This window comes from Cibotium barometz, chromosome 49 (assembly GCF_041138505.1).
Source record: "Cibotium barometz isolate CiBa-2024 chromosome 49, ASM4113850v1, whole genome shotgun sequence".
Taxonomy (NCBI): domain Eukaryota; kingdom Viridiplantae; phylum Streptophyta; class Polypodiopsida; order Cyatheales; family Cibotiaceae; genus Cibotium; species Cibotium barometz.
The window spans coordinates 714,505-786,593 of NC_141094.1; the positions used below are offsets into that span (position 1 = coordinate 714,505).

Consider the following 72,089-nt stretch of genomic DNA (forward strand, 5'->3'; position numbering starts at 1 on the left):
AGGCTATGAGCAATTATTTGGCATCTTAGGATGTAGGTCTTGAGGGTCTTAGGATTCCCATCCGAGAGGAGGTTTTGGATTCTGAGTTTGCTGATGACATGGCGATGTACTTACAAGGCCATGTGGCCAATATTTGTTGTTTTGAGCATGCCATTGAGGTTTTTTGTGTGGCATCGGGTGGCCAAATCAATTGGCACAAATCTTGTGGATTTTGGACAGGCAACAGATATGCTCCAGAGTGGCTACCTAGCCCCCAGTTTTGATGGATTCCCCCAGGGACTCTTGTACGCTACCTTGGCTGTCAGGTAGGGATTGATTTGACATCAGAGCATCATATTGCACCCTTCTTCTAAGAATTAGGTGGAATTTGATACATTGAAGCTCAGCTCGCCTTTCTCTCGCTGGGAGGGTAGTTGTGGCTAATCAGGTGTGCTGCTTGCGACCATGTCGTACATCACCTCTTGTTGGATCTTCTTGAGGTCTTGTATTAGCCAGTTTCAATGGCTAATTAGGAACTTTCCTTGGTCAGGAGGGAATGGACGGCCTGCCAGGGCCAAGGTCTCTTGGCCAGCCATCACTCTACTCACCTCCCGTGGAGAACTGGGGATTATTGATCCATCTTGCCAAAGCAAAGCGCTGCTGTGGGCAAGTTCATTGTGCGGGGTCTTCTTCTAGGCTAGGGGCCATGGAAGGAGCTACTTATTCATTGTATCTAGTGCTACACCCCAGTCTTAGGAGGGCCTAGATGACCAGATACTCACTGGATTTTTACAGAGATGCATAGAGTTGGCCTGGCGAGGAGATATGAGGATCACTTTGCATGTAGCCTCTTGCGGACTTGGGAGCAGCTTCGTCACGTGCTTATTCAGACTCCACCATCCTGCATTGAGGAGTTCCTTTTCCAGCCTTTGGTTTGGAATCCTCAGCTTTAGACACCTGAAGGGCACATGGTCGGGTCTTGGTAGTATGTCTCCTAGGGACCTAGGCAGTAGGTCCCTAGGAACCTACGGCAGTAGGACCAACTCATAGCCTAGGGGAGTGGCTTGAGTTCAGACGACATCTTCCAAAGGAGACATAGTCAAAGTGTCTGATAGGGATGAGAGGCAGTTCATTGATGCTCAAGGACATTGAGGCTTTAATTTTGAAGGCCTGGAGGCAGCCTATGGATTCTCTAGCACCAGTTTTGATGGGAGCTTTCACTAGATTCGACATTCTCATTGTGGTGAGAGGATGATCAGAGGATCACCTTTTACTATTTGAGGTGGAGGATAGTGGCAGACTTTAGAGAGTACACAGGGAGACGACTTTGGTTGTGCAGTGCACCTTCCAACGCATTCAGATTGTGGGCATCAAAGATAGAGTCTGGCATGTAGCCCGGACCCAGATGAGATAGTGGATGACTCTCTAGTTGTTGGCAGCTCTGGGCATGGGAGCGCTAAGGAGCACTCCCCCTTAGCACGATTGTAGTGGGATCCGGGTGAGTGGCAGTGGCGCAATCCATTTGCCACCCTAGGGATCCTTGATATTCCTTTCTTTTAGTATATTGCTTGCCTACGCCAACACATCATGACTACTCGTCAGGGTGCCACACTTCTAGCAGCCGAGCATTAGCGATGACAGGGACTCATGGAGATCTTTTTGAGGACTGAATTCTGGTAGCAATTGTGGGGTAGCTACCAGGTGTGGCAATCTGTGATCTTCTTGTGGCTTGTGGCTCATTGTGGCATGGCAGTAGGACTTGGCTCACCTATGGGGGTCGGCAAGTGTTGTAGACATCTACAGGAGACCCAGAGACATTGCCTGTGGGATTGCTCACTTGCACAATTCATATGGCAGTGGATTCTATGGCTCTTTGTAGATATAGTGGAGGAGAGGACCTTCACTTGGGGGTCTTTGGCTTGGCTCACCCGCTCAGGGCCTACGATGGGATATGAGACAGAGGAGACTAGCCTGGCCATTATTTCCCAGGGAGGCAGGACTATGACGGTGCCAACTCTAGACTTCTCCACTCACGCGTGGGTGGCTGAAGAGTGAGACCTATGATGGGAGCTGATTTGTAGCCTAGCAGTTTAGTTTGTATGGAGGGCTCGCTGCCATCGCGTTTTTGATGGCAGAGCAATCCCACTAGGTGAGACAGTAAGGTATTTTTGGCTTGAGGTCATTCACACTCTTCGAGGGCAGTTTGACCATCTTCAAGGGATCTCAAAGCATGCAATACGACATGGACTCTCCTTTCTCCGCCTCTGGGGAAAGGGGAAAATTTCTTACGCAGAGTTAGGGTTCAGTGCGCTGGCACTATCAGCCACCTGTGTGGATCTTTCCTCCTCCCATTGGATGATATAGCCCTTTGTATCATGGGTGTGTGGGTTGGGAGAGTCTCCCTATTGTATTGTACCATTTTGAGGGAGTTGTAGCCTACGGGTGGTTTTTTTCATAAATAATGGAAGGATATTTTCTCAAAAAAAAAAGAGAGAAAAAATGAGGTGTATATATGGCACGACCTTTTAGTGTGCAAGGTTGCTGCAATGTGGCCTCATGATAGGATGGATATTTGGATACTTGGAGACTAGGTGGTATTGCATGCTAGTTACTCCACTAAGCTAATAGGGTTTGGGTACAAGGCCTTGAATGCATGGCATACCATGGTTTGTTTTGTGGTCTCTTTCTTTGGGGGATAATTGATAATATGCTGACATTACTAGCTAAGATTTTACTATATACAGGAAGCACATATGGGTTGATGCCTGACAATGGCTGGTAAATTCTTATGAGCCAGCTTGGCTCAGCTTTTGGAGTAATAATTGGGTAAATTTTGACTGTATACCATAGTCTGTAGCTTATGGAGGATATGGGTGATGCTTTTGCTCTACTATACCATTGCACAAGAGAGGTACCAATGAGCAATAGCCACATGTTTTGGACAGCGCAAAAGTCATCAAGCCAGACCAAATTTTTCTTCACCGATGGAAGCACGATTCCAGTAGGCCACAGAGGTAGTACCTTACCAAATTCCAAGATCGTGGCACACATGAAGCAATTTGGCTCGACTAGGAATTCTTCCTCGAATATTGAAACCAGCCTTCAGAGATTTGAGGGGCAGTAGACGATGTTGAACACTTCACGCACGATCAAACACAAGCACCAAGAAAGATAGTTTAGAGTTGAGAGAGGGAGCTAGAGCACTCCTACACGAGAGATGTTTGGGCCCCAAAAACCGTGGCACCACTTCCGGCTTTTTTTAATTTGACCAAGCTCGAGTACAAGTACGGGCTCCGCGAGCCTTGCACTAGCTTGCTCGTGGTCTAACCCAAGCACCAACTGAATTGGATGCATCAAGGGGAGCCAAGGCCTTGTTTATATAGGCACTGGGAGTAAAAGCATGTAAAAGAGTTCGCTTTTACTCTGGCCAATCATATACAGGATAATTTTCAAAATAAAAATCTATTTATAAAAAGCCTAGCTTAAAAGCTAGTGAGGGAATCATGCGTCATGATGAGAGGGAGTGGCTAGGAGAAAAAGCACACGTCCATCAGCTGCCACGCCACCTCACGCTGCCACATCAGCGTGCGTGCCACATTAGCAGGCACTACCACGTCATCAAATTGTGCGTGCTGCAGATCTAGGTTGTACACCTGCCGTACAGCGTACGGATCTGCTGGCCGTACACTTGCTCTACTGCTGGCCATACAGCGACGGATCTCCCATACAGTGCCCTCCATCTTATGCTTCAACATCGGCTGCCTGCAAAACAAGCCAGCCCCACACTATGCTCCACACTAGACATGCTGTCACAAAAATACGGAAGCGTACTTGAAATTTATTCAATTATTATTATTTGCACAAAAGAGAGAGAGAAATTGACACATCATTGGGGACCAGAAGATGGGCTGGTCCCCCCCCATAAAGATCATCTTTATTACTAAGGGGAAATCTGTTACAAGCACAAAAACGGGGCACAAGCCCGTCCCATATCTATTTCTGTTTTCCACTGAGAGAGTATAAGCTACCCTCTAACTATTTGGTGGGATTCCTTCCTCTTCTAGGAGTCCCCTTTGGAAGCTCTCAAATGAGAGTCTATCTTCCCTGTATCTTGGAAGCCCTCACGCATGAGAGTCTATCTTCCCTGTGTCCTGGAAGCCCTCACGCATGAGAGTCTATCTTCCACAATGCATGCTTTGGAAGCCCTCACGTATGAGAGTCTATCTTCCACTAAATGCTACTGTTTATGCTCAAACCTTTCATGCAAGGACACACAAGAGAGCTCTAGTCACAAGAGTCTTTGTCTGTTATGTGTACTTGAGAGAAAGAAAGAGAAAGGCAAACAAACACACACACATATGCTTGCTGTAATTTACTGCACACAATCTGAAATTCATACCTGAGCTCGCTCCAAGGTTGATTTGTAGCACCTTTTCGCGATGAAACCTCCCCAAACTTTGTATACTCGTAGGAGTAGTTGAGGGGAGTAAAATTCTATGCCTTCACCTCCCAAATCAGCCCCTCACGAAGTGCTAATGGGCTGAAAACTGAAATCTGCAGCACCTTACTATGAGAGAGGGAGAAATTCTCCCTACTTCTCGCGATGAATTCTCTCCCCAAGTTAGCTATGGATGAGAGGAGCCTTGCTCTAGATGATGGGAGCCTAGAATCTCCACATGCATCACAAGAGCTTCCTCTCAAGCTTTAATGGAGTTCTTCCATGCATAGAGCATGCTCACATTTGTGGGGGAGAGATGGTGCTAGCTCCAAATGGCTAAGGGCTGCTTCTTATATAGAGAGGGGGAGAGAAGAAATGCACCAACAAGAGGGAGAGAGAGAGAGAGAGAGAGAGTCTTGTATGGGAAAGTGTGCCACTTGGCACACTTACTCTTTTATAACTCAAACCATTCACTTTTCACTTTAAAAAGTTTGGGCCATTTAATTAAAATGTGCACTTTTCACACACATGGGCACACAAACCAATGCATCCACTTTTTGACCCTACCGCTTCCACCACTACGGGACCTGTGACTCACCACTTCACTTGTACTGCTCTGGCATCACATGTTCACATTAGTCCGCCACCGAAGGCCCATTTGTACTTTGCAAAATACTTATCAGATCCTAGGAAACTTTTCCATGCACTTGTGAAGTGGCATTCACCTTTTGGCACGTCCCTAGCCGTGAATTCACTTTCATACATGCCTTGTTGTCCAACAATAGCTTCTTGCTTATGCTTTCTCCTTCTCGAATGGCCACTTTTAGAGAGAGAAGAGCCTTGATAAAGCACAAAACTTATCAAAATTAAATTTTGATGACAAAGTACATTATATTTCTTTTGGCCTTGGGTGGGATATGTACCATCCATCAAAGAGTGGTTTCTACACTAAGATAGGGACAAGTTGAGGCTTATCCTTCAACACTTCCTACCTTTGGCACTTGAGCTTTGATTTGCTCCCTTGTTATGATAAGAGTGGCTTCTACATACTTGTATTTTGACAAGAAGTCTTGTCCTTATATGAGCATTGTGTTTACTGATGCTTAGGGTCTAAACTGGAGTTGTGTGTGGCACCACTAATGATCTTGGCACATTGCTAGATCTAACATCTGTGGCAACATTAATCCTACTCCATATTCAAACTTGAGATCAACTATACATTTTGTGAACATCACTTGGAATGGCACTCAAGCATTCTCCTCATGATAAACTATGAAAGGGAGAAATCATCTACTTTGTTCTCCCATAAGAAAAATGTAGCTTGTTGAAGCATGAGTTGCCCTGGTTGACATATGAAAAGGACTACTAGCAAAAGTTACACAAAGAATGTAAATCCATATCTACAATACTAAGGCACATCAAATGCATGTAAATATCATATTAACTCCAAGATTTTTTGTCCCTTGGTCATTGATGCCTCTACCTCCATTGCCTAGAGTAGAAAAAATATGGAGATTTACACATGGACACTACAATTTCAATCAATAATCCTCACAAAGAGATGAATATTTCTCCATCTAAAGATAAGATTGTTGCACACATTACCATATGCTTACTAGTAGGAATGGCTAATCTAATTGATATGTTTGTCTAGATTAAAACTTGCATTCCTATCTCTAGGTTCACCCCATCTTTGCTGTACTAAATCCATCATGGTTTGCAAAAAATCATAGAGAAAAGGAACATCATAATCCCAAATTCTAAAATCAAGTTGTATAATATTTATGCTTTTTCAATATTTAGTGGCAAACAAACCTCTAGGTGATGATCACAATATACTACCTTAATGCAAACAACAAGCAAATGTAATCATGGTTTTGTATTGCAGACTTTTTCAGATTACTACTTTCTCTTGATGGTAAAAAGTTGTATAACTAGGCAAATACTTCTGCTTAAGATTGTGTGGTAGAAAACTATGTGCTAAGGGTGAATCTGGATCTTGCTATAAGTGACAAAAAAATAGTCCCCACCAGTACCAGTGGCCAAAAAGATGTCTATCAAATTTGACACTTCCAAGGGGATTGCGAGGCCACTTTTTGATCTAGCAAGACTACTAGTACATTTAGTCAACACAAATTAGCCGACTACCAATGAGGATTGTCATAAACATGGATGTGTTGTGAACTGTATGCATGAAGTACAAAGTGATCAACATAACCACCATGTCATCACACTTAAAATAATGATACAAGGTGCATCCCATGTATAGGAGATTGAGGTCCTTTAGGCATCACGAATGGTTAAGATTGGGTCAAGTGGAGGCTTGTATTTGAAAACCCTCTTTAAGCCAAACTTGGATATTGATTTTTGTGCTACTAACATCCAAATTCACTTACAACTAGCTTAGACTAAACATGGATAAACACATAAGTTAGGGCCACAACTTTTGACAAGACCATTATACAACAAATGTTTTCCAACAACAAGGCTTTTGGACTAATAAGCGCAGACTAGGCAAGTACATTTCGTACATTATTTGGTGGGTCTTGTCCCTCAGCTTTTCTTTCTAGTATTTGGTACAAAATGAGTACTTTCTTTCATATCTTATGAGAGGTAGTATCCAAGATAGACCTCAACATTTCTTTGTACTCAAATCTTAATGTTAAAAGCCTTTTGTAATTTCTTTAAATATTGCAAGCTATATTTGATTTGAGGTCGTGATTATGTGGGAACCACCTTTTATTAACATACTATACAAATCATGTAAACACTATACTATACGAAAACACCCTCTTATGTGTTGAAATAATACTATGGGAACAACTGCTTAGTGGTGAGACAAGAGGTTGCTAATAGTATATGTGGACAGACATTTATTGATAGAAATTGTAACCTTAATGTTAATTTCCTATAGCAATTTTATTAGTTTAAAATATCAATTGTAGAAAATCAACATAACCATTGCCAAACATCATTTATGATTAGCTTATTCAATTGCAGAAAATCAACATAACCATTGCCAAACATCATTTATGATTAGCTTATTCAATTGTAGTTCCCGCACTTATTAGTTCTTAACCTTGTCGTAATGCATGTGACCTATAGCTCATTAGCATTCACAGGCTCATGCTATCAAGCTTAAACAATGGCGGATTCCTTAGCCTTCCTAGATGCCATCTTGACTAAAAAGAAAGATGATTTTAGCATGTTAATCATTCATTGAGTTTAACCATTATTACTCTTTCTTATAGATTCATGCATAGCATTTGCTAGCTATCACACATGAACATTCACACTTAGAGGGCGCTAGCAGTGGATAACCACTTGCTCCTCTAGCACATGCATGACAACATAAATAAAAAGAAATTACACAAGACACCACGATGAAGGCCGCATTTATGAGGCCGGCCACCCTTCAAAAGGCTTTGTATTAATCAAGTTGCTTAAAGCTTACATCAATGAAGGATGGCTTTTACTTGAATTAATACGTCTTAGGGACTATGGAGGCTAAGATCTCCATAACCCCTCGTCGAGCTGCTTCCTTGGGCACCTGCAAGCTTCGTTCTCCTCTTCTCAAGGCCTCAATGATCACAAAGGATCAAGAGCTCCTACGGAGAAAAGGAAAAGTTTCATAATCAATGGATATATGAGCCCTTATGGCTTAAGTACTGTAAATTAGACTAAGAAAGAGGCTACCAAGGAGAAGTCACTTGCTAGCTAGGGGAGAGCATGAACCAAGCTTATATACACATAGAGGATGAAGAGAGCTTTTGCTAGAGCTCCCCCATGCATGGTTTGGTGTCCCATGCATGAAGATGCAGCCTTTTCCAACTCGAGTTGGAAAAGTGAGCTTTACTCTCACTTTAACACCCAGAAAGTAGGTGTACTCCACAAAAGTAGGGCTTCACCCTACTTTTTGTAGGCACCTCCTCTTCCTGTGGCTTGGGGCACAAGCTAGGCCCAATCTCCATTGCCTGGCCCTACTTTAGTCTCTCCAGCCCATTCGCCCATTGTTCTAGCCCTTGTTCCCACCCTGGCAGCCATAATTTATCCGTTTCGAGGTCATATTTAACCCGCTTTGACTTTTGAAAAGCATGACGAAGTCTTGGTTAAATTTCCTAGCCTCCTTTACAACTTGCATTTATCATTAGGCACTTCACATTGCCCGCATGCACTTGTTTGCAGCCTTATCCACCCATAAGATTTTCTAGTGTTTCTCTTTCTAGAGTGATCAATTCTAGAGAGAGAAAGTTATTTAAAAGCTATGATATTCATCAAAATTAAATTTTGATGACATTACCCCTCTCTTAGAACCATAGTCGTCTATACTGTCATTAGGAAAAACTATAGCCCATCTATACTTAGGATCCACATTTGAGTATTATATCTTACGTTCCTGAACTAGATGGCTAATCTAGTAGGTGCTTAGGTGACGAAATCAATGCTAAGCTAAGACATAGTTACTCCTTTTCACTCCGCATGCACATTTGAGTGATGATCACTTCCCTGGACTAGATAGTAAGTCTAGAAGGTGCTTAGTAGACGAAGTCATTGCTAAGCTGATCCTTTTTAAACCTTTGTGTACACAATCAAATCAAGCATTAGTGCAATAATAGAAAAAGTTAGAAAAGAAAACATTTGCATTAAGTTGTAATAGCATTGATACATTTATACCTTAGCCAACCTATGTAAAGATTTATACTCGTGCAAGAGTGTAGTAGAATCTTTGAGTTGTCTTTCTTACATCCATTTGGTATCTTCATGAGGATAATTTTTAAACTTTATGAGATACCTGCGTAAAACTTTGCCATTTCTCAGAAAATTATCTTCATGCTTGAGGATGGCCTCAGGTTGTAGGATTTCCTCTAATTCATCAAATAGAGGAGGATCCTTTTGTACTGGGGCCCCATGGGAGGTGGTCCCTTGAGCGGCTTGAGAAGGCTCATATGAAAAGCATTGTGTATATGCCAATGGCTTGGCAACTTCAGCTGATAAGCAGTTTCATTATTTTCCTTAGGATCTGGAAAGGTCCATAGTACCTTTTGGCCAGTTTAGTATAAAACTTTTGATGGCTTGTTTGTTCACCTTGCCAATCCTTGCCCGTAGTAGTATGACTTAGTCAAGCCTTGGAGAATTTGAGTAAGACCCCCTCTTCTCAAAGCCTCAATGGCTACTCAAGCCAAGAGTACTTGCGGAGAAAAGGAGAGTCTTGCTGAGGACTTGGTTATAGGAGCATGAGTTGGAAGTGCTCCATAATCTATATACTTATCTACCAAGGGTATTACTTAGCATAAGCTTATAACTAGCATAAGAGTGCTTGAGCTTGAAGAGTACTTGCGGAGAAAAGGAGAGTCTTGCTGCGGACTTGGTTAGGAGCATGAGCTGGAAGTGCTCCATAATCTATATACTTATCTACCAAGGGTATTACTTAGCATAAGCTTATAACTAGCATAAGAGTGCTTGAGCTTGAAGAGCTTGTTGAGAGCTTTCACTTGTGCTTTTCCACACTCTAATTGCCATTTTAATGAGCTAGATAATTGCTTTTAAAGAACTCGAGTTGAGGAGGTGAAGGCTTGATGCCAATAATAGCATCCATGTGGCTTGAAGAGAGGTGGAGCATGGGTAACACATGGGGAAGGTTGGGCACCTATTTCCACCCTTCTCATTGGTGGAAATGTGTCCTAATTGCAAAATAAAGCCCTCTTTCCTATTTTAATAATTCCTTGCCCATGCGCCCACTCCGGACACCTCCCCGTAAGCCGTATTTTAGCCGTTTTAGGTCCTTCTCCGATGTAAAATTCTGGTAAGATCCTAGGAAAATCTTCCATGCACTTTTGAAGTGAAATTCACCTTTTGTTACTTCTCTTGACTTGATTCCACTTTCATATATGCCTCTTTGTCCTGCCATATGTGCTTTCATGTGCCTTTTCTATCTCAAATGGCCACTTTTAGAAAGAGAAAAGCCTCGATAAAGCACGACATTCATCAAACTTTAATTTTGATGACATTACCTCTCCCTTGAGATCATAGTCGTCCTCGACTATGCTTGTATTAAGTGAAAGGAAGCCCAGCTATACTCCGGATCTACATTTGATCATAGTCGTCCTCGACTATGCTTGTATTAAGTGAAAGGAAGCCCAGCTATACTCTGGATAGTCTAGCAGGTGCTTAGGAGACGAAGTCATCAACTAAGCTGAGATTTGGTTACTCTTTATCACTCTGCATGCACATTTGAGTGATAATGACATTCTTGAACTAGATAGTAAGTCTAGTAGGTATTTAGGAGATAAGTCTCGCTAAACCATTTCTTAAAAACATTAGTGTACACCTATTAAAACATTTTAATGCTCATTTAGAAAGAAAAGAATCTTTGCATTAAATCTTTGTACCTTTTTATACATCGATGTCTTGATTATCATCCAAAGTGTAAAGGAGCTTATAGTCTTGCAATAAGGCAAGAGAATCCTTCAATTGGGGTTCCTGCATCCATTTAGCATCTTCTAGAAGATAACTCTTAAAGTTAATTAAATACTTACGTATTACCTTACCACTTCGAAGAATATTGTCCTCATGATTAAGGATGACTTCAGGTTGTAGGATCTCCTCTTGGTCCTCCTCAATTTCAGGAGGATCCTCTTCTATTGGGTCCAGTAGAGGTGTGCCTTTAAATGGTTTTAATAGACTCACATGGAAGGCATTATGAATATGCCAATGCTCTCGTAGCTTGAGTCTAAAAGACATTTCATTGATTCTTTCAAGAATCTGAAATAGACCATAATACCTCTTGGAGAGCTTAGGATATATCTTTTGATGACCTGTGGGTCTTCCTTGCCAATCCTTGCCTGTCTTTTGACATAAATGGGCCTTGGGGAACTTGAGCAAAACCCATTCATCCTCTTTTAGCTCTAAAGGCTTTCGATGCTTATCCACAGCTCGTTTTTGCTTTTCTTGTGACACTTGAATAGCTTCTTTTATCTTTTGAAAAGCTATCTTGATGTCATGCACATATTCATCAGCCCCACGAATATACTTGAATGCATTCTTAAGATTGGTGGAAGCTTTGGATGCCCTTCCACAATCTCAAATAGAGAATTCCCTGTAGAAGAATGCACCGTGTTATTGTATACAAATTCTACTAGGGGTAAGTATTTCTCCCATAGTTTGCCTTGATCTCTCTCTCCAACATAGCTTTTGAGAAGATCAAGAATGATAGAGTTCACAATTTCTGATTACCCATCCATTTGAGGGTGATAGGCCAAAGAGAAATTGAGCTTGGTGCCCAAATTTTCAAATAGTCCTCTCTAAAAGAGACTTGTCATTCTTGGGCCTCTATAGGAGACTATTGAACTTGGCATTCCATGGTACTTGAAAATTTGGGATATGAATATGGTAGACATGTGGTGTGACCTAATAAACTTTTAAACATGTATAAAGTGAGTCTGTTTACTAAATCGGTCTATCACAGTCCATATGCCCGTATTTCCATGTATGGACTTCGGTAATCCGAAGATGAAGTCCATTGAAATACTCTCCCACGGAGCTTCTCCAATTGGCAATGGTTGCAACAATCAAGGGGTTCTTCCTCTATCATATTTGACCTTTTGACATACCATGCATTGCTCTACATAATCATGGATGTCCTTGTGCATGGAGGGGCTTCGATAATCCAAAGATGAAGTCCATTGAAATACTCTCCCACGGAGCTTCTCCAATTGGCAATGGTTGCAACAATTAAGGGGTTCTTCCTCTATCATATTTAACCTTTTGACATACCATGCATTGCTCTACATAATTATGGATGTCCTTGTGCATGGAGGGGCAATAGAAATAGGTTTCTATTGCTTGAGTAGTGGCTTGAATGCCACGATGCCCTGCATATGGAGGAGCATGAGATTCATACATTACTTTCTCATCACGAAGTTCCTTTGTTACACATAGTCATGAACCATGCAAAAGAAATCCTTCCTTTAGTAAGAAAAAGGTTCATGGACTTTATCACTCTCTAGATCCGCCATAATAGAGCTAAAGTCTTCATCTTGTGCGTACTTGTTAATCATGTTTTCAAGATCATGATTATATGCTATGGAGACTGCATTTACTCTAGGCCTTCATGAGAGTGCATCCGCAACCACATTTTGCTTTTCATGAACATGGGCCACTCTTCTATTATCCTAAGCTTTTTGGGGTCCATAGAGATCCCCTTTTTAAGAGATAATATGACCCAAATAGCGAATCTCTTGAAGGAAGAACTTGCTCTTCTTATTATTAACATAAAGCTTATGTGCACATAGTTCATCAAATACCATTGCTAGATGTGCTTTGTGTTCATCGAGTGATCTGGAATAAATAAATATATCATCAAAGAACACACCAGTAAAGCCACGATGTTTACGAAAAATATTATCCATTAATAAACGATTAAAAGTAGCTGGAGCGTTAGTGAGACCAAAAGGCATCACTAAGTACTCATACAAACCAAATTGCATCCTAAACGTAGTCTTGTGGATATCTTTAGGTACAATCCTTATTTGATGATATCCACTTTTTAAGTCAAGCCTACTATAGTAGGTTGATCCTTGAAGCTTATCAAAAATGTCTTCGATCCTAGGGACTGGAAAATGATTTTTGACAGTGTTCTTATTTAGTGCACAATAGTCCACACACACACAGTATGAACCATCCTTCTTTTGCACTAGTAACACTGGGGAGCAATAAGGAGAGGAGTTGGGATTCACCATCCCTTTCTCTAGAAGCTCGTTGACTTGCAACATGATTTCCTCTTGTTGTGCTAATGAGACCCTATAAGGAGGCTTATTTGGGGGTGAACTTCCTTGAATGAGTTCTATCTTATGGTCATTATTCCCTCGGGATGGAGGCAATCCATTAGGAATAGAATCTGCAAAACAATCATCATACATTTTTAAGAAAGTCATTAAATTTGATTCCACGCTTTCATACATAACTTTTTCTTCATCACTTAAATTGTGCAAATTATTAAAAGCATTTGGGTTTGGAGAATCTTTAACATAAATCATATACGCAAAAAGAGATGACTTCATTATTTTCTGTAGAGAATCATTGCTTACAATAGGGATTGAGTTGCCTTTACTTTCAACCTTGATTCTAAAGTTCTTTCCCATGTCGCTAAAAGAGATTACCCTATCCGGAAATGTGATTTGTGCATACATGCGGTGAAACCATGGTATTCCTAGGATAACATCTTCATTCATAAGAGGAGAAATATAAAACTCTTCGTTGTCAACATAATCTTGAATATGGAGCCTAAGCTTCCCAACAATTAATGGTGTAACTAGGACTTCTTGAACTTTGAAGGCTCCACTAGCTTCTAGAGATGATCCCATCTCTTCCGTTTCTATGCTTAGCCTTTGTGCTAATTCTATCGAGATAAAATTGTGTGTGGAACCAGGATCGAATAACATAAAAGCACTTTGATCCCTGATCTTTCCCCACACATAGCACAACTATGAGACATTGGCATCTTGAGTTTCACCCGAAAGAATTTTTGTGGCTTGTGGCTTCTCTTTCTTTGGTCCTTTGTGCGGACAAGCATGATAGCTATGACCTTGTTCGCCACATCGAAAGTATCGATTCTCTTTTCGATACTTATCGAGCTCTTCGGAGAAAGTCTTTGTTCGCCCTTGTGAACAAATTTTTCCTTCTTGTTGTTTACGTGGCTCTTTTGGTCCTTGTGAGAATGTACATTGCATTTATCTTCTTTGCCCAACGGCTTAGGATTCCCTTTATTGTTGGAAAAGATCTTCGCAGCAACCATAGAATGATGTATTACCTCAGAAATAGTTTTGGGGTTTTGTGCATTAACATATGCCTTCATGTCTTCAGGAAGACCTCCATAATATTGTTACTTTTGTTGGGAGAAGTCAATCTTTTCGAAGACCTCCATAATATTGTTACTTGTGTTGGGAGAAGTCAATCTTTTCGAAGACCATAGCCTTGAGATGGAGATCCCAAAACTTGTTGATGTACTTCTACATTGCTTCTCCCTTATCAAGCTTAAGCCCTCGCCAAGCGGTAAGAATATCATCTTTGGCATGGTCGGTTAGAAATTGCTGCATAATAGCTAACCGACAATCTGTCCACATCTTTGGAGCCAATCCTTGTGTGTGAAGGCTTGCCCACCATTGACGAGCGCTCTTTTGAAAATACATAGCTACCTGACGTAGCTTGGAGCTTTCAGTGAAATGCTCTCCTCCAAAAGCAGCATCAAATTGTTGGATAAAAGCCAACACTTTGTACGTTTGTCCATAAGCACCATCGTAGGAAAGAAAAGTGATATTCTTTCCTCCTTCTTTGAACTTCTACTGTGGCAGGTATTTTTGAAACGCTGTTTTGGCATGAACTAGGTTCTCCAGGGATGTTATTTCACAGTCATCTATCTTTGGCACAAGAACATGGAAGTTTGTACATACCATTTTCACTAGATGCATGGGGACGAGTGCTAGGAATAGGGTGACTCTTCCCCAAGGTGACACTTTTATATTGCTGAGAAGGCGGGTTCGTATTTTGGGCAGCGAGGTGATCTATAGGCTTTGTAAAGGTGGGAACAAGCTCAAGTTACCTAAGTGAACTATGTGGTGTGTGAAGATGAATAGTATTTTTGGAGATTTCAAACTAAAATGCAATGGGAAATCACACTTGCTTCTACTAGGGGTAAGAGGTGATTAGAAGTTGACAAAATGACTAAGGCCAAAATATACTTGAGTACACTTGCATCATGAGATCCTAGGATCTTTCAACATCATGAGAAGCCACCTCACCTTGAGCTAAGGAGTCCACCCCCCCCCATGAGTGCCCTCATGGAATCTTGTCAGGCCTTAAAAGCCTTGCATATGCATGATTTCCTATGAGTAACCATTTATCATTTATTTATTTATTTCCCACAATTCTTTATTTATCTAGCTATATATTTGTTCATCAAGCATTTATTTTTTATATATTTTATCTTTTCCATTTATATATGCATGGAGAGTATTCCACCGTGGGACCGGGCCCTAGGAGATAATCATTATAAGAGTGGAAAAACCTTGGAGAAAAAGGGCGGTTCCAATATTATTTTTATCACTTTTTCCACCATTTCTACCTTTGCTAAAAAAACTTATTCTCTCTCTTACATTCTCTCACCCACTCTCACTTACAGTCACGCATACACTCTCACTCTCTCTCACTCGCCCACTCGCTCTCACACACAGACACACACACTGTCACTCTCACTCCAACCCTCTCTCACACACATACACCCACACACACTCTCTCTCACCCTCTCTCTCTCTGTTTCGCGTGCTGCTGGCGCTCTCCTTCTCTCCCTTCGTGCCCTCACAACGCCCTTCCCGGGCGCCCTCGTGCTCTCCTTCTCTCCCTTCGTGCCCTCACAGCACCGGCTGGCGGCACCCTTGGCTCCCTCTCTCTTGCCTTCGCGTCGGCTGGCGGCGCCCTCTCATTCGAGTGAGAGGGTCGCTGGTGCTCGCCGGCGACCCTCTCCCTTTCTTGCCTTTTTTGCGGCTGGTCCATGGCCGCCCCTCTCCCGGTCGCCGTTTTCATCTCACCCATTCCCACCGGCATAATCGCCGATGGCGCCCCCCTCTCACCCGCGTTCTCACGCGCCCACCTCTCAACGCTTTCCCACCGGCGAAACGGCTGGTGGTCACCAAAGGAAGGAAAATATTTTCTTTCGTGGGGTCCTCCCCACGACAAATTTCGACACCGGCCATCCGGCGGCCGGTGTCGGCCCCACACTCACCAAATCGGGAAATCACCGGCGAAGAAAAGGCTACCCTTCGTGGTGGCGACTTCTCACGGTGACTCTGAAGCGAAGGGCTCTCTCACTCCCTTCTCAAGATCAACAAAAGGTCACTCTTCATTTACATTCTCACTCACACACATAATCATATTCACTCACTCACTCAAGTATCATGAGCACTATTCACACACACATACACCCATCACTTGGGAGAAAATGATGACAATTATGAAGCCTATAATCACTCACTCACTCATTAAAATCCACACTCACACACACATTAGCTCAATGCACCATTTACTCACTTTTTCCTCACATTTCTCAACTCACAAAAGCACATTCCCCCCCCCTTGTAAAATGCCATATGCATATGGAAATTCCACTTTCCATTTGCATTTTGAAACTCTTATTAACGAGCAAAGACAACGATAAACGATAAATTTCTATAAGGTATATATTTTTTTTTGTTTTTCAATTATATATCATTCTTAGGGGTTGAGGTATGGCCCCGGCTTCTCTATTAATTATTAATAGTGATGTATTTGATTGATTTACTAGTTAAAGTTTGTATTCTTTTAAACAACACCATATGCCTTAATAAAGAATGTCTTATCACAATCTCAAGTTGAAATGCTAAAATCTTTGTGAAAAGGATTCTTTTCTTAAGAAGGTAACATGGATTCTAGTCCTGTGGTTTAGTTGAGTAAATGGATTGTTATCTTGGTTAAATTAAGGTACAGGTACAACTCTCCCTGCCTTGACATTGCCCCGTTCTTGTGCTTGTATAGCCAGATGGCAGAGACGTTAGTAAGTCCCGGAGTTGGCCCATGGTATGCATAAACATATGCATAAAAGATAAATTTTTTATATTAAAAGTGTGATTTTCATCATAAATGATTTTAGGTATGGTCATCATGAGCTAAAGGTCATGGTAAGAGTCAAAGTGCTGCTGCTGGAGTACAAAGTTCATCCTCACCGTCAAATTCTTCTTTTTAGCCTTGTATAAACACCCTACCTTTCACTTTTGCTCCCATCATTTTCCCTTCCTCTCTAATCATACCTCTTTCACCTTCATCAATAGCTCTTACATGTGGACCACTCCACATGTGGGTGCTATGACAACCTTGTCTAAGCACGTCATTCCCTTTGCAACTATAAAAAGGCCCCTATTCTTTGTGAATGTGGGGGGTGAAAGCACAAGTTAGTGGCAAGAGCAAGAGCTTTGCCAAAGGCCAAGGGCTTAGTAGAGTAAGCAAAGACTAGGGTTTTAAGGTGCCATAGTAGCTAATTTGGGGTAGGAGTAGTAGTGTCTTCTCATTGTCTATTCCCATGTAATGTAGCCTTGCTAGAGAAGCCTCCATAGCCCACACCCAAGCACCATTTGGGAGCTCTTGATCTCTTCAATCTTGGGATTAATGGGAGGTGTAACTCTTATCTATTCTAATCTCTACAATCACTCTCACTCTCTCTCTCTTTGCTTATTAATTCAACCCTATGCTCTACGTATCTAATCATTAAGCATTCATTCTCTTCTCAAAGACTCTCTTGCACACTCTACGTATCATCGTCGGCATTTCAAGTAGAAGGAGGTGTCTCTTGCTTCAAAACGTTTCTTCATCAAGTAAAAGAGGTTATTTGCAAAGCCAAGTTGTGTAAGGTGTTAACTTTCATGTTGTTTTGTCTTACATTTGAAGCAATTGCGTGAGATGTCTTATGAGTGGATTCATCTTAGCAACTTTTTTCTCCCATGCCTATGTCTCAAGGCTTTTCGTCGTAAATGGTTTTAGCAGGTTTCTTTGGCTACTCATCTAATGTTTTAGTGGGTGGTTTCTTGGTTCATTCCATGCATTTGTTTGATCATTAGGAGAAGATGTTGAAGGTTTGGTTGGTATAAAGGCTTCCATCGTTATGATATCCCCCTCCCCCATCAGCAATCCACAGGGTGTGAAGGTTGGTTTTGGTGGTGTGTGTGTCATGAAAAGATGTTAGTTTGGTGTGCAATGCTCTTCCCCCTCATGAGTTTCTCATAGTTTGTGGTGTTCACTAAGGTGCAAGCACTTGGCATTCACGGAAATCATTTGGATTGTCTCTTGCAAGTTGGGTTTTCTTGTTTCGTGGTCATCATGTCGTCACGATGGTTTGGTAGTCAACTAGTTTGTGGGTTTTGGGTTTGAGTTTTCGCATTTTTTGCAAGCGTCCTAGTCCGCTCCCCGACTAGGTGGTGCCCCCCCTTTCTTCCTTAGCTGCTAGAGTAGGCCTTTCCCTCTAGTAGTTCCCTTATGAGAGTGGTCGAGTTTGGTCGTGGGTGTAGAGGCCATCCTGGTCAGATTTGCCGCCCTCATAAGTTTGGTGCCCCCACTGAGGAGGCCAAGCTTGTAGATCTTCAGTTTACAAGACTGGGTAGTTTAGTTAGTTTAACAAGCAATGTTGCCTATAGTTGCATGATTCTTTGGACAATGAAGAGACTAATGAAAACATTGGCAGGTACCCTCACTCTACACTATGAAAGTGGACCTTTCCACCGACCCTAGCCTTTTCTTCCTTGACCCTAAAAGTGGGAAGACAATCCCAGTAGTTCGGAGGCATGTTAAGCGGAATCTAAAATCTAGAATTAACATCCCTGAGGTATCCACCCTTTCGGAGCCTTCTGTGAATTCCCCACCATCACTAGAAGATCGTGACGAAGTGAGTTCCAAGCTCTTTTGTCAAGCAAGGCCTACCATACGTCAAAAGTGTTGACGGACGGCTAGGATTAGCATAAAAGAGATTTGCTGGATTAACCCACTGTACTTAAGGAAATGTTGTTGCCAATGTGAGAAGTGACTTTGGATTTCAATCATGTTTCTTTTGGTTCTTGCATGCTCAATTTATGAACCCTAATCCCATTCCTCCTTTAGCTAAAATCTAAACCCCAACCGTGGGATTTCTATTCATTTGCATCTTGACCGGAAGGTATTCTTCCAACAACGGATCGTGTCCTTGTTTGGGGCCGACCGCTTGGGCGAGATTTTAGCATCTCCGCACCCTTTTATTCTTCCCCTGATCAGTTACAGTCATTCCTGTAACATTTACATCTTTATCTTGTTTTGAAACTAACATGGGGTACTTTGATGTAGTATGGACCTCCAGGAAACAATACATGGCCTCCTCGAGGATGTTCAGCGAGTCCTCGTAGAGAAGATACCATCCTCTTACTACATAGTGTGGATAGAGAGGGTGACGTCCTTTACATTGATTGCATTACACTCGCCGACTAAGGTGGAATGACGGATTTGCATTATATCTCCATTTGCTCCACTTTGGAGTGGGTTTCAGAAGCCTACTTGTTCACCATTCGGGAGTCGTTTATCCGTTATTACGGCAAGCGGCTTAAAAATTTAAGGGTGGCCCGATACGAAGAGGTAAGGGAAATCTTTCGGGCCTTGGGGAACTTTCCATACACCATAGATATTTCAACCTTTAGTGGAGCCACTTATCTATAAGGGTTCAATTCCACCTAACTTAGGAACACGTCTGCATGTCCCAACACCTTTAGTATGACCTAATTTCACCCATATCATAGTAGAAGAAGATGAGGGTTGGATGGTGCTAGTGTAGCCTCTTGTTTGTACTTGTTGGATCATTGTAAAGTTTTTCTTTTGACTTCCTTTCATTCTAAAAAAAAAAGTGCATGTTTTGAGTATGAATGGATCAAAGACGTCACTCTTTAAGCACTCCTTTCTCTCCCACTTCCAGGCAGTGTATTCACATTGCAAAATTTCTATTTCAGCAACGTATTTGAAGTTTATTTGGAGAGGAAAGCTTAGCTGCTATAAATGCATCCATAGAGTGACTTTTGACGTCTTTATCTTTATCTTGTACTAGATTGTGTGTTGCATTTGATTACCTCTGTCTTCTGACATGCAAACTTCTATGGAAGGGTGCACGAGAATGCTAGAGAGTTTTTGGACAATTTAGAAATGGCCCACCTGATCCAAGGTAGGGATACCAATGATGTGAAGCTTCGGGCATTCCCTCTTGTCCTCAAGGAGGAAGACCGGACTTGGTATGATAATCTACCTATGGCAACTAGGGGAGATTGGGATGTTCTTACGCAGACTTTCACCACCCGGTTCGGCCGAGGCGACACCCCGGAAGGAGTATGGAAGTTACTCCTCCAACATCACCAGGTAAGCCTCTCAGATTTCGTTAATTATGAGTTGAGGTTTCAAGAGTTGTGGACCAGGTGGACCCGGTCCTTAGTGGAAGGGGAAGTGGCCCCAGCCTTTCTCAAACGAGATAGGTTCGTGGCTGGTCTTTATGCACCTTTGAGGGATAAAGTGGTATCCAAAGTTCCACCTACATTTGAGGAAGCACTTAGGATAGCAAGAGAGAAGGAAAGGAAGCTGTCATACCAGGCTCAGAAGGAGTTAGGATCTAGGGAGAGAATGAGAGAAGAAGGAATGCATGAGGGTCAGGTTGGACCGACCCTGAGTAGCTCACCACCCATGGGGAATTCTCAAGAGGACAACTTGGCTAGGATCACCAGACAGTTGGAGTATTTGGTCCATATCCTAGGAGAGATCGAGGGGGTGCCATGCCCAGGGGGATGTATCCAAGACCACCTCAGGTAGCTAGACCACTTCCAGCACCACCTGTGGCTGTTATTCCGCCAGTGCCACCACAACCGGCACCACCACCACCACCGACAGCTGAGATACGTGCGGTGAATGTTATTGAGTTAGAAGAGAGCCCAAGAGTGAAGGTGGGTACACCCAAAGGATTTGAGGTAATGCCTGCAGTAAAACGAACAAGGGGTGATCATAATAGAGATGATTCAGATAGGGAGGAAGAGGAAGCCCCTAGAGAACATAAGGAGACACAAAAGGAAGTAGGAGAGGCCAGCAAAAGGCATAAGAGGTCGAAGAAAGCAAGACGGAAGATCACCATAGGCGATTTTCCACTAGGGAGAACCCATGAATCTTATAGCCTAGTGAGGGATCTAGGGAGTCAGAAACCAGACATAACTTATCCTCAGCTTTTAGAGCTCTCACCATTACTAAGGAGACAATGGTCCAAGTTGTCAAGCACCAGGGTTTCGAGGAAGAAACATGCGAAGACGGTCAGTATAGTGAGGGCTAATGCCAAGGATGACGTGTTGCCCATTTTAGATGCATGGGTAAGAGGGATAAGAATTCAGAGAGTTTATGTTGATGGAGGAGCGCAGATGTGTGTCATGACGGAACGCCTAATGCATAGGCTAAAGCTAGAGATTAGTTCTCCATCACACTTCAAAGTGACCTTAGCAAACAATTCAAGCATTAAGTGCTTAGGAGTGATCAAGAATTTGAGAGTCAAAGTGTTTGACATTGAGGTTGAGATAGATATGTATGTGATTACTAGCAAGGGGGAGGGCTACCCAATCATATTGGGGAGACCTTGGCTTATTAGTACTTATGCAGAAGGATGAGGTAACATGCTTTATGCGGCCAGTGTACTTTGCCAGCAAAGTTAAGGGAAGCCCTGAAAAGGGTTATACCGATGTAGAACAAATGATGTTTTCTCTAATCTTTGCTGTTCGGAAGTTTAGGCCGTACCTCTTGACCAGGCCTTTTATAGTTTTGACTGTAGAGCATTGTTTTCCATTTGTGATTCAGCACATGCGCTTGTCCTAGGATTGCTAAGTGGGTTTTGGAACTACAAGAATTTGATTACAGTTTTGCTGTGGAAGAAAGCACTAGGGCAAGCTTAGCAGATATTCTGACTTACAAACATCTTGAAAAGAGAATCACTCCAGGAAATAGCCATAAGGAGGTAGAGGAAAGTGCACCTACACCACTGGAAGATGCTTTCACGTTGTTTTTTGATGGTGCTTACAGGAAGAAGACAGGATTCGTAGGGGGAGGAGTGCTCATTCTCGACCCCGACGAGAAGGTGGTTTTTAAAGAAGGAAGGAAGTTGGAGGATGTGCACTCCAACAATGAAGTAGAGTACACTGCGCTAAGGATGGGTTTGGAGCTGTGCATACAACAAGATATCAAGAGGTTGATGGTGAAGGGGGATGCTATCATAAAACAGATCAGGGGCATATGGTCCTGCAAAAGTGAGAATTTAATAGGTTGGCTTAAACAGGTGAAGCAGTTAATGGAGAAATTTGAAGCTGTGCAAATCCAACACGTCCCAAGGGAGCTTAACAAAGAAGCAGATGCATTAGCAAATCAAGAAGGAGACGAAGGTGTGTTGGGGAGCATAAAATTTCAGGAGCCTAAGATGCAAGGAGCTGAAGAGCTGCAAGACATCAGGCACTTCCTGCTCACCGAGGAGTGTCCGCAACATTTGGATAGGGTGCAAAAACATTGACTGGTGGCCAAGGTAATACCTTACAAACTGGTGGGTGATGACTTGTATCACAAAGGGAAGGATTTGATTTTAAGAAGAGTGCCTAACACAGAGGAAATTGTCCGCATTCTTCACTCTTGCCACGAGGGAGTGTGTGGCGGGTACTTTGCACAAGAGAGCACTAGTAAGAGAATTTTGCTAGCCGGATACACTTGGCCCAGCCTACACAGGGATGTTCAACACTGGTGCAAGAGTTGTGAAGCTTGCCAGAAAGCTAGGGATAAAAGGCTGACTTATGAGCCTAGAATGCCGATCTTTTCATATGGTCCCTTTGAGAAGTGGGGGATAGATGCAATTGGCCCACTTCCCCGCACTAGCACAGGAAAAGTATTCATCATAGTAGCTGTTGATTACATGACCCGTTGGGCTGAAGCTGTTAGTACTAGAAGAATCACGGCTAACGATGTTGGGAAGTTTGTTTTCGAGAGCATTTGCTGCAGATTCGGCACCCCATTAGAAATTGTTTCAGATCATGGGCCGGGTTTTCGAAGTGAGGTCCTTACAGATTTATTGCAGAGGCTTAAAGTGAAGCACAGGTACTCTAGTCCATACTACCCTCAATGCAATGGGTTGGTGGAAAAGGTGAATGGAATCTTGGTAAAAATCATTTCAAAGCAGGTGAAAGAAAAGCCGAAAGATTGGGATAAACATCTAAGTACTGCTTTATGGGCTTACCGCACATCATTCAAAGTTCCAACAAATTTCACCCCTTTTCATCTAGTTTATGGACAGGAAGCGCTTTTGCCGATTGAAGTGGAGATACCCACTTACCAGTTGTTACGGAAGATAGGTCAGGAACCGTGGGAGCGATGGACAAGCCGATTGCTGGATCTACACAAGCTAGAAGCTACTAGAGAAGACGCAATGGATCACCACATCCGTCAAGCTACCAAGAGAAAAGTTCAACATGCTTCTGAAGGATAAGGAGCTCAATGAAGGGTCATTGGTATTACGATACGACAGCCGTCTGGACAACAGGTATGATGTGAAGTTTATCCCTAGATGGGAGGGGCCTTTCGTCATCTACCACAAGTACAAGAATGGAAGCTATCAACTCCAGGAACTCATAGGGAAGTTGCATAAAACAAGAGTGAATGCATGGAGGTTGAAGCCCTATTTTCAGAGAATGAGCACGGAATCAACAATCAATCACCTTAACCAGGTCGAGCTTACATTTAAGAAGGAATCAGTGGCGGTACCGGATCTTGAGGAGTTTCATCTTCCCATTGGGGATATTTTCAAACATGTTGATGCTTTGGAAGCATAAATGCCTCCAAAGCTAGGGGTTGGTATGTGGCAGGTATTTTTGAAACGTTGTTTTGGCATGAACTAGGTTCTCCAGGGATGTAATTTCATCATCTACCTTTGGCACAAGAACATGGAAGTTTGTACATACCATTTTCACTAGATGCATTGGCACGAGCGCTAGGAACAGGGTGACTCTTCCCCAAGGTGACACTTTTATATTGCTGAGAAGGCGGGTTCGTATTTTGGGTAGCGAGGTGATCTATAGGCTTTGTAAAGGTGGGAACAAGCTCAAGTTACCTAAGTGAACTATGTGGACTAAAATGCAATGGGAAATCACACTTGCTTCTACTAGGGGTAAGAGGTGATTAGAAGTTGACAAAATGACCAAGGCCAAAATATACTTGAGTACACTTGCATCATGAGATCCTAGGATCTTTCAACATCATGAGAAACCACCTCACCTTGAGCTAAGGAGTCCACCCCCCCCCTATGAGTGCCCTCATGGAATCTTGTCAAGCCTTAAAAGCCTTGCATATGCATGATTTCCTATGAGTAACCATTTATCATTTATTTATTTCCCACAACTCTTTATTTATCTAGCTATATATTTGTTCATCAAGCATTTATTGTTGTGGGATAATTACTATATATTTTATCTTTTCCATTTATATATGCATGGAGAGTATTCCACCGTGGGACCGGGCCCTAGGAGATAATCATTATAAGAGTGGAAAAACCTTGGAGAAAAAGGGCGGTTCCAATATTATTTTTATCACTTTTTCCACCATTTCTACCTTTGCTAAAAAAACTTATTTTCTCTCTTACATTCTCTCACCCACTCTCACTTTCAGCCACGCATACACTTTCACTCTCTCACTCGCCCACTCGCTCACACACACAGACACACACTCTCACTCTCACTCTCACTCCAACCCTCTCTCACACACATACACCCACACACTCTCTCTCTCACCTTCTCTCTCTGTGTTTCGTGCGCTGCTGGCTCTCTCCCTTCGTGCCCTCACACCGCCCTTCCCGGGCGCCCTCGCACTCTCCTTCTCTTCCTTCGCGCCCTCATAGCGCCGGCTGGCGGCGCCCTTGGCTCCCTCTCTCTTGCCTTCGCGTCGGCTGGCGGCGCCCTCTCATTCGAGTGAGAGGGTCGCCGGCGCTAATCGCCGGCGACCCTCTCCCTTTCTTGCCTTTTTTGCGGCTGGTCCATGGCCGCCCCTCTCCCGGTCGCCGTTTTCATCTCACCCATTCCCACCAGCATAATCGCCGGTGGCGCCCCCTCTCACCCGCGTTCCCACGTGCCCACCTCTCAACGCTTTCCCACCGGCGAAACGGCTGGTGGTCACCAAAGGAAGGAAAATATTTTCTTTCGTGGGGTCCTCCCCACGACAAATTTCGACACCGGCCATCCGCAGGCCGGTGCCGGCCCCACACTCACCAAATCGAGAAATCACCGGTGAAGAAAAGGTGGCCCTTCGTGGTGACTTCTCATGGCGACTCCGAAGCGAAGGGCTCTCTCACTCCCTTCTCAAGATCAACAAAAGGTCACTCTTCGTTTACATTCTCACTCACTCACTCAAGTATCATGAGCACTATTCACACACACATACACCCATCACTTGGGAGAAAATGATGACAATTATGAAGCCTATAATCACTCACTCACTCATTCAAATCCACACTCACACACACATTAGCTCAATGCACCATTTACTCACTTTTTCCTCACATTTCTCAACTCACAAAAGCACATTTTTTCCCCCCTTGTAAAATGCCATATGCATATGGAAATTCCACTTTCCATTTGCATTACCATACCCAAAAAGGTATGGTCATCATGAGCTAAAGGTCATGGTAAGAGTCAAAGTGCTGCTGCTGGAGTACAAAGTTCATCCTCACTGTCAAATTCTTCTTTTTAGCCTTGTATAAACACCCTACATTTCACTTTTGCTCCCATCATTTTCCCTTCCTCTCTAATCATACCTCTTTCATCTTCATCAATAGCTCTTACATGTGGACCACTCCACATGTGGGTGCTACGACAACCTTGTCTAAGCACATCATTCCCTTTGCAACTATAAAAAGGCCCCTATTCTTTGTGAATGGGGGGGGGGGGGTGAAGGCACAAGTTAGTGGCAAGAGCAAGGGCTTTGCCAAAGGCCAAGGGCCTAGTAGAGTAAGCAAAGATTAGGGTTTTAAGGTGCCATAGTAGCTAATTTGGGGTAGGAGTAGTAGTGTCTTCTCATTGTCTATTCCCATGTAATGTAGCCTTGCTAGAGAAGCCTCCATAGCCCACACCCAAGCACCATTTGGGAGCTCTTGATCTCTTCAATCTTGGGATTAATGGGAGGTGTAACTCATATCTATTCTAATCTCTACAATCACTCTTACTCTCTCTCTCTTTGCTTATTAATTCAACCCTATGCTCTATGTATCTAATCATTAAGCATTCATTCTCTTCTCAAAGACTCTCTTGCACACTCTACGTATCATCGTCGGCATTTCAAGTAGGAGGAGGTGTCTCTTGCTTTAAAACGTTTCTTCATCAAGTGAAAGAGGTTATTTGCAAAGCCAAGTTGTGTAAGGTGTTAACTTTCATGTTGTTTTGTCTTACATTTGAAGCAATTGTGTGAGATGTCTTATGAGTGGATTCATCTTAGCACTTTTTTTCTCCCATGCCTGTCTCAAGGCTTTTCATAAATGGTTTTAGCAGGTTTCTTTGGCCACTCATCTAATGTTTTAGTGGGTGGTTTCTTGGTTCATTCCATGCATTTGTTTGATCATTAGGAGAAGATGTTGAAGGTTTGGTTGGTATAAAGGCTTCCATCGTTATGATATCCCCCTCCCCCATCAGCAATCCACAGGGTGTGAAGGTTGGTTTTGGTGGGTGTGTGTGTCATGAAAAGATGTTAGTTTGGTGTGCAATGCTCTTCCCCCTCATGAGTTTCTTATAGTTTGTGGTGTTCACGTAGGTGCAAGCACTTGGCATTCACGGAAATCATTTGGATTGTCTCTTGCAAGTTGGGTTTTCTTGTTTCGTGGTCATCATGTCGTCACCATGGTTTGGTAGTCAGCTAGTTTGTGGGTTTTGGGTTTGAGTTTTCGCATTTGTTGCAAGCGTCCTAGTCCACTCCCCGACTAGGTGGTGCCCCCGCTTGCTTCCTTAGCTGCTAGAGTAGGCCTTTCCCTCTAGTAGTTTCCTTATGAGTGGTCGAGTTTGGTCGTGGGTGTAGAGGCCATCCTGGTCAGATTTGCCACCCTCACTACAATTTTCGAGCTCTTTTCCAAGCACGATATGTCCTCTTGCACTTTCTTGAGGAATGCGCCTTGTGAGAAGACTGCTTGTGAGAAGATGAGGATTCTCTTGAGTCCGAAGAGGCAGGAGGACTTAGAGGTGGAAAGAGCGTTTTTCTTTTTCGTTGATAACGGCACCCCCTTTCCTTCCTCCCACTCCACAACGAACTAGAATCATCGCTCATACTAGAATTGTGCCTCTTTGATGAACGATGAGGAGAATGAGGTGCTCGTCGTCTTCGTGGTGTACCTTTCGAAGAGTGCTCCTCTTGATCACTTTCCCTTATGATCGGTTCATTCCTTCTTGGAGAGTTATACTCTCCAAGAAGGGCTTCATTCATGATTACTTGAAGGAATCAATCGATGCGTTTGCATAAGCGCTTGCACCATGGGATGCAAAGAGGGATTCTCTTGAGCTTCATGAAGCTTTTGAACCAAATACCGTACTACTTGTGTTCCTTCAATAAAAGCTTCATCCTCCTTCCAATTGATTTTGCGCACATCGATCCCTTCCTACATGTTATCAGTCATAGCTTTGGCTTCTTTATAAGGTAGAAACTTAGTGACAATTTCACACCCGTGAGCAATCTCTGATTTAAAAATTAACCTAGATGAGGATGGTTAATAGTGCCACCCTCGATAAGTTTTGGCTAAAGGACTTTCTAGAGCTCACTAGCACCAAAACCATAGGTACCCTTTTATGCAAAGGTGTGCTAATAAGACAATAGCTCCCTCTAGTTACAAAGTCGGACAGAAGTAGATAAAAACTCCTACCACATCTTACACTAGTCCCGCACTTTATTAGTTCTTAACCTTGTCTTAATGCATGTGACTTCACACGCTCATGCTATCAAGCTTAAACCATAGCGGATTCCTTAGCCTTCCTAGATGCCATCTTAACTAAAAAGAAAGATGATTTTAGCATGCTAATCATTCATTGAGTTTAACCCATTATTACTCTTTCTTATAGATTCATGCATAGCATTTGCTAGCTATCACACACATGAACATTCACACATAGAGGGCGCTAACAGTGGATAACCACTTGCTCCTCTAGCACATGCATGACAACATAAATAAAAAGAAATTGCACAAGACACCACGATGAGGGCCACATTTATGAGACCGGCCCCCCCTCGAAAGGCTTTGTATTAATCAAGTTGCTTAAAGCTTACATCAATGAAGGATGGCGTTTACTTGAATTAATACATCTTAGGGACTATGGAGGCTAAGATCTCCATAACCCCTTGTTGAGCTGCTTCCTTGGGCACCTGCAAGCTCCGTTCTCCTCTTCTCAAGGTCTCAATGATCACAAAGGATCAAGTGCTCCTACGGAGAAAAGGAAAAGATTCATAATCAATGGATATATGAGTCCTTATGGCTTAATTACTATAAATTAGACCAAATAAGAAAGAAGCTACCAAGGTAGTTACTTGCTAGCTAGAGGAGAGCATGAACCAAGCTTATATACATGTAGAGGATGAAGAGAGCTTTTACTAGAGCCCCCCCATGCATGCTTTGGCACCCCATGCATGAAGATGCAGAGCCACTTTTCCAACTCGAGTTGGAAGTGAGCTTTACTCTCACTTTAACACCCAAAAAGTAGGTGTACTCCACAAAAGTAGGGCTTCACCCTACTTTTTGTCGGTGCCTCCTCTAGGGGTGGCTTGGGGAACAAGCCAGGCCCAATCCCCATTGCCTAGCCCTAATTTGGTCCCTCCAGCCCATCCGCCCATGGTTCTAGCCCTTGTTTTCACCTCGGTAGCCATAATTTATCCGTTTCGAGGTCATATTTAACCCGCTTTGACTTCTGAAAAGCATGACAAAGTCTTGGTTAAATTTCCTAGGCTCTTTTGCAACTTGCATTTATCACTAGGCACTTCACATTGCCCGCATGCATTTGTTTGTTGCAGCCTTATCGACCATAAGCTTTTCTAGCGTTTCTCTCTCTAGAGTGATCAATTCTAGAGAGAGAAAGTCATTTAAAAGCTAAGATATTCATCAAAATTAAATTTTGATGACAAAAATAGCCTTGCAACCTTGCTAAAGTGTGGGAACACACTCTTTCAGGGTACAACAAGCGTTTACCAAAAGGAGAGAGTGTAAGTTATGGTGTTGATCCTAATGAAATAGAATTATGGTGAATTGCCAAATGATCAATCACTACCGACAATGCCAATGAGATTGAGAGCGAGTGGCCACAACCGACTTATACTTGCATTATTTGGAAAGGAGAGAGTATATGGAGGCTTATGTAGGAGTGTTAGAAAGCAAGCTCAGTCACGTCCCGTGTGACATCTTCTTGTGTGGTAGTTGATAATCGACACCAGCATTCACTACATACAACTAGACATATTCCTACGGCGGTCACTGTTAGTTATTAGCTAGTGTAGACATTATCTAGCTAGGGCTTTTCTATTGTACACACATTAGTCATTTTCATATTGTTGAATAGAAGAAGTAGAGAGCCACAGAGCTCAAGGTGTTCTGCTCCATTCCTTTATCTTTCTCCCTCTCTCCCGACATGGTATCAGAGCTAGGTGTTGTGTGCTAGAGAGAGCTGCAGAGTGACAGCCATTAGACTGTGTGAGTTGCGTGTGTGTGTGTGAAGCTTGCCATTGCACAAGCTACAGCCTGCAACTACTTTGAGAAGCTTCGGAGAGCACATTGGAGAGTATAGCTTTCACTATTGAGGAGTTTTAGTGCTGCTACAGAGAGAAAAGAAAAAGCGTGGAAATTTGCCAGTAGAAGAAGCTGCATATTTTGCACACAGAGTGAGTTAGTGTGTGCATACACACTAACGCCGGGAGCATACACAAGCTGAAGGAGGCAAGTGCATTGCGAATGCACATCAGCAAGAGCAGTTTAGAGTGCTGTACAGGACTTCAAACAGCGGCAGGAAGCACAGGAAATTGCACGCCTACAGCTAATTAGCACGCGGGAGCAGTTTTTGGCATCCGGGAAGCATTGTTTCAGCTCAGAAAGCATCAATTTCATCAAGCACAGAGTTCCACGACTGAATAGAGAAGAAACGCTGAAATTTTCATGCTGTAAGAGTTTTTCTGTTATTTTTTAATAGTAAGAACACATTCACACTGTTTTATGCATATACAGAGTATCAATTTTGCTCATTTTTTGATCCCGGAAGACACTGGTGAATGTATGCTGTGATTTGTGGTATTTCTGGAGCTAGATAAAGCTCATTATACACTTTATTTGCGGATTGGAAGTCTGTGAGCAAGTTTCTTCAATTACGGAAATTTACAGTTTACGCACTGTTTTGTGCATGTATGGTCATTTGTGGACTGCTACACATACTAGCAGATGTATATGATATTGTGGAACATGTATGACATGTATTTGGCTCAGCAATGACATTGTGGGAGCTGCTACGTGCGCATAATACACATTTTACAAAAAACGTTGAGGTTTTCGTACCTGTTTGCACGCTGAAAATCACTTACAGGTTGTTAAAGCATGGCTAATGCACAAGGATCAGATAACATCACACAGATTGTTGGTGAGAAGCTTGACAACAAGAATTTTGCGTCATGGAAGTTCCGAATGAAGAATTTTTTGGTCTGCAGAAGTTACTGGGATCTCTGTACAGGTGATGAAGCGGAACCAGAGATGAATGATAGACCTACACAGGATCAAAGAAGAGCGCATAAACAATGGACATAGAGAGCATGCAAGGTGCTACATTGGTTCTCTCTATGTATCTCAGATGCTATGGCTATACAAATTACAAGATGTAAGTCTCCGAAAGATGCGTGGGACATACTTATGAAAAATTATGGGAACATAATGCATGCAAGAAAGATTTAGTTAAAGCAGTAGTTTAACAACATGACAAGGAATAACAGGAGTATACACATGTACACAACAAAAGTGAAGACTATTGCTGATCGACTTGCTACTATTGGTTCCGAAGTGACTGAAGATGACATGATTGCTGTTACATTGAATGGTCTTGGTAAAGAATACAAGTCTTTTGATACATCAATTTCTGTGAGAGCTGAACCTCCAGGATGGGATGAGCTAGTTGCCTTGTTGCATGAAGAAGTAAAGCTTGGTCTAAATATAGGTTCCAATGCTTCTCAGAGTGGTAGAGACACTGTGTTATACTCTAGCCAGCGTGGTAGAGGTGGTAGAGGCCGTGGTTCATTTCGAGGTCCTGGTGTGGCGAGATACAGATACACAGAGCCAGCGAGGATCTGGCGGCTTTAGAGGCAGGGGGAGATCATCTCCCATGGTAGAGGTGCATCATGGCAATCAAATGGTCAATCAAACAGGGACAAGGATTGTCATTACTATGGAGTATATGGACATATAGAGAAATATTGCTACAAAAAGCAAAGAGATTTGAAGTATAAAGGCAAACAACATGGACATTATGCATCGTCTAGTGGTACGCATGATGAGCAGGATAATAGTAGATTGTTTGCCATGCAGCATGTTTCTAATAATGCATCAAAACAGCAGAAAGATGAAAGATGGTATATTGATTCAGGAGCTTCTAATCATATGACACCACATGGTGAATGGTTTGATGAGATGGTTGCAGGTAAGCATGGTCATGTATGTACTGGTGATGACACACAGCATGACATAAAGCATACAAGAATTGTTCCTTTAATGATGCCTAATGGTAATAAAAAGAATCTGCATGATGTTTACATGTATCTTATATTACCTTTAATGATGCCTAATGGTAATAAAAAGAATCTGCATGATGTTTTACATGTGCCTTCTATTACGAAGAATCTATTGTCTATTTGCTGAATAGAACAAACAGGTAAGATTCAATAAAGATGGTTGCTTTATTGAAGAGTATGGTAATGGCTGCAAATTTCTTGCAAGAGGCAAAAGAGATGGAAGGATGTTTACATTGGATGCATCTATTCCAGAGTTGAAAGCAGCAATGTTCGCACATGATGAGAATGCCATTCGTGATGTAGAGATTTGGCATAAAAGAATTGGGCATGTGAATATACAGAAGCTAAAATCTATGCAGCAAAAAGAAGTAGTGCTTGGATTGCCTAAATTCAAGTATGATGATCTTGGTCATGTTTGTCCTACATGTCAATTTGGTAAGCAGGTAAGGTTTCCTTTTATGCGACATGTAAAGAATAGTTCACAACCTTTGCAGTTGATACATTCTGATGTATGGGGTCCGTCGCATAATGCATCATTTGGTGGTGCTCGTTATTATGTTTCCTTTATTGATGGTTTCAGCAGGTATACTTGGCTATACATTCTAAAGACCAAAGATGAAGTTTTTGGTGTTTTCAGAGATTTCAAGAAGCATGTAGAGAATGAGTTTGGTTGCTACATCTCATGTCTCAGATCTGATGGGAGTGGAGAATATGTATCTCATGAATTTGACAGGTTTCTTGCTAAACATGGCATAAGAAGACAGCTTACATGTAGTTATACACCACAGCAGAGTGGTATTGCAGAAAGACAGAACAGGGTAATAATGGAATGTGCAAGAGCAATGCTTAGTGAGAAGAGTTTACCAAATGTTTATTGGACATAAGCAGTGGTGACTGCAACTTATGTTTTGAACAGAATAACTATGTATCGACAAATGGTTGGCAGCTCGATATACCTTACGATCACGCATGTCCTGACTTGAGTTACGCAGTGGGGTTGATTAGTCAGTTTATGCAAAAGCCTCGCAAATCACATTTGGATGCTGTGAGAAGAATTATGAGATATGTAAAAGCTACTACTGATTATGGGTTGTTTTATGCATATGGTAAACCCATTGATTTGACAGGTTTTACAGATGTTGATTGGGTTGGTTGTGCCTATGATAGAAGATCAACCAATGGTTATGCATTTGGTTTGGGTAGTAGCATGGTGAGTTGGCAAAGCAAGAAACAGCCAACAATTGCTTTATCAAGTACAGAAGCAGAGTATCTGCGTTGGCAGCATGTGAGGCAGTTTGGTTACAGAAACTGCTTAATGATTTTGGGATCACTTTGGATAGCAAAGTGAAGTTGTTTTTTTGTGACAATATGAGCAGCGTAATGTTAGCAAGCAATCCCGTATATCATGCGCATTCGAAGCATATCGAAGCTCACTATCATTTCATCAGAGAAATGGTACTTGCAGGGAAGATTGATCTACAACATGTGAAGACGAAGACCACGTAGCAGACATCTTTACTAAATCACTTGGTAAAGATAAGTTCATTCATTTTAGAGAGCTACTTGGAGTGCTACAAATAGTTTGAGCTTGAGGGGGAGTGTTAGAAAGCAAGCTCAGTCACGTCCCGTGTGACATCTTTTTGTGTGGTAGTTGATGACCGACACTTGCATTCACTACATACAGCTGGACATATTCCTACGGTGGTCACTGTTAGTTATTAGCTAGTGTAGACATTATCTAGCTAGGGCTTTTCTATTGTACACACATTAGTCATTTTCATATTGTTGAATAGAAGAAGTAGAGAGCCACAGAGCTCAAGGTGTTCTGCTCCATTCCTTTATCTCTCTCCCTCTCTCTTGACAAGGAGTTTAGGGAGGTCTGTGGTGTGAAATGACATCATTGATGAAGTAAATGTCCAAGAATCATCTATGAAGGATCTCTCCAAGGTTAATAGTTTTCTAGACTTGTGTATCAAGGACTTGGCATTGCGGTATACCTCATGGTCTACAAGTTTTTTCTACGTGTGCTTTGCTCTATCTTTTTTGATCCTTTGCCTCTATGCTTTAGTTTGATAGGAAACAGAAATAAGACAAAAATGAGTGAGAGAGATGGAAAGAGTGATTGATTTTTGAGAGCGGGTGGAGTATGCCCTATGGAACTAGAAACAAAAAGCTTGTACAAAGTGTCTACTTCTTGTTGCAACGGTACATAGTAATCTATGGTGACCTTCAGGATTGTGCAAAACTCAAGTGAGTATATCATACTTCCTCAAGAAAAAATCCAAAAAAAGGGTAGAAAAGTCCCAAGGAAAAACAAGCCTAAGAGGGAAGAGGAGGGTTTGGTGGTTTACGAGATTAGATCTTCTAGATGACGGCTTTGCCACCAAAGAACACTGCCCATTTTCCTTCTTTTGCGCAATTAGCCTTTTATGCTAGGTGGTGGTAGGACTCCTTGAAAATTAAGGTCCCTGTCATAATTGGTTGGAAGAACGATAGATATAGGACACATGCACCACCTACAGAGGAGGAAAGACTATGCTAGATCTACAATTTGGGACGCCGAGGAACACTTCATCTGTAGATGTTGAGCTTGTTAGGAGATATCAATATCTGCTTAGAGAGGGGTTCGAACCCTTCGCCTAAGATACTTACAATTATTCTTACTAGAGAATCAAAGATGCAAAGAGCGGCTTCTATGGTGACGAGAGTGCACAGCCTATTAGGTAGGCTAATTCAGAGATGAGTGACAAATTACTTTAGTATAGTCACATCACATATATGACTCGACCTTTTTCATTAGTTTCCTCTCAAACAAGAAGTCATACTAGTTACACAAAGTAGCTCCACTAGAATTCAAGGATCGAGATGCCCAATCCATAGACAAATGTTACGTCAACAAATACAAATGATTATGCCCAGACATAAGAGAGCGACGGGGACCAAGGTTTTCCCTATTGGAAACATTGAGGCTATACTATGAAGGCCTAACCATTTGGGTCACACAAAGGTACCCCCTAATTCTCGAGTTTTCCACCCGTTGATATATTTCTCATTACGGGGTTAGCATATATACGAGCACATTTAACCTTGAGTCCCTTGCTCATGACGTACTGTCTCACAAATATCAAAGGTTTAAGATTTTGGCTTTGAAGCTTTCAATATTCTAGCCTTTCCAATTCTTTTTTTGTTTACATTATACAGTTGGGTCATCTAACCAAATATCAAAGTACTTGGTGGTCTCATAGATCAGTTTCATCTCCTACACATGCTAATACAACATGTCTCATTGAATATTTTGACCTCTTACAAAGGTTTATGACATATTCTGTGCGTCTCTCTCTCTCTCTCTCTCTCTCATTGCACACTTGATCGACAAAAGCTCCAGGAGTCTGACTTCCTACCCTTCTCTTGCACTCCTCTATTGCACTCATGCAAGCCTCTCTTTTCCTCCTCTTGCACACACCCAACCAACCAACGGCCACTGAGCTCCCACCCTTTTATGCGGGGGACAAGGTGTGGTGTCACTGTCACTATGCATTCAAGATGAGTATTATGAGCATTTTGAGAAAACACGGGACAACAAGCTGTGGTGTCACTGTCAGTATCCCTTCAAGACAAGTATTGTGAGCATTTTGAGAAGATGTTATTTCTGAGAGGATGTCATTTTTTATAAAGGATTGGCAGTTTTTAGACATTTATAGAAGCGACGTAACAATTTAGAATTTCCTAATTCCACTACCTCTACAAGTCCTTAGGGGGACACAGCCCCTCGATGAACTTGGACCACCAAACCAGGAACACCACCCACCACCCATTTCTACTCTTTTGCATGATCGGTGATTCGGGAATCCAAAAAATTGAGATTTGTCAGCTCGAAGAAAGATGTTGTTTCTCTCAACGAGAGTCAAGAGGCATATTGGAGAACAAATAAATAAGTAAAGGACTGCATGGACGAGGGAAGGAAAGTAAAGGACTAAAAAACAAGCTTGTTATATATATATACATGGACATATGCATCCATATGTCATACAAACTGTAGCTGTATTGTTTACAAGTTCTTCCAACTAGTCTTGGGTATCCGTCCAACCATTCTCGGTGGGCTCTGATAGAAAAAAGAACAGTGTGCTTGTGCTCATTTCTTTCATGGGCCTCTGCTCTACAGAAAGCTTCTGAGGATGCCGTGAGGAGGTTTGCTACAAAAAAAAGCTACAACATCAAAGTTCTGAGGAAGCTGCGAGGAGGTTTATGTGTGAAGAAAGGAGGAACCACCATCTAAACAGTATTGCCACCTCGAAGAAGCGGTGCACGATAGGCCTCTCCTACACAACGGCTCTAGCCAGAGATGTCAATGGAGCATACAGCAGCCTTGGGGACTGTCACAGTGAGCACTCCATTCTCCATGCCTGCCTTCACTTCCTCTACCTTGGCATTGTCTGCGGCGCAGGAAAATGCCCTGCGACCGCTCAACGCGATGCCACTGGTCTGATGATTTTGTCTCTTCCTTCTTGCACTCCCCACTTATCTGCAACACGCGTCCATCCTCCACCTGAACCTTCACATCCTCCTTCACCAATCCTGCATGCATGCATGTGTAAACAGTTACACTCTGAAATGCACACTAAGCCCCAAACAGACTGGTGCACATGGAGAACCCAACCGAGTATGGGGAAACAAATGGCCACACTGCAAACACGCGCGCACGCCCACAGATTGGGGCACCAAGTGGAAACGGGTGCACACAGAGAACCCAAATTGTGCGGGAAAATGCACTCACACATTGCAGTGGAGCTTCACAACCATAGCGATGGGAGCATCCTCATGCAAACTAGCTCACAGCATGTGAGGATACACACACAAAGCAAAGAAAGCCCAGTCTGCCATCTTACCAGGAAGATTAGCCTTGAAAATGTGAGCATCGGAAGTCTCCTTCCAGTCAACCTGCGTGTTGGCAACGGCAGCCACATCACTGGCAAATCCGAGGTGCTCCGGGACGCGCAGAAGAGAGGAGGAAGGGAAGGCGAGCGAATGGCTCCTGCGGCCGAAGAGGGAAACTGCCATTTCTGATCAAACACAAGACTAGACAGAGAACTCTTTGTGAGGAAGGGTAGAATCGCGACGATGGCAAGCGGTTTCTGATCTGCGCGTGTGTCGTATCTGCGACCTTGGCATCGGGAGTGTGATCTTATAAAGACAGAAGGCTTCTGGAGACTTCTGGTCTTCTATCTACTACGTATTCACACCTGCCTGGACGTTTGTTCTGTGAGACGGACAAACCAGCGCTCGACAAAATCGGCAATTTTACCGACCGGATTTCAGAAAAAAACCGGCTTAATATTGACCATGCCATTGTTGTGTATATTATCACCGCTAAAATCGCTAAACTTAGCGCAAAATACCATTTCTATTTTCAAAAGCCTTTACTTTTAAGGGTTGGGAAAAAGGGTTGTGTCCAGTGTTCGGGAAAAAATAGGTTCGACTTAGCCTAAAGCCGGCTCAAATTGAATACGAGCCGGCTCAAAAAATTTTGAGAAGGAAAAGCTTCCTTCTCGTTTTTTTTTTGAGAAGGAATATGGCCGATTCATTATAAAAGGAGAAGGATTTTAATTTTTACAATATATAATTTATAAATAATATAAATAAATTGGGCACCCGCGGCCGGCTGATTATTACGATTATGGTCATGCCACATGGTGCAGACTCTGGGCGGGTGGCCGCTGGAGTCTGGACTCTGGACAGGTCACAGTGTGGACGTCAAAAATTAAAATACATTTTATGCTGCATGTGCACAGTGCCATGCAAACATTTTACTATTTTAGGCTTTAGCAGCTAGCTTAAGCCTCGGCGAGTCGACCCTCAAGGCTCAACTGCCATTGGCCATTGGCATGCATCCTTATCTGCCATTGGCCTGCTGCATGCATCCTTATCTGCACTGTGCAGACTCCGCGGCGGCCCTTGAGCCTGAGCCTTGAGGCTTGAGGCCCGTTACTATATTCTGGCAGCCTGGGCCCTGCATGGCACATGCACGCAGCACAGTGCACTCTCGAGTCTCGACTCTCACCGTTCACCTGTGCAGTTCCAACTTCCTCCGACGGTCGACCTCGAGGCTCGGACCTCCCACTCCCGAGTCCCAGGCTCCCTGACTCCTGAGTCCTGAGGCTTGCCGGCGTGCCGCTTGAGCCTTGAGCAATGAGGGCCTGAGCCTTGAGCCCTCAACTTTCAGGTTCAACTTTCAAGGCGAACGTCGAATTTCGAAAACCAGCGGCGGTCAAGTTTCAACCTCCGGGCCGAACTGCGAAGTCGAACGGCGAACTGTAGACTGTAAGTGTAGTCTGTGAATCCAGTTTGTAACTTTGTTATATGTTTCTGCGGCCTGCCTTGCACGCAGCCACCGGCCATCGTAGCTCCAGCGGCGTTCAGCCTCCAGCCCGCCTCTGCTTGCTTAACTCTGTTGTTGCCTCGGCCATCATAGCTCCAGGCTCCCCTCTCGAGTCTGCTGTTGCGCCTGTTGTCGAAAACGGCATGCAGGCTGCACCACGATCTCCTTCTAAGTTCTTGGTGAGGAGTTCATTAAGGTAATAAGCCTATATAGTATAAGGTCTCTCTGTGGATATGTTCCAACTTCCGATGCATGCTTGTAAGTTGTAAGAGAGAGAGAGAGAGAGAGAGAGGTACTGTGATGTTCTTTGTGAAATTGTGTGTCTGAGCAGTGAACTGTGAAAGTTGAAACTCTCTCAGAAAATTAAGGCAGACGTACTGGGTGCTGGCAACTGAAGATTTTGGGTTTTTCGCCATACCAACTCGAACCAGAGAGCATGCAGAAGAAAGTAAAGACTAGTAAGAGGCAAGGAAGCCTTCTTAAATGGGTTCAAGGTAATCCTAAAGCTCCACGTAATAAAGAAAAAATTACTTTCGCAAGTATGTCATCTCATATTGCAGAAAAAGTAGACCTCTCTACTCTATCTCCTGAGGAAAGGGTAGAGGAGGCAAGAAGACAAGGTCGACGAGATCTTTTCCAAGCAGAGTGGTTGGAAGACTTCAAGTGGCTCGAGTACAATAAGGAGGAGGCAAAGTTGTATTGTAAGTTTTGTAAAAAGTATCCACATCACCATAGTGCATATTCATTGAGTGGATCAATCAACTTCAAGGTAAGTAATCTCAAAGCTCATTGCAGTACTGATTGTCATAGGCTTGCTATGCAAGCATGTTTTATGGAGGGAAAGGAAAGCATACAAAGTAGCATTAAAAAAGTGAAAGAGTTGAAAGATGAAGCTTTGTTGACATTGTTTAAATCTGCATATTTCATAGCTAAGAGAAATGAATCCTTTGCACTTTTCCCACACTTGATATCTCACATGCAAGATTGTGGTGTCCCATACACTACAAGCTTGTATAATGATGATAAAGCTTGTGCGGAAATGGTCTATTGTATTGCTAATTATTTGATGCATGATACGTTAAAGAAAGTTGCTAAGAGTCCATGGTTTGGGGTGCTTGTTGATGAATCCACCGATATTGCCACTCATGGTCATATGGTTATCTACTTTTCTTATGTAGAATCTGAGTGCATACCAAAAGTCTCTTTCTATGGGATTGTGCGCGTGAGTGATGGAACTTCAAAAAGTTTGTTTGACACTTTGATTGCTGAACTCAAGAAGTGCAAGTTGGACCTATCCAAACTAATTGCGTTTGGATCTGATGGATGCTCCACCATGACAGGTAAGGAAAATGGACTTTCAACTCTTCTAAAGAAAAATGTCAATCCTTTTCTTACATCAATTCATTGTGTAGCACATAGAACTGCACTTGCCGTCTCTAATGTAGCTAAGAGTAATGACACTTGTAAAAGGATAGATAAACTTGTCAACAGTTTAGCTACTTTTTACAATGCGAGCTCTAAGCGCAAAGAAGCACTACGTGATTTGCAAGAGGATTTGGCTTGTCCCATTTTGAAGTTACAACATACTTATGATATTCGATGGTTAAGTCGATATAATGCTTTGAAATCTATTTGTAGATCATTTGATGCTATCTTGGCTGAGGTAAGAGAGAAAAACTCTCATCTCCACAATGACATTGCGGAGTTTGAGTTTATTTATTGCTTATTTTTCTTGGCGGATATACTCAAAGGTTTGGCTTCCTTAAGTAAAATGTTTCAAAAAGATCATGTTGATGTAACCACAATCAATGGTCTAGTTGACAACGAGATTGATCGTATCAAACAATACTACATGGAAGAACCACAACCCGATTGCAATGCTTTTACACATGGAGTAGGAGGCTTTGAAATTTTGCCAGAATATGGATCCGAAAAAGGTCACCTCTTTTCTCTTCGTGAATCACTTCATGGTAATGTTTTCTTTGATGAGTCAATAAAACGCGATATTTATGGTGAAGATTTAAAGAGAGCTTTAGAATTTCAAACCTCTTTTTCTTCTTCTATCATTGCCAACTTGCAAACAAGGTTTGAAGATAATTCCATACTTAGCAACATGAAGATCCTTGTTCCTGCACAACATCCACTCTTGGAGCGACCGTTGAAAGCATATGGCATCGAAGAAGTTACGAAGTTAGTGTCATTTTATGGTAAGGATCATGTACTAGGTATGTTTGAATTTAAAGCATTGGTTGATGGTGATGAGTTAAAAAAAGAGTTTAGAACTTTCAAAAATCAAGCTCCAAAAGACTTTGTTCGATATAGCCTAGTAGAAGTCGCTTCTTCAATAGCCAGCAATGCTTCATGGAGAGCGATATATCCCAATTTACTAACGCTTTGTCAAGTTGCATTAGTTCAATGTTGTAGCATTGCAGTGTGCGAAAGAGGCTTTAGTGCAAGAACCATGATCGAGTCTCGCCTTCGAAATAGGCTTGAGACTAAAAGTCTTGATGCTCTTATGAAGATTGCTATTGAAGGGCCAGAAAAATTGTGTGAGGAAGAGCTTCTAGAATGCATTGAGATTTGGAGTGCAAAGGCTCATCGACATCTTTTTAGTTCAGAAGGTATTTGTTCACTTATTGTTCAATAGTGATTTCTTTTATTGTTTTTTGAAACAATTATTATCCATGACTAACACTTTTATGAAGAGGGAAAAAGAGGAGTAGATAGACTACTCCTCTTTTTCCCGAGGGAGCTTGGTGTAGCCATGTAAAATGGCGAAGGGGTTCAAATCCCCTACTCTCTCTTAGGTTGGAGATGGCGAAATTTCTTTGTTTGCGAGACATGCTTTTGGAGGTGATTACCTTGCATGCTACTTTTTAACTTTACTCATTTGATATGAAATATTCATGAATAGAATATCTATTTGCTTGTTTATTATTTACAGATATTTCATGCAATTATAGAAGCATTCGGTGTTCAAGATTTTAGAGGATTGGAATTTGGGTGGACGCTTTAAACTTATGTTGATTCCAGAATCCAAATGTGACTCAAGTTAAAAGGTATGATTCTTGAAACATTTACAACACTTAAATTATTTTTTTAAAGGTTCATGTTTTGGGTTTGTTATTGCTTTCAAGAGAAGCATTTTCCATCTACTAGTCTCCAATTAGTTTGGTTAGCAAATCTTGCTACTTGTTTTCTAGCAAAGTATAAATTTGTAGTATGTAAAACTTGTTCAAATTTTACCCAAGAAGGTCTTTGGCCGGCTCGTGTAGATATGAAGAGGATATGAATCGCTCATTTTTTTCGAAACCGGTTCACTCATTAGAGAGGAGGATTTCAACATAGCTCAATTTTTTAAATTTCCCGAACACTGGTTGTGTCCCCACTTTGCGCAGGCGGATGAGCCCGCAAACAATGACTTTATAGCTCGTACTTTATATTCACCTTTTCTAGGAATTTCTTCTCCTACAGGCTAATGTATCCATCATGACAAATTTTATCATCATAGTTAGAACATGATAATGCTACGCACATATAATCCACGGAAACTTTTGGCTTTTGTCTATATCTATAGGTTACAAATCACCCCCATTGTTGCGCTAAAGTGCAAATTGAATATCGAGTTGACCATCTTCATAAAGGGCTTAGAAAATTCTAAAACATGGGGGGTAATTGTGACCATTAACGTTCAAATGGTCATAATTGTATGCATCTTTCTTCTTGCTTATGTCAAAAACTAGGTTAAAAAACTCGATATTGACTGTCAGTTTGTATAGCACTTCCCTCTCCAACAACAAGTGTCATAATCCAATACCTTGTACGACATGCTAGAATGTTGATTGTCACCTTGTCTACCACTGCTGCCCACCCAAATAACAAGTGCCATAATGCAATACTCTATACGACATGCTAGAATACGCACAATCCCATCTAGTAGGAACACTCTCTCTCTCTCTCTCTCTCTCTTACGCATATCCATTGGATCTAGTCACACGCACCAAGATCCATACATTTAGCAAAATAAAAACTCTTTAGCACAATTTGTATCAATCTTTTTCCTCCATGTATGTTCTAATTTTAGGTTTCTAGAATTGTCTATTTATATTCTTGCGCTCGCTCTAGAAGTGGTACTAGAGCAAGTTTGTGTTGTAGTGCACGCATGAAGTGCGCAACGATTTTGCAAATGGAAGATGTCAAAAAAGCTCGTTTCTCCATCATCATAACCCAAAATTTTGAAGGACAGTGTGTGCGAGCATGGAGCTGTGCGTGCAGAGAAGAGAGAGTGAGAATGAGATAAGACTTAGGTTTGTGGACTCACACTTAACTGTGTGATGAGTCCTTATTATATTTATGTATAAAAGAATGATCGCCCGCCCAAGTTATGGACTACCAGGCACATTGGGCTTTATCCCTGTATCCTATACTACCCCAACAACCTCCCACTTTAAGGACAATGTGCCTTTAAGCCTGGGGTAACTATGTGAGTATACACATACAAATACACTATGACAGGTAGATAATGACCATCTACCCAACTCCCATGAGTGCCCTGCAATGTGCAAACCGCTCTGAAGATAAGCCTTTCATCATCATGAGATCAGTAGGATTGTCATTTGTGTGAACCTTGATAAGCTGCATGCGCTTATCATCAACAAGCACTTCACGCAAGAAGTGATACTTCGTATCAATGTGCTTCGTCTTTGCATGAAACACTGGATTCTTGGCCAACATGATAGCACTCTGACTATCACAATACAAAACCGGCATCTCACTAGTTATACCCAAATCTACTACTAGACATGCAAGCCATAATGCTTCCTTGCATGCTCCTGAAGCTACAATATATTCTGCCTCAGTAGTAGACTGTGATGTATAACTCTGCAACCGAGATCGCCATGAAACAGCCCCTCCAGTAAACATAAAGACATAGCTTGAAGTGGACCTTCTGTTGTCCAATTCTCCTGCATAATCCGCATCCGTGTAGCCAACTACACTTGCTTCCTTCCTTTCAAAAGTTATGCACACATGCTTTGTGCCATTCAAGTATCTCATCACACCTTTGACGGCCTCCCAATGCTTCTTGCCTAGATTAGACATATATCTGCTAACCACTCCCACTGCAAATGCCCGGCAGTCCATAACTTGGGCGGGCGATCATTCTTTTATACATAAATATAACAAGGACTCATCACATAGTTAAGTGTGAGTCCACAAACTTAAGTCTTATCTCATTCTCACTCTCTCTTCTCTGCACGCACAGCTCCATGCTCGCACACAGTCCCCTTCAAAATTTTGGGTTATGATGATGGAGAAACGAGCTTTTTTGACATCTTCCATTTGCAAAATCGTTGCGCACTTCATGCGTGCACTACAACACAAACTTGCTCTAGTACCAGTGCTAGAGCGAACACAAGAATATAAATAGACAATTCTAGAAACATAAAATTAGAACATACATGGAGGAAAAAGATTGATACAAATTGTGCTAAAGAGTTTTTAGTTTGCTAAATGTATGGATCTTGGTGCATGTGACTAGATCCAATGGATATGCGTAAGAGAGAGAGAGAGAGAGAGAGAGAGAGAGAGAGAGAGAGAGAGAGTGTGTTCCTACTAGATGGGATTGTGCGTATTCTAGCATGCCGTATAGAGTATTGCATTATGACACTTGTTATTTGGGTGGGTAGTGGTAGACAAGGTGACAATCAACATTCTAGCGTGTCGTACAAGGTATTGGATTATGACACTTGTTGTTGGAGAGGGAAGTGCTATACAAACTGACAGTTAATATCGAGTTTTTTTACCTAGTTTTTGACATAAGCAAGAAGAAAGATGCATACAATTATGACCATTTGAACGTTAATGGTCACAATTACCCCCATGTTTTAGAATTTTCTAAGCACTTTATGAAGATGGTCAACTCGATATTCAATTTGCGCTTTAGTGCAACAATGGCGGTGATTTGTAACCTACAGATATAGACAAGAGCCAAAAGTTTCCATGCATTATATGTACGTAGCATTATCATGTTCTAACTATGATGATAAAATGTGTCATGATGGATACATTAGCCTGTAGGAGAAGTAATTCCTAGAAAAGGTGAAATGATTTGTATATAAAGTATGAGCTATAAAGTCATTGTTTGCGGGCTCATCTGCACGCTGTCGTGCCGTGGCACGTCTATGATGTGAAATCATATTAATGAATCCATTTAACATGGATCTAGATGCATGGGATTAAGTGCCACAGTGTACATGTTGTTTATATGCCTTTATGCGGTAGCCGACACATGAACATACCTTACCAGGGAGTTGGAGCCTGGCGCCGTTTATGAAAAATGCTTCTAGAATATGCATACAATGGTTTTGGAATGTGGGTGTGTGGTTTGCATCATCGCAATGTACATACCTCGCCTACAAAGTACTATGCGGGCAAAAATAGCAGGTTTCAAGCGTCGCTGTTAAAAGTGTGTCAAATCATCATGAAAATTCCAAAAATGAAGTCAATCATGGATTTTATGCTAAAAGGATTAATCCCACAAATTTAGGGATTTTTCCGAGGTCGTTTGGGATTTTTTTGCCCAAAAATGGCTTTTTAAGGCAAAAAACAGCTGAAAATGGTCAAAAAATGGTCATTTTTGGCAAAAATGATAAAGAAAATGACACATCAGCTGAATATCTCGTAAAATATGATAAAAGGGGCTGAAAACCACGAGAAAACTCAGAAAAATACAGCCTTGGGTGTTTTGGATCAAAAATCATAAAACTATGCAGTTTTTGGTGTCGATTTCTCCAAGATTTGAGTCTTGAGCTTGTGAGTGCTTGAATTAGGGTTTGGTTAATTCAATTTAGTGATTTAGAGTGGATTAGAGTGCTTCTTAATCTCTGCAAAATCAGAATTTAGGCTTTCTCATGGTGAATTTTAGTGTTCTTGATTCCGAAAATTGAAGCTACACAGGTGTAGTTAGAGGCGTGGCTACTTGATTTCACCAAACAGGTTGAAGTTTTGAATGATGCTTGTGTTTCCATGGAAGGAGCCTCTTATGGCTGAACGTAAAGAGTTTTTTATCTTCTTCTTTGAGTATTATTAGTGTGTAAATCAATGGTTTTGTGCTCACAAACCTTCTCAGCAATACATAGGCAGGAACATGTGTTTTGTGGTTGATGATTTGAGTGATTCTCATGCTTCCATAGGTAAAGTCTTTCATGGCTGAAGGTTAAGTGTCTTTTATCTTTCTCATTGGGTAATCTTTACCAAATTCTCCTTTCATGAGTGGTTCTTGGGATTTTCTCATATTCACCAAACTGTCAAAATGCTGCCGAATTTTCTCCAGCACAGGTTCTAAGTTGAAAGTTACTTCTGGTGTTTAAGGGAAAACAAAATCAAGCAAATCACTTGAATCAATATCTCCTACTCCAAACTCTCACAGCCAGAAGCCTCGCACTTTCCTAGCACGAACGCGTTCTTTTCCGACACAAATTTGGTGAACCCGGCGCGAAATAGCTAGGGTGAGAGTTTGTGGTTTGTCTACATACTTTTAAAGCTATGGCGGAGCACCCAGAGATGCAGGGGATGCACTTTGATCCTGCAGTCATGCAAATGTTTCAGATGTTTTCCATGTATATGCAACAACAGAACGCAGCCGAAAGAGGCCAAATTTCAACAACCAAAGCGCTTCAATCTATAGTGAAGAAGGTTGACCAATTGATGGTGGCAAGGATATAACAAAGTATTTGCGCAATTACACAAAGGAGATGGAGTTAAACAGGGTGACCGAGGGGGATATGGTTCAAAGCTTTGAGCTAGTATGCGTCCTTGAAATAAGAGAGCGCATAAGAGCAATACAGGTAGCGCATGGTGGTAGAAACTGGGAGGAGTTCAATCTTGCTTTGAAGGACGATTATTTCATGGAAGATTCCGAGCGGGTGACCAAGCGAACTTTCTTGGAGTGGGTTTCAAAACCCAAAATTGGAATTTCTGCCCCACGGAGTTGCTAAGAGAATTCAAGAAACGCTACGCTCAACTGTCAAGGATAGAGCGCACAACTTTAGACAGGGAGAAAACGGAGCTCTTCTTACAAGCAGCTGGGAAAGATCTCCAGGAAAAACTGGAAATTCTCCTTGAGGATAAGGATACAGAGCAGGGGCTAAAGAACGATTGGAATGATGTCAAGGATGCGGTAACCATGCTAGCAAAGCGGTAGCGACGGAGGGATAAAATGGTGATGAGTTCGACAACTCCTATAACTGTTACCCCTGAGAGCCCACCAAAACCTGCTACAATCCCAAAAGGAGAAGGGTCGATGGATGAGATTATTAAGGGTATACGGGACCTAAAATTGAAGATGTCCAGGCTTGAAGAAAGAGGACAATCATCAGGGCAGGTTCCACTACAAAAGCCCCAAAGCAAGGAGGGGTTTACATATAGATATATATGGTGCGACGACCCAGAACATGCGAAAAAAGACTGTGTCAGTTGCCCTTAGAAATCAACTTGTATTTTTCAAAGACGAAAAAATCCACCTTACAGAAACCGGTCTTCCATTAAGCACAAACTTTGGGAAAGGAGGGATGAAAAAGCTGGTTGAAGATATGGCTGCCAGCCATGCCATCTCTATGGTTGAGGCAGCAACATATGGGTTAAAGGCTAGTCAATCAAAGCAGGAATCTGAGAAGGGTGAAGACCATGAGAATGAAGATTTTTGGCCCTCAACAATGGAGTTGATTGCGTCAAAGAAAGTGTCTAAGCAGGCTTTGCATGAGGCAGGAGACTGCATACGTCTCGAGACTGGCTGGGAAGATCCTGTGGATTCTCTATCTGTTCATGCCTACATTGCAAAATGCCAGAATAATGAGGCACAGGTGGAGGAAAAGCGTAAGAGGGAAAATGAGGAGATTGAGTCCACTCCATCACAACAACGGGAGACAAGCACTTTCCAAACTCATGGAGTTCATGTACATCAAAAGGAAGAGAGAGAAAATGTGGTGGAATGCAATCACTCAACTAGTGAGGTTCATGAATGAAGATGATGAGAAGGAAGTCCTTGCGAAAAGCCATTACTCCAGGAGCCATTGGGCAAGGGCTACAACTGAAACCCTTGTCAAGATAGGGGATTTGGAAGAGCTGTATGTTGCTTTGATCGACCATGGGTCAGAGATAAACCTAATGGCCAAAAACCTCTACAATAAAAGTAAGTGGCCAATGGATGTAGATCATGGGTGGATGATTAGGGCGGCTAATTACTCGTTTGGGGAGCTCTACGCAGCCTGTCCAAATGTGAGGGTGACTATAGGGGATGTGAAAGACGACCAAAATTTCTTCGTTCAGGAGATGTCATCGTATCCCCTTATCCTTGGGCAACCCTATATTACGGCTGTGAGGATGGAGACAAAAGTCTTGGATGATGGCTCGGCATATGCAAGAATAAGGAGCAAAGATGGCAAGAAAGCTGTTCAGTTCCTGACAGTTTGCATCAATCATGAAAGGAACCGTGAGACTCTTCGAGAACAGCCACTCCCAAAGATAAACAGGGAGTTCATGAACTATAGGGAGATGAGGGATTTTGGCCAGGTGCCATTGTAAAGCGGGATTGCAATGGTACGAAGGGCAGTGAGTTCTCACAGGACTCAACCACTGTAAATAATTTCTCGCAGGACCTCAACCATTGTAAATAATTTCTCAGTAAACTTTCAGAGATTCTCTAGCTGTGGGTCAATAGTCTTTGTAAAAAGCAAGGATTTGAAGCGTGGTATGCGTCGATATGTACAGAATGTACAAAAAAGTCTTGAACAGTGTGGTCTTTTGGAGAAGGATGAGTTTATTTCAGGTGTGTTTGATGAGGTGTCATTTGTTGATACAATGGGTGAGCTTTCTGCCATGGAGAGTTCATGCTTGCAAGGTGGGAATGAGATGGTAAAAGTACCGTCTGTGGGAATGTATAATGTAATCCGGAAATTTGAGGGAATGGAATGTAAAAATATGTATTGTGAGATAGATGCTCGAGTTGATACAAAGTATAAAACGGTTGCAAAGAAGGTGAAACCTGTTGCCCTACCCCTACTACCAGAAAGCAAGGAGAAGACGGATGAAGCTTCTATGCAACCAAATCTCAGAGATCCAAAGAAAATTGGGCATAAGTTTACACAGGAAACCTTAAAAGAGCTGAAGATTGGCAACAAGGATTTCCTATTACCAGTTGAAAAGGAATGCTTTGAGGAGATGCTTGTAAAACATGGGAAGCTTTTGCTTTTCAGCCGCATGAGATAGGCTGTGTTGATCCAACATAATAGCGCCAATGGTGATCTTCACTGTACCGCATGTACCCTGGAACCTGCGGTGGCCAATCCCAGTACCAAAAACTCTCTTGCCAAAGCTAATGGAATTACTTAAAGAAAAGATCAGGATGGGAATTTTGGAGCCTTCATGCGCTCCATACTCCAATAGATGGTTTACCGTGCCTAAGAAAAATGGAGCATTGTGCTTCATTCAAGATATGCAACCTGTAAACAAGGTCACAATTAGGAATGTAGGAACAGGACCGATTGTGGACGAGTTTGCAGAGCATTTGCAGGGAAAGCTGTATACTCTATGGGAGACCTATATTCGGGATATGATCAGTTCCAGATGGATATACAAAGCAGGGACTTGACCACAATGAAAACTCCTTTGGGTTTGGTAAGTATGTGCACCTTACCACAGGGAGCCACCAACTTGGTGGCGCATATGATGAACGGTATGAATAAAGTCTTACGAGACTTCATGCCACAAATAACTATGCCTTTTCTGGACGATGTGCCAATAAAAGGATGTGATAAAAAACAAAAAGATGGGAAATTAGATTCGAGGGGTTGCCGCAAGTTTGTGGCAGACCATATAAAAGATTGTGATAAAATTTTCTCTAGGCTTGAAGAGGTGAATCTTACTTTGTCTGGATTGAAATCAGTGTTTGGGGTTGATGAAGTACTAATCGTGGGGCATCTTTGTAGTACTAATGGGCACCGACCTTATCCAGCCAAGATAGATGCGATACAGAGAATGAAAGAGACATGCATTAATGTTTCAGAGGTGAGGAGATTTATTGGAGCATGTGTCTTTTATATCATATGGATTCCACATTATGCGCATGTAGCAGATCCTCTCTACCAACTTTTGAGGAAAAATCAGAGATTTTTATGGAGTGTTGCACATGTAAAAGCCATGCAAAAGCTGAAACGACTGCTCCAATCATCACCTACTCTAAGGAAGGTAGATTATGAGTGTGGTAGGCCTGTGATTGTAACAGTTGATACTAGTCCTACTGGGATAGGATGGGCAGTAGGGCAAGATGATGAGGATGATCACAGGTATGTAATCAGATTTGGAGCAAAGGTACTAAGCATTCGCCAGCAAAATTATCCGTAGATAAAAAGAGAGTTGTGGGGAGTAGTCACTGCCCTAAAATGTGAAAAAGAATACTTAATTGGGGCATCTGTGCTTGTAGAGACCGACTGCTTACCACTTCTTGGGATGATTACAAGCTGCACCACTCTTGACATTGCCATGCTTAGGTGGATTGCCTACATTAAGTCTCTGAATCCCGAATTTGAGCATATTGCAGGGAAAGATAATCCAGTAGCAGATATGCTTTCAAGAGAAAGGTATGAAGATGATGAAGATATGATCAGTGACACTGATGATGTAGGCACGAAGTTTTATACCACTGCACATGCAGAAGGGGACCATGCTTGCCTGTCAAAAATGCTCTTGAGTCTTTTACTGAGGAAATGTATGATGGAGTACCTTGACAAGACAGGAGAATTGGTCTGACTCAGAATTCAAGAGGATTCGTAGAAAGGCATATGGATATTTTCTAAAGGATGGGTACCTGTGGAAACATCCTAAGCAGAGGAATGCTATGCCACAAAGAGTCATATGTGATAAAGAGACTCAAGGGAAGCTCATGAAAGAGTTCCACGAGAGTCTATGGGCTCGGCATCGAAGTGTATGGGCCACATTTGCTAAAATAAAGGAAAGATACTGGTGGAAAGGAATGTACAAAGATGTAGCCTAGTATGTGGAGACATGCATGATATGTCAAATGTACGACACCGTGATGGGCTGCACCCTACCTACCCACCTGCCATGCATTACAAATGGGTAGTGGATCTGGTCACAATGCCTTTGGGAATTTGGCAGATGCGGTATGTAGCACTTGCAAGAGAAGACCTAACAAACCAGGTGGAAGGGCGTGCTCTTAGAACAAAGAGCACAGAAATAGTATGTAAATTTCTCTTGAAAGATGTGATTTGCCGGTATGGATGTGTTGGGAGAATAACAACTGACAGGGGAGAGTTGGATGCTAAAGAAGCAAGGGAATTCTTCTCCAGAATTGGCGTCAAACTAGCCCTAACATGTGCTTACAACCCTGAGGGCAATGGTAAAAGCGAGCGAGGGCATCCTCCAATCATTAAAGCTTTGGCTAAGGCATGTAGAGGAAGAATGCAAGAGTGGCCAAGGCTGCTACCATCATATGCTTTATGGGCTGATCGTACAACTCACAACTCAGAACTAATGTATGGTCAAAAGCCAATAATGCCAATTGAAGAAGTAGTCCCTACTTGGAATGTATTACCCTGGGTGGAAGGATTGAACAGGGAGGACCTCCTTGCGTTGCGTATAAGGCAACGAGAGGAGGCCTGAAGATGTAGAGCTTGCTAAAGCTCGTCTCAAGGATGCGAGGTTGAAAAATAATGAGAGATTTGATACACAGACTCCAGCCAAAACCTATTGAACAAGGTGACTGGGTCTTAATGTACGATAGCAGTCTTGACAACCAATTCACCGTGCAAAGGAAGTTTGCAAAAAGGTGGTTTGGCCCTTATATTGTCAAGGATGTGCATGGGAATGCCACGTATACTCTATGTGAGCTTGACGGAACAGAGATAAAGAATCCTGTAGTAGCAGGCAAAAGGATTAAGATGTTTAAAAGAAGACATGACAGTGATCCTTTTGATTCGCAGGAGACTCAGGATGAGCAGCTTGGAAGTGATAACATGGAAATGGATGAAGAGGAAGAGAATGATCTTCCAAGTGGTAATGTAGAAGATGAAGATGACATTCAGATATTTGTGGATCTTAATGATGACTTGGCACATACCGGAGGATGTGCAGGTTTAGAGGGGGTGGATGTCGTGCCGTGGCACGTCTATGATGTGAAATTATATTAATGAATCCATTTAACATGGATCTAGATGCATGGGATTAAGTGCCACAGTGTACATGTCGTTTATATGCCTTTATGCGGTAGCTGACACATGAACATACCTTACCAGGGGAGTGGGAGCCTTGGGTGCGGCGCCGTTTATGAAAAATGCTTCTAGAATATGCATAATATGGTTTTGGAATGTGGGTGTGTGGTTTGCATCATCGCAATGTACATACCTCGCCTAACTACAAAGTACTATATGCGGGCAAAAACTGCCAAAAATAGCAGGTTTCGGGCGTCGCCGTCAAAAGTGTGTCAAATCATCATGAAAATGCCAAAAATGAAGTCAATCATGGATTTTATGCTAAAAGGATTAATCCCACAAATTTAGGGATTTTTCAGAGGTCGTTTGGGATTTTTCTGCCCAAAAATGGCTTTTTAAGGCCAAAAAACGACTGAAAAATGGTCATTTTTGGCAAAAATGATAAAAAAATGACACATCAGCTGAATATCTCGTGAAAATATGATAAAAGGGGCTGAAAACCACGAGAAAACTCAGAAAAATACAGCCTTGGGTGTTTTGGATCAAAAATCATAAAACTATGCAGTTTTTGGCGCCGATTTCTCCAAGATTTGAGTCTTGAGCTTGTGAGTGCTTGAATTAGGGTTTGGTTAATTCAATTTAGTGATTTAGAGTGGATTAGAGTGCTTCTTAATCTCTGCAAAATCAGAATTTAGGCTTTCTCATGGTGAATTTTAGTGTTCTTGATTCCGAAAATTGAAGCTACACAGGTGTAATTAGAGGCGTGGCTACTTGATTTCACCAAACAGGTTGAAGTTTTGAATGATGCTTGTGTTTCCATGGAAGGAGCCTCTTATGGCTGAACGTAAAGAGTTTTTTATCTTCTTCTTTGAGTATTATTAGTGTGTAAATCAATGGTTTTGTGCTCACAAACCTTCTCAGCAATACATAGGCAGGAACAGGTGTTTTGTGGTTGATGATTTGAGTGATTCTCATGCTTCCATGGGTAAAGTCTTTCATGGCTGAAGGTTAAGTGTCTTTTATCTTTCTCATTGGGTAATCTTGTACCAAATTCTCCTTTCATGAGTGGTTCTTGGGATTTTCTCATATTCACCAAACTGTCGAAATGCTGCCGAATTTTCTCCAGCACAGGTTCTAAGTTGAAAGTTATTTCTGGTGTTTAAGGGAAAACAAAATCAAGCAAATCACTTGAATCAATATCTCCTACTCCAAACTCTCACAGCCAGAAGCCTCGCACTTTCTTAACACGAACGCGTTCTTTTCCGACAACGCGCAACGTGGACACACAACCCTTTTTCCCAACCCTTAAAAGTAAAAGCTTTTGAAAATAGAAATGGTATTTTGCACTAAGTTTAGCGATTTTAGCGGTGATAATATACACAACAATGGCATGGTCAATATTAAGCCGATTTTTTTCTGAAATCCGATCGGTAAAATTGCCGGTTTTGTTGAGCGCTGGTCTAAACCTCCCTACCGTTCCGTCTTACAGAACAAAACGTCCGGGCAGGTGTGAATACGTAGTAGAAGAAGCTCGGGACTGCGATCCTAGCCTTCTGTCTTTATAAGATCACACTCCCAATGCCAAGGTCGCAGATATGACACACGCGCAGATCAGAAACCGCTTGCCATCTTCGCGATTCTACCCTTTGTTTGCTTGTTCCAGGTGAGAAATGGCACTTTTCCTCTTCAGCCGCAAGGAGCCATGATCCTTTTGAGCTCTTCGATTCACTCGCCTTCCCTTCCTCCTCTCTTCTGTGCTTCTCGGAGCAACCCGGATTTGCCACTGATGTGGCTGCCGTTGCCAACACGCAGGTTGACTGGAAGGCAAAATTTGCGCTCTGGATGAGTTTCTGAGAAGCATACACCCATTCCATTCTCAGTGCCACAGCCGTGGCAAGTTTGCCATGCCTGTTTCATTCTCTTGTGCATATCTTATGATATCTACATCCTTTAATTTGGTAGAGGATCATCTCTAGGGTTGCTTGATTTATAGATCGTCTCTCGAGATGGGGTTTTAAAGCTATTGTGCTAGTCGTCACAACTATGCTCTCTCTCTTTTCGTGAAAGTGCAAGGGCTCTTTTTTTTTTCATCGTCTTCTTTGTTATCTACAAAGAAAGGGAGGGGGCGGCAAGCTTTGAGGAGGACAATGAGAGAGGAGGCACTTGCTGTGTGTGTTGTAGTGCCTAGTCTACAAGAGAAGGGGCCTAATCTTGGAGCATGGAGGCTAGAGGGTGCATCAGGAAAGGAGGGGGGCTGAGTAGTGGATAAGGTGGTGAGAGAGAGAGAGAGAGAGAGGAGAGAGGTTGGAGAAGGAATAGGTAATATGTGGTGAGACAGAGAGGAAAGAGGTTGGACCAATAACTAACTTAAGCCCCTGAGAACATGCAATCTAACTCATTGAGTGATTGTGAAAATTCTAAATAGTTCTTATGCTAGCTTTCTACAAAAGCCCCATCATTACATGTCACCCGATTTCAAAAAAGTCAAAAATACCAAAAGTTATATTTATTGAAACAAAAATCATATTTACATATGGTGGCTTGTAATTATTATGACAACAATCTTTTGAAAGATAAATGTGAAATTAAGTCCATTAAACACATGAGATACAACGACTCTATGTAGTATGAATGGTAGAAAATTAAAATACACTATTAATGATAAAGATCAATTCAAAAACTTATGGGCCTTGGATCACAGACATACATGAGAAATGTGATTTAGTTGAGACCATAGCTCCACTATATGTAGTGTAGGGCAAAACCCCCCAAAAAATGTAGGAGTTGCTTATTGCTTCCATAAAAATAAAAGAACTTTAATATTTCAAAATATATTTATAGCCAAAAAAGACCATTTACCACTATACTAATTTCCCATAGTAATGCACAATGACCAAATACTCTACCTTTATTTTTAGGTGGTTTACGTGGTACAATCTTCATAGTCTCTCTCACACCACTAGTCACTCTCTAGAGTAAAAAGCAAAAGCATTGATGCTACTCTCTCTCTCTCTCTCTCTCTCTCTCTCTCATGGCTAAAATTTGAAGGCTGTGCCCCTAGCCTTATTTTTGAAGGCCAAAATGACAAGTGGCCTTCGAGCCTAAAACCACTTCATAATCCTAGCCTTCAAAATGTAACCTTACTTTTTTCTTAGATTTCATAGCTAACTCTTTTATCCAAGACACCTTCTCTTTTATCATATACATAATTATCTTCTCACATATATAATCTTTCCCCATTCTATATCAAGCATATCATCATATGTACTTCTTTTAAAAAAAGTAATAAATCAAAACCCCTTTTGAAAGAGAAACAATCTGATAAATGTAAATGGGTCATCTAGAAAGGAGAAATTAAGACTCATAAAAATGCCACAAATCAATGTTTATATTGTCACATATTCACCATAATGCACAAAATCTCAAGGGCTACCAGCAACTTAGTGCAAAACAACACTTAATAAGTTACAAAGACAACTTATGATAAACTACATACATGAAAGAGGCTGAACATTATGAAGTACCTTTTGATGATAATTTTGTGAAGGGTTTAGAGGGATGATGGACCAATGTCAACACAAACCACCACCTTGTTTTCCCATCATTAGGAACTCAATGGAGTCTTTTTGGGCCCTTTTATTTGCCATTGCCTAATGGAGGTGATTAAGAAATAGACAAATAGGGAGATTACATGTGGACTGAAACCAATGGTTTGTAAGAGCCTAGAAGGTAGTGGTCAAACTTAGAATAATAGGCTAAATAGGCTCTTTTTTAATTTATATATGTGTGTGTGTGTGTGTGTGTGTGTGTATATATATATATATATGTGTGTGTGTATATATATATATGTGTGTATATATATATATGTGTGTGTATATATATATATGTGTGTGTGTGTGTGTATATATATATATATGTGTATATATATATATATATACACATGTGTGTGTGTGTGTGTGTGTGTGTGTGTTTGTGTATATATATACATACATATATGTATGTATATATATATATACATACATATATATATATGTGTATGTATATATATATATATGTGTGTGTGTGTGTGTGTGTGTGTGTGTGTTTTCCTGTGTGTATAGTGCTTTTATATTTTTTTTAATGAAATGTTCATTGGCACTAAGCATACAAAAAAAATTGGACTCAACAAAGAATTTAACACAACTCAAAAAGCTTCCATTAATGTTTGAAAATGCTACAAAGGATTTTGGAAACATTACAAAAGTTTGTAGAGAGAATTACAAAGTGGGTTAGCCTATTGAGGTAGAAGGCTATGCTCTAAACGTAGGCGTAGGGCTAGGGCCATATCTACAGGCTTCAAAGTGACTCTCTTGGCATGTACCATACACAGCACTGAGTCTTCAAAAACGGAAACTACAATATCTTCAGCAGCTTCTTGAAGAGCTTCAAGAGCTGTGCTCTGTATGCGGTCAACCCTGTCAGTAAATTTTTCCATTGTTTCTCTCACTAGTCGAGAGAATGGTGCCTTGGGGATGAGAAGATCTGTGCTTTTCTGATATTTCCTAATCTCTCGTAGCGCGACTGTCCCTGGCCTCCATTTTCTCTTCTTCTTTGTAAACTGGTGGAGGCGGTGGTGGTCTTTGATTCTCCCACGGTGGTCGTTCAGACCTGAACTTCTTTTTCTTTTGTGCACGCTCTTCTTCTTCTGTGCACGCTCTTCTTCTTCTAGCTGGTCTTGAAACTTGCCCTCCATTCTTTTGCCACATGTCTTGACTGGACGTCTGGATGTTGTGGCTGCTTGTGGCTGTGCTTAGCTTGCCCTCCTTGCGTCCTCTTTGGGCTGCTGTCTCTTTTGCATTTCTTTCTCCCAAGCCGCCCTCACAAGAGCAAACTCTTTGTCAATGGTATCTTTCATGATGCCATAGGACAAGAGCTCGACCTCCCTGTTTTGTAAGATAACCTCTAGCTGCTCTAGGGTGTCGGCCTCAATAACAATCTCGGGTGGTTGCCCTTGACCTTCCTCGACTTCTTTTCGACGCCGCTCTTCTTCCGCTTCTCTACTAGGCTCTGCTTCTTCAGCTTCCTTCCTGCGCTGCGCTTCTTCGGCCTCCTTCTTGCGCTCTTCTTCTCTCATCTCGTTTGCCTCTTGCTCTGTTACTATAGGTAGATTTGTCCTTTTTGCTGTAGCAAGTAGTGGGCCGAGTTGATCGAAAAACCGCTCGTCTTGCTCCTGTTCTTCTGGCATGGCCTAGGTATGTACGTGTGCGAGAGATAGTGGGAGGGCAAGAGAGAGTAGAGCACAAAGAAGAAATTGAAATGTGGTGGTTATAAATGAAAAATGACTTAAATATATCTATAAATATATTTTTTTAAAACTTTTAAAAATTTTAAAAACACAAAAAGATTATAATCAGAGAGTTTAAGCCCATGAGGAACCACACCGACGCTTGCTTGCTACCCACCACCACTGCCCTAGTCTCTCCCTAGCATTTGATCGGTTGTATCCTTCAGTTCTTCTTGCATTAACAGTTCATTATTTGACGCCCAAGAGACAAATTACCGCCACGAGATTTCTGCCTTTTTTTGCCAACCAGAACGCGATAGAACTAGTTGAACATTTCATGGAGCGCAGTACTCTTGATTTTGCCACCACCATGGCGAGTGCCCTTAAAATACACGGCCTTTGCTTGGTAATGTGATTTCTCCATGCCTTGATTGCTCCAAAGTACTAAAGAGCCATATCTATCGAGAAAGTATGGCCCATGTGTATACAATATATGCTACATAAAAAATTACAACAAAAAGTCAACAAACAGTATGAAGAACATACTACAAGGACACAAGAAATATAACATTACCATGTAGTGAGTAATGTGTGTTTCTCCCCATGCCTCGACCATTTCTTCTGTAAATATACAAGTGGCTTGTTCAAGTGCCTCAATACCATGGTCATCCAGGTGAGGTCGTTCTAGAAGATCGACCATTTTATCACACACCTCCCATACACGTGCATGTTTTAGGCCAAGCCTGGCATCATTTCCTCGATATGTTGTAACATCACATATCTTCTTCCAAATTTCAAAGTTAGTGTGGCTATGAGAACCCAAGTGGTTTGATAGCAAGTGTCTTGCCTTTGATCCACCCATGCAAATTTTATTAGGGTTGTCTTGTGTAGGGTTTGATTTTCTGTCCTTTGTCAAGACCACTGCTCCAGCATGTAGTCCAATAGAGGAAAGTACACCCTCTAGTGCACGTATTGACTCTTCTCATCGATCTTCGGGCTCTATGTTCCAGACATAGTTTATGTGGAGCATCAATAGCTTATCCAAAATCCTGAGTCTTGCATGTAATGTGCACACATGCACTTGACATAATGGAATGTCCAAGATTGGGTTCCAAGCATTGTCCTCCTGGACACGACTAGGTGGCTTGCTCTGGTCACAACTTAATATGCCATTATGCCATACCTTTGATCCTTTCCTCTGTTCAACATAAAAAACGATTGCTTTTTTTGCACCCACCTATTTTTGACTTTTGCCTTTGCTAGGTTGTTTCCCTTTTACTCTTGAGTCTACTGCTGTCTTGGAATGACAATAGTAAACACATGAGAATATAGTATTTGCACCTGTTTTACAACCCAACATACACTTTAAGGTTTTTAGATCGCCACCCAAGTGCCATTCAACGTTAAAGCAGCCTATCCCGGGAACATCAAGCTTTTGACCATTGACCTGACAAGAGACGACATGTTGAATGCCAGACCGTTCAAAATACCACCTCAAGGTATCATGGTTCTCTTTTGGGAGAGGACCCATGCTGCTTGCCACCAGATGTTCTTCTCTGATTGAATGCCGTAGTAGTCTTGCTTATGCCCTTGACCCCTATTATTGCTGTCTTGACTTGCATCCAACTCTTGGGTCTCTAAAGGATTTCCTCTAAGTGCTCGGCTCATCAAGGTTAAACTAACACGCTCCAGTCTTTGACCTTTAACCACTTGACATTCATCCAGCTTCAAGACAAACACGGCATTTCCAACTGTCTCTTCAAGTGTGAGGCCATAGTACTGAATCATTGCTTTTTGTAGCACTTCCATGTCAATGTAGACATTGTTATATGCATTGTATTCAAAGGGTTTGTTTGTTGGCATTGGCATAATATCCTCCACCCACTTGTACCCGTTAAACATGGATGCAATATCACCATTAGCACACTTCTTTGCCATCTGTAAGCTATAAAGTGTTGGAAGCAAGGATTGCATAACTCCCTTTGCTCGCAACCCTAAAGTGATTGACCTGTACATTGCTTTGTAACCTTTCTGGCTAATATCTGCTGAGTCACATATATCAAGCATCTCTTTGGGTGTGACAATTTCTTTGATTTCCTTCAAGAAATGTCGACGAAGGGTCTCCCGCAGCTTATCATTACCAAAACCTGTTATCATTTCCATGATATCCTTCTTCTGAAGGACATGCTGAAGAAGGGAGACATTAACATTGTCCTCAGCGTTGTTACATCCTAGTATAGCTGTTGCACATGCCCTACAATCGCAAGAGTCACCCATGAGAGATGCTTTATTCATTAATTGCTTCTCAAAGTTGCTATAATTCCTACAAAATTTTTTACCTGGTGGTTTGAATACGCCTCTTGCATGCGCCTGCTGTCTTAGAAAGTAACCCAATAGCTTTACGTTTTCTTTGCCTTGCATGATATCCAATGGGAAGGTGAGTGAAATGGTGAACACGACGCCGAAGATTACGAGTGGAGTGTTGAAGACGAACATAATTATCGGTAAATTGATTTATTGTGCTTACACGAAAGTGTTGAAGACGAACATAATTATCGGTAAATTGATTTATTGTGCTTACACGATTTGCTAAATTATTCTTCTGCACCTCAAGCTCCTCTGAGAGCTCTTTAATCCTCTACATCAAACTATTGATCTGCTTAGTCGACGCCGCTTGAAGCTGGTCAAAGGCAAAAACTTGTAATGCTTTTGAATGGTGGAGGGGCACCAGATATTGGATCTAGTGGATAAAGATTTCCATCAATCCAAAGATCAATGGCCTTTGCTCCTTGCATTTGAAGCTGATCATATGAAATATTGGGTGCAACATGCCTACTGCGTAGGGTTGCGTATTCTGTCTCCAAATCAACCTGAAGGCAGATCTTAGAAGGCTTATTGGTGATGTCTTGTAGTGCCATCTACAAGAAAGTAGGCTTGTAAGCTTGGGTTGAATAGGAGTGGAAGGAGCAGGATATGGAATCAAAAAATAATGGGAAGAATGGAGATGAGGGTTGCTTCTCTAGAGCTGCATTGTGGATAGAGAAAGAAGCCGCAAAGGGAGCCAAAGAAACATAGAGAGGGTTGGCAATGGTGAGAAGGAAATGCAAAGGAGACAATGCATCATGGGAGGCTTCTTTAGTGCAAGCTATGGCTGCTAAGCAATATAGAGAGAGAATACATCATGAAAAGGTTCTTCTGTGCAAGTGGCTACTACTGTGGGTTTCGAGAGAGGACCAAGTATTGTAGAGAGAATGCTCCTGGTAAGCTTCTTCCGTGCAAGCCATGGCTACTACTGTGGGTTTGGAGAGAGAAGGCTCATTTAGGAGTACAGATCTGCTAGCTATGGAGAGAGGACCAAGTATTGTAGAGAGAATGCTCATGGTAAGCTTCTTCCTTGCAAGCCATGGCTACTATTGTGGGTTTGGAGAGAGAAGGCTCATTTAGGAGTACAGATCTGCTAGCTATGGCTTTTGGAGTAGAGAAAGATGCTTTTTTCCATGGAGAAGGAGTGCAGGGCGTTTTAGAGAGAGGATGTAGAGAGAGAAAGAGATCTGGTGCACACACAAAAAAGGGGGGAAGAAAGTGACGATTTTTTGGAATGTTTGGAGTTCGAAAAGGTAGAGAGGCTATGATAACTGACTGATAGCCCAAAATTAAGCATTAAAGTCACCTAGGTGGCCAGATCTAAGAATATCTCATTTTTTTCATTTTTCTTATTTTTTGTGAAAAATCAAATATATGCTTTTAGGACTAGGCCTCTAGGCTTGGTCAAAGATGGATTAGCATTTTAAGCATTTCACTAAACGTCCAAATTAAAGGGCCCAAGAAGACTCCATTGAGTTCCTAATGAGTGCATGATAACTCGAACAAATATTGAAGCAGCTCATACAATGCCTCCATGACTAAAACAATGATAACAGCAAGCATTTACGAAACAAAATAAAGATAATATTACTTTTGCTATAAAAGTTAAGTTTACTTCAACATAAGGGCTAGCATAAGGGAGATTTATTTGTTTCTACCTTTATGGCTTCCTTTCCTTGAAAACTATCTTAGATCCACTAACTATTTCTAAAAATATTAACGTTTACAATATCAACATAGTACTAAGTAAGATAGGGAACTTCATTGATCTTGGATGAATCATCTATGTAAACAATCAACCATATGCTTCTTCAATGGACTTATCAAGCTTTTAAAAAGCTACTCATGTAGGAAACCAAAGAGTTAAATCGCATTTCAATAATAGTTTCATATATACATATACAATAAATGAATAAAGAAAAAAATCACCATATAGCATGCTTAATCTTTATATAAAAGAAGTAGTAACCACAAAATCACAAAATTGACATGACTCGTCATGTCTCATAACTTCCAAACTTCAAAGCTTACCAAAAATAATACAGGTAGGTTTACTCCCAAAACTAAAAAATAATCCAATAAAGGTTGTTTCTATGGAACTTCATAGTAGTTGTCCATGTGTGATAAATGCATTCCCAATCCACCTCACTCAAATCTATGGTGCTGAAAAAGATGAGCATAAGTGTGTCTAATGTAATCAAAGTAAGACTACTTCTATCATCATCCCTTTTTTATTTTTCTTTGAAAAGCCACATTCACATGCAGTAGTGCTTACACAAACATTAGTAAGACTTGCTAAAGCTTCATCAAATTGGGAAAGGACCTTTGCCACTCGTCTTGACCATGGAAATGATCTCATACTTTGTAAAATCCACAACTATACTTTACCTTTTACAATGTTAAACAAAAGTGGTCTATTTCAAACTCACACGGGAGGCATCTATTAACTTCATCTCTCCAATCCCAAACTTTGTGAAAAAACGATCCATGAATACCTTAGTTGTTTGATCATGCACACTAGATTCCTTGTCATAGCTAGTAGGTGAAAAAAGCTTTGCCACATTAAAAAGAGGACAGTTGTGTTTAGCTCAAAGCACATAGGCAAGAGAGCATTATATACACACCAATCACCTATTAAAAAAGAGATAAAAATAAATGAATAAATGTGTCATGGTGGGGATGATAATGACTACTTGTTTAGAACTGTATTTGATACAACTAGCTCGCATTGTAACTCCCACCATCATTAATTCTGGTGTTGGTTGTAGCTCTCTAAGGGCACACCCCTCATAGCTAAGTAGCCATGGTGGTGGAGACAAGCACCTACAAGCCACACTCTCACTCACTCTCTCTCACTTCACACATAAGAGAAGGAAATAAGAAGGTAGGAGCTCTCAATCTCACACAAGGGAAGTGTCTCATTAGTTGAGTTATCTTTATATAACTTATTAAGTGTTCGAGTACCCAGACTTAGGCACTTGTTGGCCTTAGTCTAGCCTATGTATATGTGTGTTCTAGGCTAACTAATGTATATCCCATTAATGTTGGCATTATACTTAGGTTGGCCATTCCTTGTTTACATAGTTCCCTCTACCTTGCCATGTCCGTTCCTTCTCCTTTGCCCTAGCAAAGCATACGCCCGTGTCAACTTCTCCACGCCTATACCATCTACTCTGCCACATCCGTGGCAACTTTGCCACGCCAGTACCAACTGAAGCATACACTCGTAACTTCATCTTTCGCAAGTGCACATCCGTTTCCTTCTTTGAAGCAATGTCAATGTCTTCCGGGAAGCGTACGCGCCCATGTCATCTCTACCATGCTCGTTCCTTCTAAAGCGTACGCCCATGTCCTCAACAAAGCATATGCCCATACCATCTTTAAAGTGTATGGCTGTACCATTCCCAAAAAAAAACATAGAAACACAGACTGTTCACAGGGGGTCCCAACACTATAATTCCACGCATTCATGCACCTACGCTCAAGAAAATTGGTGCGAAACAACCCTCTTTTTAATGATATAAATCTACTGATGCTCCCTTGCTCATAAGGTTAGACCCATCGGTAAACACAGCTTGGAGCCAAACAATGCTAGTCTCTGACAGCACCAATGAGAGTGAAGATCCTCCGAGCATAGGACGGCACAGGACGAGTTACTCCTAACCTTGAGACAAGAGAACTAGAGGCTCAGTGTATGGATAGACCACCTAACCTAGAGCAAGACCCTACCTCCCCTACCCATTCACAGAAAATCCTTACTTTGAGGCTCTCAAACTTTATACTGGGAAATGCACAGTCAGATGAGCCACATCCTAGGGAGAGGTATGGAAAATCAACAGGAAAGAGAGCCCACGCCGCCTCTAGATCCTAGAGCGAAAATAGGGCAAAGTGAGAGTCATCAAACCCAACCTCATCCACTAGTCTGGAGGGCCATGCCCACCTCAAGGGTGGCTGATTCATACCGAGCCCAGAGAATAATACTAAATCGAGGGCCATAACTATCATTCAAAGGGCCTACTTGGCCTCGTCATATCAGATTGGGGCACCAGTATACCAATAATACCCACCTTGGGGACCATATCCAGGGTACCACATGGGGCCACATGAGGCATAGCCCAATCCTCCCATGAGGCAAGGACCCCCGATGGTCTACTATCCACCTGGCGCCGAGCTCCTCCACCTTTTGTTCCCCAAACCAGCACGGCTTCACCCCTGAAATATTAAGGATAGCCATGGAAATAGAGAGGGGGGTAGCTTCCGGCATTACACCCCCAACACCAGCTCAACCAGTACAAGGACCCAGATAAGAGCGAAACAAACGTGCTAACATCTCAAAACTAATCACTAAGTTTGATGGGACTGGAGACCCCATACTGCAATCAGATATCTTTAATCAGATCTGCGAAGCCTTTGACCATGTGGATGACCAAGTCAAGGTGAGTGCCTTTGGCCTCACCCTAGATGGCAAAGCTAGCCAATGGTTTAGATCTTTGAAAACAGAAGATAAGGCCACCTTCGAAGCCTTGAAAGAGGCCTTCAAGGTTGGATTTCTTGTCAAGAAATTAGATGGAGTCCTATTGAGCAGCTACATAATGTTAAACAAAAGGATGGTGACACCATCAAAGATTACATTAATAGGGTGAGATATCTCCACTCCCATTGTAGTGCCAGGGAAAAGTTCTCTGATGTAAAAGGCTAATTGGGAGATTTCTAGAAGGCCTAGATGAGATACCCCTACACAATTCTTTGTATGCCTTGGTCCATACCTCCTTCAAGAAATATTGCAGGAGTGCTATGGACTTCGAGGAAAACTTCAAGGAAACACGTTCCTGAGAACTCCATGAGCGTACATTTGAAGCCTCATTCAAGACCACGAGCACCAGATCTAAAGGAAAAAGCAAGGAGTCCCCACCTTGGGACAATAGGTTGAGCAGCTGGCTGCATTAATGCAACAAATGACCCAACATTGGAGAACCGAGATCGGGTTGGTCAACCCCATCTCTACACTAAGAGGGAGCTAGTATGGTTCCCGATTTGTCAAGCTAACCATACTAGCATAGAGTGTCTGCGTCTGCAACCCCATCCCACCCTCTCTACTGCACATATTGCCAAATATGGGGCAATCATGAAATCGCAAACTACTATTAGCAAAGGGTTGCTCAAGCCCGCGCCCTACCTCAAGCCCTGCTAGCAAACCTAAGGTAACCTTGCCAGCACCTACGCTTCACAACGTACCTCAACAACCAGGCCAAGAAGTGACCCAAAGAGGAATCCTTAGCGTACCAAAGATGCCCTTACTACCTCCAATACTCCCATCTCAACCCCCATTGCCACGAGTCACACTTGTGTCAGCTAACCCTGACGAAAATTTTCAAAAAGGGGATGAGGGGGAAGTTGCTCTGAAGGTCCCACCTACGAGCCTCTGGAGCCAAATAGTCCAACCCTACCAGATTTTAAGCCATTACATGATGGAGGGAGACCAAATGTTCCCTATATACTTAGCTTCCCGGATTCCACGAGGACGGGACATAAATACTATGGCTAAACAACCACCCATGCAATGTTACCATTGCATAGGACCTCACCGAATAGCTGAGTGTCCAATAAAAAAAGGGATTCCAAGTACCTCTATAGGCGCTTTCGCATCAACCCCTTTATGCATTGGGTGTGGAATAAGGATTGTCCATGAGAGCAGGGACAACAAGAAAAGTTCATGAAGCTAATCCCAACACCAGCATTAACTTGCTAAGTGTAAGAGATGGCTTCATCCATATGGTCCCTCACCACATGTATAAGGATTGTCCGCTGTGAGAGCAGGGACAACAAGAAAAGTTCATGAAGCTAATCCCAATACTCAGCATTAACTTGCTGAGTGTAAGAGACGGCTTCATCCATACGGTCCCTCTCAATGCTGACCTGATTGTTGTAAAATAGACAAAGGGCTGCAACTCTCACACTGCAGTAGCAAAGGCATTGACCTCGCAAAACCAGGGACACGCAAAGGTTTTATCTTCAAAGAATGTCCCAAAAACAAGCTCAAGAAGCTAGATGCTCGAGAAATAAAACCATGAAAATCGGCAAAGAGGATAGCCGATAAGTTATTAAAAGTGGTTCAGAAGATGGCACAACCACACATGCATTAACCTCTTTGTCAGAAGAGGAACATCTGCTACCTTCAGCCACCCATGCTAGGGAGACGATTGACACTAACGAGCTCCCTAAAAAGCTAGCCGAATACCCTAATCTCATTGAGGAAAAGGAAAGGCCCTTGGTAGCCCAAAGAATTGGTTAGGGACTGCCAAGCTCAGATAGAAGATGAGCCTCCAATAGCCTACCTAGATCCATGCCCCTCGGTCTCCAACATGCAACCTACTGAAGAGGCTCGGGTATATAAAAGAGAGCTCCCAAAGTAGTCCCCTCCTCATAGGCCAACACAAGTAGCAGCACCCATTGTGACATCTACCTCCTACCAAGGAAACAAGGTAGTTGAATATCTCAAAAACCTAGGGGATGACCATGTCAAAAGAATAGACAAAAAGGTCCCAATCCAAATACCCTATACAAATAAGAGCTTGAGGACAAGCCAAGGTAACCTTCCTCAAGGAACAGCCTCTTCTCCTATAGACATTGTATGTCTCTCTTCCTTCCTGTCTTCTCAGATCTAGATCCCCATTGGCACCTTGCTTCAAGGTAGCCAAGCTTATGGAAGGATCTGAAAGATTGGATCGAGGGATGCCTTGGGTATGCAAGAATTTGTGGAGTTAGATAGCTCTAATGAGACAAAGGAAGATGAACTCATTGAACCCCATGAGATAACTGGCACCCCCACAGTTTGAATCAATAAACTCGAACAATATTTTGAAGGCAATGAACTCAATGCTACATTGCCAATAACCTTTGATGGCCTCCAGGTCACTATAATCCTAGATGAGGAGGCAGGAGTGAGCATTGCTGCCAAACAATGCTGGGAAAAATAGGAGGCACTAGCCATGGATGTCACAACATTACTAGTAAAACTCGCTGGACGAAGCCACTGCAAGACCCATTGGTCTATTGAAGGATTTAAAAATAAATAACCTTGAAACCACCTTCCACCACACCTTTGTGGTGATGATCTGTCGATAGCTAGTTTCATATACGACTGCATCCTTGGATGACCCTTCATGAGAGAAACTAAAGTGATCCATGACTGGGATACTGACCATATCTACATTCGAAGGAAAGATTAGACAGTTAAGATCAACCTACGCACGTGGAAGGTACATCCCATGAGTGTTCGACCCTTCGCGGTAACAACTACCCAATCCACTGCAGTCCACCTGCTGTGTCAAATGTGCCATAAGATAATAGATGAGGAAAAGGATTGTTGGTGGGGAAATATGACCGCTTATTCCCACAGTAACCTACTGAGAATCATTGGTTATGTACGCATCATACACCAGACAAATACAGATCTAACACAAAACAAACATAGCACACAGATCACTAAAAACTACTGGACTGACTGCTTAATAAATAGTGCAAGAATACGATATCTTAACAGATAACTCTAGCGATCATAACATATGAAGCGAAAATGAATACACAAAGATGTAATCAGAAATATGAATGTACAAGAGAGAGAACAAAAAATAATGGTCTTGCTTATATCAACTCAAAAAGAAAAATGATACAATCGGCAGCCAGTCTTTATAATGCTCAAGATCCATCCTTTTATACTGCTTGCTTGTAGTATCCATCAATAATGTGATAAGATGCACTGGTTGGGTGTTAAGGAAGCATCGTTCTTGTAATAAAGTACTCTAGCTACCATTTGGATGGCCTTGACATTTGGCGGTGCTGACATGCAGTTGTCAGGTTGCTACTGTGGCGCTAGCCTACGGCTAACACTTGGCACACCTAGTGGATCAGATTCCTAATCCGACGACTTAAACCCACAAAGTTATCATTTTTTAGCCTCTAGGCAAGTTTTAATCACAGTTAGTGGAGGCATTACTCATGACCTCTAGCTCTGAGTGCTTTTAGTGGCCGAATCTTGAATGCTGTGGTAGCAGGCACATCTTGGTAGCAGGCACGTTGGTTCTTTATGGTGGAAGAGTGGATCGGGAAGGCAGAGGATGACGAACGCCTTCCACGAGATGAATTCTGGGGATTAATTCTCGGAAGTAGACTTCTAGAAGAAAAATTCCGGGGTAGTACTGGCTTGTTCCCACCATACTTGCCTTGAGTTCCTTGATGATGTGAGCGAGGATCTCGGCAGTGCAGTGCTTGTCGATTTGCTGCTACTCTTTGTAGGGCATTATCATGGTGCCAGTCATCATGCAGGTGATCATAGTTCTTCTAGAGAGCCATGGAATAATCCTTCAGCACCTCCAACAGTTGCAGCCTTCTTATGTTGATAGGTGTCTGCGGATTTAATGCTGCCATGTTCAATTGAGGTATCGCCACTTCCGCTGCTTTTGTTGCCTTTCTAACTTCACCACTTACTTCAGAGTTCAAAGTGATGCTCTAAGGTGAGGATGGCTCTGCCTCTTCCACTGATATCCTGGCTACATCGGGTAAAAACACAAAGATGGTAGGAAAAGGAGTTGCCCATGATCCTTGAATATGAGCCCTTGTGTTTGGTTGATCATATGCACTACTACTGATGTTAGTAGCTTCAGAACCATGTTGTCTTCTTGCAACTAGTCTTCTGGGATCATTGTTGTTGTATCTCCATCTTCCACAGAATGCTAGCTTCTTTTGCCCTCTCCTTCCAAAGTAATTGTCTTTGTCATCAGAGCTATGATTGTCGTGCTGGATGTTGGCATATCCAAGAGTGAGCTTTTGGAACCCATTCTTTGATCTCTAGTCTTGTGAAGAAGGCAATTCTCTTTTTGTCTATCCTCGTCTTCTCCCTTTGTTGTAAGGGTCTTTACTTCCACCACCAAATGACTGGCCTTCACTGCACAAACTCCTACGAGGGACTAGACAGCCACCATAGGTGGTGGCTTCCTTTTCAGGGTAATGGTAACTTCAGCTTGCATAACCAAAATCAGAAGAAGGAACTACGGGCTGTTGGATTTTGGGAGTGTGTTGTACCTCATAGGTTGTGGGTGTATAGACGGGTGGTACTTCAGTTTTGTCTATGGGGGTTGGGTTTTCTAGGGTTAGGAGTTGGCCCTTGGGCAGCAGGGTCCTTGGGCAGGCCCTTGGGAAGATATATGGTATTCTTCATGGCTATGTGTAGAGCATGTGGAAGGCAAGAGAGAATGTAGAAGGTCATTACAGGCAAAGGGTTATGGCTTGGAGCAAGAAGGGGTGCTGCATGCAAAGAGATAGATACAGCAAGATTAGTTGGATCTTGTGGGGATTTAAAAAGAGTTACCGTGTACAATAAGTGCGATGAAGTGGTTGAAAATTCTTGATGAGACTACGTCATGTCGCTTAGCACTTGAGGAGAATCTTTCATGATTGTTTGGAGAGGGGCGATGTCATGATGGTGTTGGATGCTCAGGTAGTGGATTGGTGGTGTTGTCACCTTAATGAAGGGATTTGGTGGCATCGGTGCATGGTAGGGTTGTAGGCGATAGCCGTTGATTGGCTTCTGGAACCATTTGCCATTGAGTGTGTCGAGAAGGAAGGTGCCGTCATATCCACCAAAGTCCTGCTTGGAGGATTTTCCTTCTGCTGATTTCTCCAATGGAGTGTCCTCCACTAATTTCTTGGTGAGCTTCTCCTTCACTGTGCAAGCAAAAGGGGCTCTTCTATATTCCGGAGGTATATCCGGAGGATTTGGTCAATCTCTTTCTTGTATAGCTATCGGCTATGACTTGGAAGTACCAGTTCGGGTGGGTGGCAATCCGCTTTCGTTGATCCCTAGAAATATTATCCTCCAAACAACAAATGTTAACATTTCATCATACTGTGTTTGGGGGATGGAGATGACTGTGTCAGTTGTGAATAACTCAGCATCTGATAGGCCATCTACTACTTTGCTTGGGGCTTCTATGGACTCCAACTGAGATAGATAAGATGCCATTGTATGTATGAGACCTGGGGGTATGCACTATTGTGAACTCAGATCCTTGGAGTATTAGTATCCATGTACCTAGTTTTCCTACTAAACTCTACTTATCCAAACCAAATACAGCAAGGTGGAGTGATCCACATGAAAGGTAAACTTATTACCCAGTAAGTAGTGCTGAAACTTGGTGCCTGAGTAAATCATGCCAAGGGCTTCTCTATATGTGGTTGAGTAGTTTTGCTCAGCATTAGAGAGCCACATGAAAGGTAAACTTATTACCCAATAAGTAGTGCTGAAACTTGGTGCTACCTGAGTAAATCATGCCAAGGGCTTCTCTATATGTGGTTGAGTAGTTCTGCTCAGCATTAGAGAGCCTTTGATTATCATAGCAGATAGGTTGGAACCATTTCTTCTTAGCCTCTTACGTCAGAACACTACCAATTGCCATATCACAGGCATCTACAAAAACATGAAAGGGAAGTTTCCAATTTGGGGGTTGGACAATAGGCGCTTCAAACAGCATGAGCTTGAGACGCCAGAATGCGATGTTGCATTCCACTATTCAGTTGAAATTTGCCTGCCTCAACTACTTGATCATCAGAGGTGTTTTGATCTGTGCTATCTTTTGATTGAAGGGGACTGTTACATGGGCAAGGTATCTGAGCATTCGACTGTGCCATCTGACTTGCCCCAAAAATCTTCTTGGCTCTTTCTCATTTGTTGGAGTTGGGGCTTTCCGGATCACGTCAACCTTGGCTGGGTCGACTGTTATTCCTTCCTTGAAAATGATGTGGCCTAATAGCATTCCACTTTGGATAGCAAAGGTACATTTGGCTGGATTCAGGCTTAATCTGTAGAGTCTACATTTGGCCAAGCAGAGCTATAGGTGCATCAAATGTTGAGATACTTTGCCCAAAACACTAAAGTCATCAATGAATACCTGCATGAAGGTGGTCAAAAAATTGGCAAAATTTTCTTGGACCGTGCAACTGAAATGTGGCGGGAGCATTCTTGAGGCTAAAGGTCATGACATTTGATGCAAAACCTCCCCATTTTGTGATGAAGGTTGTTTTCTCCTGATCTTTTGGGGCCATTTGAACTTGATTACATCCACTGAACCCATATAGGAATGAGTACATCTCATGGACTGCTACAGCATCAAGCATGGAATCAGTGAAGGGGAAGGGAAAAGGATCTAAGATGGTTGCTGCATTGAGCTTTCGGTAATCTATACAAACCCTCAAATTTTGGTTTTTCTTGGGCACAATGATGATTGGGGACAACCATGTTGCCTGATCGATTAGATATATGAATTTGACTTGTAGTAGCTTATCTATTTCTTCCTTCACCCTTTTGGCATAATTCAGGTTCATCCGGTATCTTTGTTGCACTGGATAGGGATGGAATCTTTCTTTAGATTGATCTGGGGTTGGTAGAAGCTAGGATCAACCCCACCTTCGGTTATTTTTGGTCGAGTTAGTTTCTCTACCTTCCGCCTGGTGACAAAGATTTTTATTTTCTTCCTTCCATGTCAGATAGTAATCATATTTGCATCCAAATCTTGCTTGATCCGTGCTTGGTGAAGCCAAGGTCTGCCGAGCAACATTGGATAAGTGCATTTGATATCCTCCATCTGGATCACCAGAATTGCTATCTGAAAACTATATCCGGAGCTTGCAGATTAATCCAAGTGGCTGCACTCGTCATTGATCTGCCATTTTGACAACGAATGGCACGAGCTCCCATATCTGCTCAACCTGAGCATGCGCCATGTTGCATTTGATAGGATATTGACTCCGAAACTGCCATCCAGTAGAACTTTTGTTATATCCACCCCGGCCAACTTGACCTGGATCATTGGGATGGTTTCATCACATAAATGGGGGCTTCCCTTGGTGGGGTATCTACCTTCTTAATATTCAAGGCTTCCAATGGCTGCAAGGGTGGCGTTTCCTCTCCCTGAGGTTTCAAGCAACCAATTAGTTGCTCCTTGAAACTTGGCACCAATGTGAGTAACTATTCCACCGACATGTGTATTTTTTGTCGCTTCAAATCTTCCCATAGATCGTATGGTTGGTGCTCTGCTTTTGTGAGCCTTCTTGGGTGATTCACCTGCTTCTGTGCTTCCGCACATTCTTTCGGCTGCCCTAGTGTTTCCACACCTTGGCTGTTGTATCTTGACTGGCAAGGACACTTTGCCTTCTTTTTCCTGGCTCATCTCTAGGAAACTGAATTGTGATTCCGACCGACAAATTGGCTTCTGCCTTTCCGGGTGCTTTTTCTCACAGTGCCTCTTTGGCCTGTTGCTCCTCCATCTAAGCAGATACTTCCATCCAGACTTTGTGTTGTTCCTGCTAGGTGACCCCTTTTTGCTTCCCCTTCTTATCTAAGGTTGGAATTTTTTGGACCCAAAGAGGGCCTCTTGGATTAACTTTTGATTAGGAATGGAGCAATAGGAAGAGGGCTGGGTGCACATTTTTGACTTCTTTGACCCTAGGGGGCCTAGGCTTTGGTTTGCTAATGGGGCCTAATTACTACTCTTGTCCCCCTACCTCTTGGGCCCAAACTTAGAGGTCCCCCCACCTAGAATCGCACAGATTAAAAACCCTAAAAATTAAATTTTTTTTTTCCAAAAGTGTGTTTTCCCCTCTCAAACTTCCCCCCAACATACTCTAGGTTTGGAAAGCTCATTTTGAACCTCTTTCTTCCTCTTCTAAGCTCTCCATTGTTGTAGAAACTCCATACCTCTCAAGCTCTCCCTCCTTGTCAAGCTCCCTCTCCCTCTTTCTTCCTTTTCTAAGCTCTCCATTGCTATGCAGAAACTCCATCCCTCTCAAGCTCTCCCTCCTTCTCAAGCTCCCTCCCTCTCAATCTCCTTCTCAAGCTCCCTCCCTCTCTCTCTCTCTCTCTCTCTCTCTCTCTCAATCTCCCTCCCTCTCTCTCCCTCCCTCTCCCTCTCCCTCTCTCCCTCTCTCTCTCTCTCTCAATCTCCCTCCCTCTCTCTCTCTCTCTCTCTCAAGCTCCCTCCCTCTCCATTGCTGCAAAAACTCTATCCCTCTTTAGTCTACTCTAGG

The 72,089-nt window shown here is 42.2% G+C and overlaps 1 protein-coding gene and 1 pseudogene across 2 annotated transcripts; one reads left to right on the forward strand and one right to left on the reverse strand.

Moving 5' to 3' along the window:
• The first annotated feature begins 20,236 nt into the window (after positions 1–20,236).
• Positions 20,237–23,943, forward strand: LOC147610172 (uncharacterized). The gene is made up of 2 exons (XM_086786482.1): positions 20,237–20,362; positions 22,052–23,943. Exons 1-2 carry the CDS (start codon positions 20,241–20,243, stop codon positions 22,530–22,532), a joined length of 603 nt encoding a protein of 200 aa, XP_086642608.1. The 5' UTR covers positions 20,237–20,240; the 3' UTR covers positions 22,533–23,943.
• Positions 23,944–35,963: 12,020 nt separating this feature from the next.
• Positions 35,964–36,949, reverse strand: LOC147610173 (17.4 kDa class I heat shock protein-like; annotated as a pseudogene). The gene is made up of 2 exons (XR_015264020.1): positions 36,667–36,949; positions 35,964–36,355 (listed from the first exon to the last, which is right to left on the reverse strand). The product of XR_015264020.1 is annotated as a 17.4 kDa class I heat shock protein-like (transcript).
• Positions 36,950–72,089: the final 35,140 nt, after the last annotated feature.

What these genes read in the sequence shown, in the direction of transcription:
- LOC147610172 (XM_086786482.1), top strand. Translation starts at nt 20,241, where the DNA reads ATGATAATCTACCTATGGCAACTAGGGGAGATTGGGATGTTCTTACGC. An exon ending in TACTCCTCCAACATCACCAG is followed by an intron (nt 20,363 to 22,051) that starts GTAAGCCTCTCA and finishes TGGTGCTTACAG; the next exon opens with GAAGAAGACAGGATTCGTAG.